At 36.8% G+C, this 72,089-nt stretch overlaps 1 long non-coding RNA gene across 3 annotated transcripts; it reads left to right on the top strand.

The window, feature by feature from the left end:
• Positions 1 to 13,238: 13,238 nt before the first annotated feature.
• On the top strand, positions 13,239 to 66,196 carry LOC306806792. Of its 3 annotated transcripts, none has more exons than XR_013775576.1 (3): positions 13,239 to 13,376; positions 17,872 to 17,962; positions 25,049 to 26,747. It is a non-coding gene; the product is annotated as an uncharacterized lncRNA (long non-coding RNA). The 3 variants fall into 3 exon arrangements; XR_013775575.1 differs by lacking the exon at positions 25,049 to 26,747 and adding an exon at positions 66,096 to 66,196 and having other exon boundaries at positions 13,256 to 13,376; XR_013775577.1 differs by lacking the exon at positions 25,049 to 26,747 and adding an exon at positions 20,422 to 20,501 and having other exon boundaries at positions 13,256 to 13,376.
• The last annotated feature ends 5,893 nt before the right edge of the window (positions 66,197 to 72,089 follow it).

Below are 72,089 nucleotides of genomic sequence, written 5' to 3'. Positions count from 1 at the left end.
AAAAACATCTGCAAGCTATTATAGTGGCTGTGTGTTACTACTGTGAAAGAAAGAAAGGGAGCTGAACACCTTCAAATTTGCTGAAGTAGTTCTGTGGTGCTGCTCACAGGTGGCTGGAATTAAATTGACTAAGTGACTTCTCCAAGCACAGTAACTGTCATATCTTGTCTCTTTTTCATAACTTCAAAGATATGAAAGTCATAAAACCAAGCCCAGAAAGGGTCAGAAGCCACATACTCCTTTGATCGATGTTTTGTCATATTTTGGCTCATTACTTCACCAGAAGCCTTCTCTGCCAAATTTCAGAATTTATGAACTCCCAGAAAATAAATATTATTAAAAAACTGGGTAAAAGGGTCATAGTGATTCAAACCAACGTGCATGAAACAAACAATTAGGCCTCCAAGATGACCTGAGAATAAGGAGATACAATAGAGATTACATTCAATATATTTGTTATCTACATCTTTGACCTTACAGCCACCTTAAAAACACTGAAGCACTGTTGCTGAAGGAAATATTTTTTTGCTGCTGTGTACACAAGTTTCTTTCTAATGAACACCACAGGGTTTACTGATCGCTCTTAATGAGTTAGGAACAAGTGTCCTGCAGGTAAATTGTCACATATTTTTAGAAATAAACCAATCAATGAAGGTGATGTATAGAATGATAGAGTTATCTGTACTTCTCCAAAAGAGAAAACAAATATATCAATGTCCTTAATGCTTTATATAAAAGACACTTAAGGAGCTGGCAAAAACTCTGTTTAGATCTGTGTTTCAGCCCTTAAGAATCAATAACAGCAGTTAAACTGAGATTTAGGGGCTCTTACAAACATAACCAGGAACAATATTCACAGGAACGTAGGAACTGAAGGATGTCACAGGAGAAAAAAGTCTGATTTTGTCCCAATGCCTCTGTACTTTCAGGAGGTGTATTTTGGAAGAAATAGCTGCCTCTGAATGGTACTGTAACATAGTCTTTTTTTATAATTACTTTTCTGCTGTGTTTTGACAATTACTTTGACTACCTTGGTAACATGTGGAGGATTTCAGCAATTCTTTAAGAATTCAACCGAGGAAATCATTTGGGTACACTTTTTAGCATATTTTAGCATATATACTTTTAGGAGCATATGTACCAGGATCTACTTTTTATGAAATGCACCAAATTCTATTGTGTTTGGTGTGGGACAGATGCACACTTTAAAAAGAAATGTTTAATGCATTTATATAATTAATTTTTATCCTTAAAGGTACATGTATGTCTTTGTACATTATTTGAATACATGTGCTGCATACATAAAGGTTGTCATATCAAATACTGAAATTCAGGAGTCTTTGGCCATCAGCTTGCACAGGGAATGGGAGTTACAGATGGATGGATTAGTGCAGTCCCTCATGGAAGGGCCTTGTGCACATGGATGTCTGTTCTGCCAGTCACACCATGATTCCTTCAGGTTTTCAGTGTGGAATTCTCATGAGTTGAGGGTTCTACTTTCAGAATTTGAGGATGTGATGCTTACATAACAAGTGGTCTGATAGCACTTACATTTTTACAAGTTTTAATCTGGGTCCTTACTTCATGCAAGTCAAACACCTCTGAAAGAAGGATACATAACTGAGCTGACTCTAATAAACTTTCAACATAATTCTATCTATCTTGTACACAATAGTCAGTGCACTGACTCCCTCACTACTTAGGCTTTTTACATGCAAAATGGAGAAATATGTTACTGTAAAGCATTTTCAATATTTTCCTTTTTTCACATGTAAATGTCATTTTAATTAAATAATATAGCTGTTTAAAGACAGAAAATCAGGATTATTTTTTTGTATGAAAATGCAAAGTGTTTCAGATCCCCTTGCAGCAAGACTTTTTAATAAGCTTGACCATGATTTCTTCTGTCTTTACATAGACCTTTTGGAATTAGTTCTATCAAACAGATTAAGGCAATTCTGAGTATGTAGGATAAACCCCAAATTATGTAATAAATACATAACTCAATGCACTCAAGTGATTTTCCTTTTATATGTGAATTTGTCTCTGTTTTCTTAATGTTGGGGGATTCTTTTAACTTGTGGAAGAACAGGCTTCTGCACATGGCCAAGAGCTACATTTATTTATACAAAAGTAAGGATTTGCATTAAATATTTATATATCTCATTTATTTGAAGCTGCTGCCCCATAAAGAACAGACTGCTTTGGGGTTGCTATTAACTGGCCAGGTTTTTCTGACCTCAGTTTAATTCTCAGACTGCTGTGCTTGAAATTGTCGCCTTGTATGAAACATTCCAAGAAAATGACAACACTGTTTTGAAGTGTAAGTGAGGAGCACATGCTTGTCCTGCTCAATGACCTCAGAACATCCTTTCCATACTTGTACTTTTGTCCTCACTAGTTCACTTCAGGAATTTAATACTCACGTGGGGGTTGATCATTTTACCACCATTTAGGTGTCTTTAGGAATTTGCTTATTGCTCAGATACTCGTTTAGTACATTGCTGTGAGTGACAGACATCTGCTTCTGAGTCCTTGCTTCTTTGCTGTAAATATGATCTGCCTGCATTCGCTGCTTCGCTGCCTGGGGAGGGGCAATGTGGAAAATGCTATTTAAGGAAAAAGTATGTACAGCATGCTGAATGAAAAAGGCCTTAGTTTCAAAGCAGTTGAGGCTAGAGACATGGACTGCTCCTAATGACAGGCTTGTTATGAGTTTTTTAGATAATTTTGAATGATACTTGCAATTCAGTTTTCCGAATTCTGCTTTTTTGTGGAAAGGCTTTGCACTTCTGTAAAGTTTCACTGCTTTGGTTTTACTTTTGTTGGGTTGTAGAACATGTCATTGTTTTATTTACACCTCATAATTTTTAATCTATCGATATTTTTCTGTTCTTTCCTTTTTAAAATGTTCTTCTGCACTGTGGAAGTGCTCAGACATTTGAAATACAAGCAGTAAAATGTAGAGTTCATGATGCATCTGTGGAATTTGGTCTGTAAAAGTCAGGTATTGATACGTGCTTACATGTTTTCCTTCACAACAGATTAATGGGCTATTTTACAGTAGCATGGCATTATAATCTTATTTGCATGTATCATTTTTTTTGTTGAGTCTCCTTTGTAGCATATTTCAGTTTCTATGTTATTTACCCACCTGTTTTTTTCTACAGCCTGTAGAATACTATGGGTTCAGTTCAGTACAGAAGTTTCCCTTACATCTGTAATTCAAATTAAACTCTCTCATTTTTACTAAAGTCTACATTGTATTTACAGCTCCATCTTGAAGATACCTGTTTAAAATATTAGTATAACTGTAAATAATTAGTATCAGTTGACTCAATATTATCATTTGGTAAAGCTGATTTCGCTTCTGGGAATAGAAAATTACCAAATCAAACTGGATTTTAAAACAAATAAGATGTTCAAAGACAACAATAGCTCATTGGCTGACCTGGAATCACAACAAGATGTGAGATATGAATCTTTTGTCATGTTTAACTTGTATTTAAGTTGTAAGGTCATAATTAGTGATGCACAGTCCTTGAATATTTTTGTAATTTATAATAGGCAGGAGTACAGAATCCTACCTGGAATTTTGTCTAGGCTGCTTATTTACGATATAAATATAATCTGATTATTAAGAAAGCTTGGAATGCTTGGAATTTTGAGGCAAATTAAAAAAACCCTCTACTTTGACCAGCTGTTGATATGAAGAATATAGCAAAATTATGTATTTAATATTAAAACCATCACTTAGACTCATAAGGACTGAGAATGTACTTCTCTAACTTTCCAGTTTGTTTGAAAGATGAGCTAAGTAAGATTATTTTTTTATCTAATTTGCTTTTCTTGTCTCTAATGAGTCTGAGTTGTAACTGTTTGAATTGTAGTTGGTGGCTCTATTTGATCTGTTAGTTCAAATATGCCATGTCACATCAAAGAACCCTTGATTTATTTCCACATCCCTTGCAGATGGATTTGCCAAGCAAACAGTTTTTTTAGAATTATTTAGATTATTTTTGGCCTTTTGTATTTAGTGAGAAAAGTGCAATAGATCACATTTTTATTAACATTTCTAAATGTGTGCATATTATACTGCATTCATCTACCCCCAAAATCAATATTGGTTGAAGCTTGTTAAGATGACTGACAGGCTGGTTATTACTTCTGCCCTCCAGTGACTGTCCACATGGATATTCCCAGCCATTCACTAACACTGCCTGATTCTGGCTTAAAAATGAGCTGGCTGGAGACTGATCCATAGATTTATAGACTGTGCTTCTCTTCCTCAAATTAGTGGAGTATAGATTATTTTACCTTCAAAACAATATTTGCCTTATAATTGAGACACATACAACACATATGAGAGTTTAGAGGTTTGTTTACTTAAAATAGATTCAGAAAAATTATGCCTTTATTAACAGTTTCAGTGATGATATAGAAGTACTGGAAATGCTTGAAATCTCTCAGGAGAATTTATTTTCCTAAATCACCGTATTAATGATATAAAAAATTTATTAAGAAACTTTAAAAACTCTTTGAAATAATCCATAAAAATGGATTAGGAAGTAAATATAATTTCAGTTAAACGTGGTACTATTTACTGAGTCTTCAGTGGAGAAGTTGTGAAATATGAAAATCAGATTTAGAAAAAAAGTCAACTGGCAAATTGAACAAAACTTTTTTTCTCCTGGAAAGGGCAGATCTGACAATAAGGTTATTTACATACACCAGGACAAAATCAATGAAGTAATTTTACTTTCTGTTTTCTCCTCTGCTGTATGCAGGAGTAATAAGTCATCTTGACTGGCTGAGCAAGGAGGGATCCTCGAGACCTGGGTCCTTCTCTTTATTTTTGAAGCTACACATACAGCAGCTCATGAACAGACTCCTTTTCTAGATTCATTTTCTGCAATCCTTTTTATGCTGAGTAGTTAATTAAAAAAATATATTAATCATACCTTTTCTGAGATGCCCTTTTGCACAGCAGTTTCTGAATTTCTCTCTAATAGGCTCAGTAGACTGCAGTGACATTGGCCCCTCACCTTCTGATCACTGCTAAACTTTGCCAGTGGGGCTGACAGGCACCGTGTCCTAACCTGCCACAGGCTGTGGCTCTGTCCTTTCATCTGCACTGCAACTGCTCTGAGAAACAAAGAGAAGGAGGCTCTGCCTTTCACTCAGGTGTCCATCAAATGAGGGGAGGGCAAATCTTCAGCGGTTCTTACTTTTGTTAATCAGGGAGGTTTGTAAAACATTACTGGTGAAAGGATATTCTTAAGTCGTAGAAATGAATTTGTGAAGAAGTAAGTGTTCTGAAAACAGAGCCTGTTCATGAGCTGCTTTCTGTGGGTGTTGCCAAAATATTGTATTCCATAATCCCAAGTGAGTTTGTGAAATCCAGATTTTGGTATATTTTCCACTTAGGCAATTGCACAAAATTGAGTATTTGCAGAATTGTTATGTTCTGCAGAGGCTACTTACAGATATATCACTCATCTCTTCAACCAGTCTGGAGACATGTAAGGAACAGGAGTATTGCTTTTAGTACCAACATCCAATGCAACAAAATATACTTCTGGTTTTCAAGCACATTCATATTAAATGGAAAGAAGGCCAAAGGGATGGATACTGAACCTACTTTTTCTTAATGTTTATAGGAAGAAATTGGAAGGATATTATATTCTGTGGAGGAGTTAAGTGATGTGCACTGGATCTGTGTTCTGGTCCTGCAGGAGGTAGGTCTTGTTTAGCTGCCTGTAGGATGCTGGAGGAGATCATGAGGTTTCCCACCTCTATTGATCATGTGCCAATTCTCTACAGGAAGCAGCTATTTCAAAGAGATTTAGATAATGTAACAGGAAATAAAAGATGTCTCCTTTCCAACTGAAATGCTTTATATACTGCAGTATGCTTTAATATCTTAACACCACACAGTATATATTTCATGATGTGCTCCATTTCTATGTGTAACTGTTAAAGAGCAGAGTTTAGTTCTTTTTTAGTTCTTTTTTTTTTTCTTTCTCTAAAATTAATCTAATTTGCATGAAGTTTTTTTTTGGGGGGGTGAGGGTAGATTAATCAGTCTTACTAAGTGATACAAACTTTGACTACAAAATAAATTCAGCAATGTACCTTACAACACATTAAAGCTTGATCACAAACATAATGCAAAGGTACCCTTATCATTCTTCCTTAGCTCTTTGAAGTTTTGATCTAAAATACTGCAAACTGCTAAAATCGATATACTGTGCAATGCTTATATCCTTTATTTCTGAAAAAAAAAATCCCGTGTTTCTGAATTGCCTGCTGCTGCTGGAAGTTACAGAGTTTCCCTCTACATGCAGATGCCAGAAAATAATCTATTTCATGTGGGTAGCTGGAAGAACAATGGAAAGTCATGCCTTTGCAAATATATGGCACAGAAAGATTTTTCTTTATTTGTTTATTTTTAAATTTGGTGATATTCAAATGGCAAAATAACATTGGACATTTTCACTAAAAAGGACAATGTGTTAGAAAGCGAGCACTTTTCTCCCTTTTCCACTTTATACTTACAGAATCAACACTAAATTGCAATTATGGAAGTTCACATTTTTGCTTCTCCAAAGAATATCTGTATTTATTAGCATTTCTCCATAGAGATCTCTAGATGTTTCAGTGCTGCTCAAGTACCATTTTGAGAATTAAAACAGTGCTTTGATCCCATGCTTTGAACCTTTCAGATGGACAAATCCTCACCCACTGTGAATCTGTGCCTCTCCCCTATGCATTGTTTACTATTGTCACCATTAGTGGCTCCAGAGCTACTTTCTGAGTATGAGACTGTTTCCTCAATGTGATTGAAAATCTTAGTTTTTAATTTAATGTGTCTTGGGAACCAGTTTCCTTTATCAGAATCAGTTCAAAGAATGTCCAGTGAAAGAGGAGGGAAGAAGAGGGGATAAACAGTAAGACTAGTCATGTTTTAACTAAAAATATTGGGCTGCCTTGCCTGGGGAAGCTGTCAGGAGCAAGGCTGATTCTTTCATAATGACTTTTTTAAGGTAGCAAGAGTCATAGCTTCAGCTTTTTCCTTGTGTCTTGTGAACCAGATGAAGTTGCCAATACCCGTTCCTCTATGTCAGACATTTTACTTATTCTGTAGTCTAAAAGCTGTTTGCTTTAATTATTTAGAAATTGGTATTATTATCATCTTATATGTATTAGAATTCTTGAGAGGATGCACAAGCACACAGTGCCTCATCTGCTTGATCTGCCACACCTGTTTTTCTGAAAACTGTTGAAAATCTGAAACGAAAACATTTCCTGTTCTTGAACCTACTGCTTATTATTGTTATATATAGTCTCTTTACTTTTGAATGGTTTCTCAACACTGTTGGATAGATATGATGATCTACAAAGGAAAATAAATTCTCAGTTTAGGATGTTATATATAGCATACTAAGCAGGGAAAAAAGAAAGAAATGTATGCCTCTTCTAAAACTTCAGAAGGGAATCATTCACTGAAGATGATGTGCTGTTTGTTGGAAATGAGGAAACTCAAGGTACAGAAAGACACTTCTAGTTTTAGTTCCTTTGGTTCTGGGCTATCAATTATGTGGCACAGGAAGTTTGGTGTTTTGGAGGCTTTCTTAGATGCTGGCAGTGTCTTCAAGTAAACTTTTTATACACTCAGAACTTCTGGAATTGAATGCTTAGAGTCTCAAATGGAGTAGCAGCACACTTTATAAATCAGCCTTCTGTGGGCACTGTCTAAAGGCTTTAAGGAAGATTTACCATGCAGTGGTAAATGGTTTGTGGGATGCTTGGATATTGACTCTCTCATTGCACTTAATAAGAGGAGGAGATACCAATATAAGAATAAGGTTTCTAGCTTAACTGATTATTTTCTCAGTAATCAGCTGGTTTTTTTCAGTTGTGACTGAAGCTGTCCTATTGAATCAGAGTGGATTTCAGGAGGATCTATTGCAGGGAAATTTTCTATTTACTCCTTTTTATGGCAAGCATTATGATTCTTTAATTTGTCACACTGAAGAGCAAATTAAAAAAAAAAAAAAAAAGGCACTGGAGTTTCTTACCTAGACAGCAAACATTTTCAGTCCTGTTTAGCAAAGATGGAAACTGCAGCAGAAGTCTGAGAAACAAGGAAGTACCAGACAGAGGGGAGTTGTGTCTTCAATCTGCTGGAACAATTTTTCTCTGGCATCAGATTCCAAGGCTGGGCTGACTGGGACCTGAACAGATTCTGAACTGCAGAATCATGTGCTCCCTGCTGGACACAGTAACTTAAACCCAAACACAGTCTCATAAAATCAATGTGGCATCTCTTCTTTTTGGGCTGGATTTTGACTTTGGAATGTATAGGACAATATCATTGTTTTTAAAGTGACCAGAGGATCTGATTCATCCAGCAAATGAGCCAAGGTGAAATACTCCAGGAGGCAGATACACTAAGAATATGACCAAAGAATAAATGATGCTTTAAAACAGAGCTTTCCATCATTTGTCTCACCTGTAAGTTAAACAGAACATGTAACCCAAACCACAGAGGTGGAAGCCAGAGAAATGGATGCCTTCTGTGTTTACTGGCTGCTTTGGAAGTTTTTCACCTGCCATTTCTACTGAGCTCACTGTATTACCACAGAGTGCACTGGGAGCAGAATTTAAAACTGTGCTTTCTGTGATGTATGCATGGTTAATGCGTAATCATTCTTGCTAGCATTAATTTAATTTTTTTAAAGGGATTAGGATCATCTGTGCTAAAAAATTTCTTACAAAACTACAGAAGAGGATGAATAAGCATTTCTGGAGCACTGATAATCTAGAAATTGTTAGTTCTGACTTTTTTGTTTGAGGCTGTCCTAAAAAGTGGGATCCTTGTGAACCTACCCTTGACATGTGCCTCCTTCATAACATTTGAACTTGTTGACCAATTTTAAACAAATTTGGCATGGGTGAAAGTCACTGAGGTTGGGTATGTTCACATTTCAGAAAATGAGGGTTAGATACTGGAGAGAGAGACAACTGTTGTCATATCATTACCCAAGGAAGACAACAAAATTAATCTTTGGTGAGACATGAGAGACTGCATAAACTCACCCTTGAGACAGAAATCTCAACTATGATATTGGACTGTGATAGTTTTGAGGCTCAGAAAATAACCAGGTGTGGCTTGGGGAAGGTTTTTTTCCCCTCTAGTTGAAAAGACCATCCATATACTTTGAACTGGAATAACTTCAGACATTAAAAAAAAAAAAAAAAAAATTAAAAATGCAATCAGAGCTTTGATGAGACCACTCAGGTCTAATTTAGAAAAACCTGGACTGAGTATGAAATGGCTCTAAAAATAGCAGGGCACTTAAAAACCTGGAAGAGATGCATGGAGAAAATACAGATTTACATAGCTGAAAGACTGAATGAGTAAAGATGGAGATTTGCTGACAATATTTTTGTTGCCACTTCATCACCTAGAGAAGAAAGAGATGGGGACTTTACATATAGTTTGGAGTCTAAGGAATGATTTTTCATTCCTGAGTTACCATAGTATCTGGTTTCCCTGGTTACCAGTGACCATGGAAGGGACACTAGGAAAGCTGAAGGCTGGTTATATATTTATTTTTTGAGAAGGGAAAAGAGAAAGAGGGGTCAGAGAAGATTTTTGTGTGTGTGAGAACAGAATGTGAGAATAGTGCTGGAGTATAACAGTTGGGAACAGATTTTGGCTGAAATAGAATTTATAGATTTCAGTGCAAGGAGTTAAGTAGTTGAAAGAAAAAGACTGGTGGTGAGAAACAGAAATTCTGATGAAAAAATGAGGGAAAGAAGAGCTCTAAGACTATCTTCCTGAGACACTGGAGGTTGTGTCAGTACAGGTGATACAGGGTGTGATTTGACCAGATTTTCTCTTTACCATGGTGGCTCTGGACTGGTCCTTTCTGTGCTTGGGGCTTTACAAACAGAGAACCAATCTACTTGTGTCATAGACAGCATGTTTCTTACTAATCCACGGGATTGTTTTGGTAATTATTATGGCTGAGACTGCTGAATGGTTCCCAGAATGGAAATTTAAGGAGATTCTTTAAGTGTTTCCTTATGGCCTGTTGCATTATTGGCAATAGATGAATAAATGTGGCAGATTATAGCAAGGAGGATTCTCAATGAATGTTTGCTGATTTCAACAATAAGAACATTGCTGATTTTGCCTTTTGCTTTCAAACTTACCTATTTCATGTTCAGAAAATGTAACAGACACTCAATGCAACAAACACTCCTGGGCAGCTTTGGGTTTGATATTTAGTGGAAAGCAAAGGAAGGCTGTAATTGCTTTCATCCTTTAGACTTGTTGACACTTAATCAGAGCTCAGATTTCCAGGGAGGAATTATACAGGCTTGGGGAATTTTTGACACCTCTACATTAGTAAAATATTTTTTTAGACATTTTAATATTCTTATTCCATAAGGACCTGCTCATGTCAGGAATCTCTTACAGAAAATTCCCACTAATGCAAGAGTGGCTCTGCTGCAGTAGTTCCAGTGTCTGAGGCATCTTAAATGGAAACATAAGTCTGTTTTCTCCCTGTGTTTTATTAATAATACACATTTCTTTGATTTCTTCATTTCTAAGGCAGTTTACAGGTGCTTGACTGGACCAGCTTCTCCCTATCCTTTAATCAAAACAGTACAAAGGCTTAATATAAGAATACTAAACTTTATCATGTATAAACTCTTGTTTATGGCTGAAATTGTAAATCTCTGTCTTTAATATGCTCTTTTATTTCTTTGCACACAGGCCAGATGGTAGGAAACAGATGATTTTACTAGTAGGATAATTTTAAGCATGTGATTAAAATATTGTGAGTAAATGCATAATTTTGCTATCTTTCATTACTGAGCTCATTGATGTTCCATTCAAAATTTATTTACTAAGTTTTGTTTTTCAGGGGTTTTCTTAGTAATTTTATTTTCAAAATGAATTAAAACACCAAAAAGCCACTTCATTGTATGACTTCTAAGGCAGAGATTTTTAGGAAAAAAAATAAAAGAAAGACAATGCAGTGTGTATGAACCTTTAAATTCATTGAAGAAAATTGGCTCTGGATTTGACCCTTAAATTCAAGGTTTCAGGTTGTTAGTAACTATGATGTGATGATGATTTAAACATCCTGAGCATTTCAGTAGCCTACAAAAAAGACCTTAATTCACCAGTGGAGAAGGCTTCTGTAGTATTGTAATGGTACTCTGAGCTTATCATAACTAATACATTACCAACTACCATTAATTTAGATTAGTAATTCTGGTGACTTTACTAGATTTAAAGTATATGAAGGTAGAAAGAGGATTTACATTTTGATTCTTCAGATTTATTGTGCTTATATTCCCTTTTATTTGCCAGTAGAACTCAAAATGTTTGTTTCCAAATCTGAGTTCAGATTCCAAAATTCTCTCAATTTCCCCATTTATTGTATTTTCCCTTTTGACTGCATTTTTGCCTCTGTAATTTTAAAAGGATATCTCTGTTTTGATCCTGATTTGCATGAGTGCAATGTCAAATGTACACATGCAAATGGGGTGGTTACATCTGCATACCATCACACTTGCAGCCCCTCTTTGCATTGGCAGGTAGGTAAGAGCTAAAATGCAAATGCAAGTTAGTCTCAGTATTGTCACGATTCTCATTCATGTGACAGCAAAGGAGAATTTTATAAATGGGTTGGAGGAAGGTGTCTAAGGGGAGCCTTCCCAGACTAATAGGCTTGAACCAGCATCATGGGCCAATTAAGTTGAAGAAGCTTTTGGTCCCATGCACTGTCTCATTATTCCCATATAAAGCATTTTTTTGTCTGCAGGAATAAATTGGATCCCTTATAGAAACTTCTTTCTCAGTAGTATCTCTGCTTTGATATGAGACAAGATTTCCAGGCAATGCATCTCTGCAAATTCTACACTTTGGTGCCCAGAGCCCCAGCTCAGCTCAGCATTTCCAGCCTGGGGCTGAGGAGGTCCCAGTGCCACCCTGGAGTGCAGGAGTGGCCCCAGTGCCACTCCTGGGGTGAGCCCAGGCTGGGTCTGCAGGAGAGGGCAAAGCCCCTTGTCCCACCTCACCCCTGTGGTGACAGGTGACACAGTGTCCTCTTTACCCAGCTGGGAGATGCCAGTGATCCTCCTGTGCTGGAGTCTCACCCTCTCAGCCAGGTGCTATCCTCTGATCAGAGGTAGGAAGGTTTTCAGCAAAGAGATTCCCTCCCCCACCCTGACATTTAAGGTAAAATCTCCCTTTCCTCAGGCAGAAACACTTGTGTCTGGCTTTGTTGATAGGAACTAGGTACCTTTCACTTAATACATGAACTACATGTTCTAACCACCTTTTTTAAAAAAATAATAAAAATACAGCAACATTTTATCATAGCTAGTCTTCCTGAAACATGACTGTCTTGTTAAATATTATTCCTCTTATGCTGCTGGAAAATATTTCATTCAAAATATGATTTATTTAACAGCTAATATGCCTAGATTATAATTTCCTTGGTAGAAAGCCTTTTTCTTTATTTTTCTTTCAATGTTCAGCTACAAGTGAAAAAGCCCAAAAAATCCTCCAAACCCCCAACTACAATTGCCTAACTCCAAGACCAGCAATTTTGAGGAAAATCTGCCATGAAAAAAAAAAAAAAAAAAAAAAAAAAAGAACATGCATTGGAAAGGACAGAATTCAGTTAAAAGGTTGCCAGTGCACACATTTTGCTACTTGTTCATAAATAGTAATTTAATTTTCTGTTCTGTTTTGCTGACATATTCCAAAAATCTCTATCAGAAGGTACTTTGTTGACCTTACCCTTCCTTGCTAAATTTTACACGCACAGTGGCAGTTGCATCCCTTGAAAAAGATATTGTTGTCAGGAATCATTGCTAAGTGTAACCCCATCTATCCCATAAGTGACAATAAAGCTGGCCTTAAAAAAAAAGAAAAGAAAAAAAAGAAAAAACAAGAGAGGGAAGGAAAAAAAGACACCAATATTCCAAATCTTATAGTTTAGCAAGAGAATATTTTTAACAACACTACCCACAAAGCTCCACCTGCAACTTGTTAAGTAAATGCCTGGTGAAGACACCACCCCCAAACCACCACAAGGATGCAGGTGTTGGCCATTTGTGTTAAGGATTTGTAAGAAAATCCCATCAAAAGGGTGGCTCAGCAGTTTAAGCAGAGGTATTTGAAGAAGCTTGGGAGGCAGGATGCTGGGAGTCTTCTCTCCTGCTGGAGCACATTTGCCCAGAAGGTTGCTAATTGCTGTGCAAAATTTCTCCAGAGATTTAGAAGGTGTTGGTAATTGGTAGAAAGATATTAATTTACTTTCTAGGGTGAGATGTCTTCTGAGGTGAGAAATACGTTTTATTTAACAGGAGCAAAGATTAAGTAAAAGCTAAAAGGATGGGGGGGGGAGGGGAGAGGCTCCTAGGCAAGTGTGATGTAATAACATTTTTATTGTTTTCCCTGCAAATAGATAGGAAGGTTGTATAAATGATTTGCTAGAAATGCTTTAATGTATCTTGCTGTGCACAGTTGTCTTGTGAAGTTTAGTTTTTGTGTCCCAGGAGTCTGCAGAAGGGCTATGTGCCTACACCATTTCACATCAATTACTAGTCCTGTATAAAAAGTTGGTCTTACAATTTTTTTTACAGATGTCATGAATGCTTATATTAAAAACTAAGTCTAATTGCTATTCAGTTAAAAATAGGTTTTGGGTACATATTTCTCTGTCCCTGAAAGATGAACTCTGTCTAAAGTAAAAATATAATTAAATGAAGGTGGCAAGTGAGCACACCCCTGTTGCAGTAGTATCTTCAGAGCTGCTTTGTTTTACCCTGTCTTTCCTGAGGAGATCAATAATGGATGGCTGACATAATTCTTTCACCACTCAGAAATGAGAAAGCCTAAATGCATTTCTTTAGGGCAGGCATGTTTTTCATCCTGAGCTGAAAAGCCTGTAATTGAGTGAGGTTTATAAGTATGATTGCTATTGGTGTGTGTTCCAATCTGATGTGCCTCTGAAAGGTTCCACTGGCATTTACCTGACTCTTAGGAATGTTGACCTCATCTCCCAGGCTGGACAGGATGTGAAATGTCTGTGCTGGGAGACACATATACAGAATAAATCTCAGAACCATTGAGGTTCAGCTTATGATTGTGTTGGTAACTTCCTCAAAGTTTACTAATTCAGCCTAATTTGCATATGCTGTAACTTAAAAAAAGAAAGCAGAGCTGAGAACAGGGGTATATCCCCTTGCAATGTTGACTTATATCTGTATCTCCCTGTTGAAGTGATTGGAAAGACTTATCAAGCTTCCTATTGGTAGGAACCTAGGAAAACTAGAGGATTTCCTTGACTGGACTGTTCTGCTGCTATTCACAGGTCTAAAAAATCAGGAGGAATGTGTACCTCTTAAATGATGGGTCAGTATGGACATACTTATAGCACAAGACTCCAAAATACAGTTCCTATTACTTGTCAATACCAGCAGCTTTTAGGTCTCCAATTATTTATATAAATGAAAATGTATCTAAAGGAAAGCAATAGGAACATAGGCTCAGTGTGAATCCAGAGTCATGACTGTACCCAAGAGCACTTTCTCATGGAAGCTGTCCTTTTAACCTCTCCAAATACCTTCCCTTTCTCCAGGCAACCCCTGTGGCACAGCTCCTACCAAATGGGCACTCTTTTCCAGGGCCAGAACATTTTCCAGGGTCAGGTAGACTTTGCTCTGCTGGTCTCGCCTAAGAGGATTTTATTTTATCTTTGGAAGGCTTTTTGTAGTATATTTACAATATATTGGTTCATTTACAATTACAATTCATTTGCAATAGAATGGTTAAGGTATATGGAGCCATCACTATGGCAGTAAGACAGACTGCCACCAACAAAGACTTTATCCTATCTGCTGATTTTACCCAATTTCTAAATCAGATTAGCAGTCTGCTTTGCAGACTGTTTTGTGTTCATCCCAAAGGTTTCTTGGAAAAGACCAACAGAATTCTGTAATTTAATGTATTACTATTTTCAGCTGTTATTTTGGAAGGCTGTGGATAAGACAGATTAGTTTACAGCACATGTGAAATGCTGTTGAAATATGGAATACAGATGCACTAGGGCAAAACAGATTTTTTTCATAATTAATTACTATTGCTGAGAGAAAGGTAAATTCAACTTTGATTAGCATTTTTGAGGGGCTGTTTGAGTTTTGTTGTTTGTGGAATGAAGGAGTGTTTCTGAGGGGTGTCATGGGGGTCCTGGCTGCTGCCACAGTGGTGTTTCTGTGGCTCAGGGTGGAGTGCCAGCTGCAAAATGATGCTGAGGGTCCTGTGTGTCCCAGCTGTCCCTGCCTGGTGTTGTGTGGGGTCCCTGTGGAGCAGCTGGGGCTGGGGCAGGACTGGTTCCAGATGGTTCTGGAGCCACCCCAGCACAGAGCACAGCTGAGCCCCTCGATGACACCAGGGGTGCCTCTGTGGGAATGTGTTCAGAAGAGCAGAAAATGTGGGACAGATGCAGGAGGGAGGAGGAAAGCAGGGAAAGAGCAGAAGGAGCACCACTAAGGTGCTTGCCATCATCATGTGCTTCTGTGATTGAAGGTGATGTGTTGCTGCCAGTTGCACATATAGAACTTTATCTCCAGAAATAAAATAACCCCCTAAATGCTGTAAATCAGTGCCACTTGTGAAATCCACAGTATGTCTTCCTTGCTGTGTGAACTCAGTTCTATTGGAAGCAGTATTCCCTGTTTGTTTTGATACACAGTGGAAATAAAGTACTAGTTCTCTTACCCACAAATATGCTATGTGTTTGTGAATTGAGTTTCAAACTCTTTTATCAACACTGATTGCTGCCTGGGGGAATGATTCCAATATATCAAAGCCTGAGAGAAAAGAAAGCCAAGGGTAGCTGGATATTTCAAAGCAGAATAAAAAATGAGCATTAGAATTCATGACAAGTAAAAGCAATTTGTAGTACAGAGGTAGGCATTGTATTAAATAAATGCATTTAAAATATTGCATGTAAATGAAGTAGATGTCTGAATTTAAGAAGGAAGAACAAGTGCCGTGCATCAGTGCTTAATCAGGTATTTGTAAGTAGTAAGAGACTTAATTTAAAAATAGGATTACCTGTAATTCACTCTGAATACTTAAACATTTTTTCTTTATCAGAATGAGTCACATTTACTCCTATTGAGCAATATTTTATTCTTAAAGTAGGTTTCTTCATTTGCTCTACCTATAACACAAAGTAGTATTCAGTGCTAGAAACAGTAGGAAAATATTCCTAGGAGCAAGATATTTAGAGACAGAAAAAGGGGTATCATTCACTTTCTTCATTATGGTATGACAAGGACAGCCTCCTAGAAGGGGTGAAAAGTACTTTGAGTGCCAAATTGAATGACACTCACCATTTAATTTTTTTCCTCAAGCATTTATTTTCAGCTCATGAGTACATCTATTGTGTTTTTTTTCCTGTTTTCCAATGGACATGTGGCAATGTCATGAAAAAGGCATTTCTGAACAACCTTAGTTCTCAGTGTCAATTAGATAATTCTGGAAGTGTGTCTTATATAATGGTAAAATAGCTACAAATGAGGCAAAATACAGAAAAGTGATCCTTTGTGAAAAACTGAAATTACTATATTTCTTGCACAGTTTTAGGATGTGAATAGACTACATTCCTGTTTTGTTTTATACATTTTGGATGTTTAGAAGGACAAGAGCTGAATCTGATTCTTTTAACATGTTGGATAATAGGTGTTCACTAGCAAGGAAAATGCTTTATCTTTGTTTTTGGATGCTTTTCATTTAAAAGACATTAATTACTTGCTGATCTTGAGAGAACAGCAGTTTCCATCCTAATGTTGCTGCTATTTGGAATATGTTCACTGTTTTTATTGGATTCTAGTGTTGAACTTTATTTAACTGAGAACCTTGGGGTTTACTTGGTGGCACATGTGTGTGTACATGCCTGTGTGGGAGATTTGAACAGGCAGTCACTTTCTCCTTTCAAACAAAGGACATCCATTACAGCAATGTGAAGCATTCCATTCAGTGCTTGTTTCCAGAGTTCAAACCTCTATTTGCAATTGACTTCATTTTGGTATTGCCCCCCAACTGGAATTTCCATTTTGGCAAATTCTATTCAGATTGCTGGAAAAGCACACCTGTCAAAACTGCACATTTTGGTGGCAAAAAGGATTTGAAGCAGAAAATCTTCAGTGGTTTGGATGATTCCCCAGCTTTAAAGCCCAGCAGCACAGCATGAAACACACCAGCATCAGAATAGTTTGCAAGTTGATTTCAACCAGATTGTTCAACACATGCTTTTTCTTTTAAAAGAAAATTAAGTTCCTTCTCAGCAATTCTGAAAGATTGTATTTTAATGGTGTGAAAGTACAGATGTCTTAACTGCCTTGAAAATAAGAGCAAGGTAAGGCAAACTTAGATCCTATTTCAGTCAATATGGCAGTGATCCTGTGGACCTCAGACTCATTGTTTAATGGATAAAAATATGAATAAAAACATTAATCATTGACAATTTTTTTAAAATTTTTAAAACCAATATGTTGTTAACTTAAACATAAAGCACTACTGTCAGACAGATGTAGCTCACAGTGATGCTATGACTTCAGTGTGTCCTGGGGAACAAATCCTGCTACTTTAGTGCTTGAGTTGTAAAGCTGACAACTTTCAGTATCTTATTCCAATCAGGTTTGATCCTCAGATGCTCTTATAAACACAGATCATCTGTTACCTGGACTCTACCATTTTGTCTACTCTCAATTTACTGCATGTTTGCATGACACATGGCACTCACTTGTGAATATTCTTCCTTTCAGATGCACAGCAAGTTGACAACAAGTTTGTGGTGAAAGTTACAACTCCTTAAAGGACATATAATCTGCTGTGCTTTTCAAAATCCCCAAATAGGTAAGATACAATCAAATTTGATTCTAGATGCAGTTTTGCCAGTCAGGCACCATTATAATTTGACAGGCACGATGTGACACAATGAAATTTGAATGACATAACCTACTGTGACATATCTGATAGGCCAACATAGAAATTTAATAAACATTTCCAATAAGTTCCTTGTACTTGGCCTGTGGTGTCCCCAGCCATGCCTCAGTGTTCTGCCAATCTTTAGGTCAGGTATTTGGTCTCAAACATCACAAAATGTAACAGTTTGCTTATTCATGAGATGCTACATAGGTGCTTCCATGCTCCTTTCCTGAATATTCTGGATCTGAGTAATGTTGCAGCTGTATAATTATGCCAACACAGGCACCTGTAAATCACTGTACATGGTCAGTAGAGAAGCTGCTAAATATATGGAATCACTTAACCTACTTACATATAATTTGCCTAACACTGATATACTGTGTTGTGGCTAGCTGTGACCTAGTTGGCTTCTTTCTGAAGTTCTTAGGTGTTGGAATAAAAAGAAGAAAAGAAACAGCTCCAGGGTTTCTTTCCCATAATTTATCATGACAGCAGCTTATTCAAAGAATTAAAAGCAAGGTATCTCCTCATCTACTTCTTTGGATTTACATTCCTGCTGCCATGAGAGGATTCTCTTCTAATTCAATGAAATCCAGTCGGTGCAGCTAAACTCTCAAACCTCCTAAAGTGGCATTTAATACATAAAATTAATAGAACATAAAATACCTTTTAAAAGAGTTCTTCACACTAACCCTTCAGCCAGTTATCAGTTATGCTGTGGCCCCTTTTCTAACTACTTAAAATTAATGGTTTGGAATCCAGAGTTTTCATGCTTCTGGAATCATCCAGTTCTTGTGATTTCAGTGGGAATTGGCAGTCTCACAAATTTAGCTCATAATTAGAATATATTTATCCTATCTGCAATACCGTCTTATTATATAGAAAACCATATCAATACTGCATATCATGAAGTATTTGCCAATATTAGCTCTAAGAACTTTATCTAAAAGCCTTGTAAACGAGTTCTCTTAAACAACAAACAATGTGATTTACAACACTTGTGAAATAATTGCCTTTACAGCCTACACTGTCTATTCCAAACTAGTTATTGTAAGTGTTTGCTAAAAATGAACTGGGCTATGGAAACCAGAAAGCAGTGTTCATGTATTAATTACTTTCCCATTTGAAATATAAACCAAAGAATCAGTATAAATTAATATGCTTATGTCATTTTTTTTGTCAAAAAATCTTGTATATATAAACCACTTCAAAAACATCACAGCATAGTATGACATGAATAAACCAGGTAGTTCTGTAAATATAAGAAGCTTATCTCCATGTGATTCCAACTTTGAAGGTGACTTATGCTTTCAAAATACATGTCCACAGAGTCACTCTGCATTCATATTTCATTTGAAATTCTTGCCCTTTATTATAGAATATCTTCATTGATGAAGGGCATTCAAATAACTAAAGTCCCAAAATGTGCTGGTTAAAGACAGGAATAAACTGTCTCCTGCTCCTGTATAGTAAGAACACTGCAACTGTTCAGCCTCACAAGCCTGACGTATCTGGAATATCAAACCTCCTGCTCATCTCTGCACAGAGCAGGGACAGCAGAGGTGAGCACTGTCACCTTTACTGCAAGCAGCCAGATGGTCCTGTTATTTCAGTCTCCTGAATAGATAATAGGTAGCTCAGGAAAGAAGTTCTTATTGTCAGCTGAGGTGTACTAAGTTCTGGACACAGAATATTACTGTTTATATCTGCTCTTATTGTTTTTGTTGCTGTCTAAAATAATTTTCTTAGGCACACTAGATTATAGAAGTTAAGTGTAAATAAAAAGATTGCATGGTACTGAGTCATGGGAATACTAATAGTCTGTTGTTCAGGAAATAAGTCTCAGGTACAAATATTGTGATCTGGTATTATATTTAATGTAGCTATTTGTCATTATAAAGCATTTCTGAGGTTTTTATAAACCTCATATAAACCATTATAAAATTTCTGAGGTATTTTACTTGGCAAGCAAGCTATGCATTCAATTTTAGTAAATTTGACATATAAATTTATAGGGAAGAAGAAATAAAGACCGAATGCAGGTAACAATAGGCTCTGAGAGAGTTTTGGGGATGTATGTTACTAAAGAATACAAGTCTTTGTAAGTTATACTGAATGATTGCATTCAGCAAGCCCACAAATGTTTTATTTTGAAATCTGTAGCTGGATTCATCTCTTTCAAATCTCTAGCTGTGTTTTTGTCCATTTTCTACCTATCTGTTCTCTGTTGTACTTGTGTTTTTATGGCTTAGCCCCATGAGGATATCTGGGGTAGTGCTGTGGCAGACCCTGCTGAAACTTCTACCAGCTCACTGATACTCACTTGTTTTAATTTCTTCTCTCTTTTTCCTCTCACCTTTCAAACCTTTGTTCAATATATAATCCAGGGATGCCTTGCTAGTTACTTTATATTAGATGTGCTGACTACCATCAAAATGAAAAAATGGCTTTCACCAAAAAGAAGTTATGTAAGTTAAATTAGGATTTAATTGGTCAAGAATGGGACAAATTCCTAGAATGGATTGGTTTGGAAGTGACTTTAAAGATAATTTAGTCTCGCTCCCTGCCATGGGCATTTATTCTGAAGTAGCTTCTCTAGAGCTGCCCAGCTCTTGAGCTGCTTAGTTTCCAACTCCTCCTTTACTCTAGAAACAGGCAGTTTCATAGTGCTGTTTTGATGAATAGAAACCTCCTGAAAACACAGTTAAGGTGCTGTAATCCTACAGCAAGATGTTTAATTTTATGCATATAGTAACACAATACTTCAGAGGCTAATTGTGTTTAGGAACTACTGTCTGAAAGGAGACACATAAGAGGCACTCACTGACTGGAATGATGGGATAATTGCACAGTGCAGGAGGATTTGCTACAGTTCAGAAGCAAATCCAGTATTATTGCCACTGGCAAGAGACTTGAGACACTTTAGAGAGGAAATGTATAGCTTCACACCATTCCAAGAGTAGATTTATGGTCTGAATTGCACTTTGGGTATGTTCCCTCTCCTTTTTTCAACCCAGAAGGAAAATACATGTAATATAATGCAATACATTGCATGTATTTCCTTTTCTGAGGAAAGTATTTCCTATTTTCCCTTAGTTCTGTGGAAAATTCAGTGAATTGGCAATAGAATGAATCCTTGGTAATGATTAATTGCTTACATGTTTTTCCCAGATTTGTTAAGGGTTTGCCAGTGCTCTGTTCTGATTGTACTTAATATGTAAACTCCTGGAGGAAAAAGGTATTATGTTAAAGGTGCTTTACACATCTAGAAAATTCATCTTTCCTTGGAAATACAAACTTTGATTACTCAGGAGTTTATGCAATTGTTGCAAGCCTCCTCTTCAAGGGTCTGCATTCACACTGTGCTTGCTACACTGCCTTTCCCATACCTGTAAAAGGAACTACCTCTTTTCTTTCACCCAGCCTCAATACAGACAAGATCTAAGTTATGAATGTGATAATTAACTATACATTATAATTCATTAAATATTCCTAATTCTGGTGGGGGAACAAATGAAATTCATCATTAGCAAATGAGTTTTAGAGTGAGTGTGTGTGTGGGTGCATGGGAATATGTATGCTAGAAGAAATTTATGCAGATTAAATCCATTAGCAATTTTTTGCACACTTCATTAGGCAAAATATCAAGTCCTACTTAGCTCTTCTACTGCTCTCATTAGACAATTTAAACTATACTGTTCCATACCATGGAAAGAATAAACTAATCCCTGGTGTAGTGTCTCACAAGTGAATTCTCAATTCACAGCTGTCATACCAGCTCCTTCAGCTCATCATGTTCCCTCAGTGTACTGTGGCATTGCTCAGTGTGCTGAGAGAGCCTGGCACCCCTAGAGGGGCTCTCTGGAAAACAAGTGATTTTTACTTCTCACAGCACTGTCCAGGCTCTCTGGCACTGTAAGTGACTTAAAGCATGTGTGCAGCTCTGTGCTGTGTGTTGAAAATACTTCTCAGTGATGATTGCTCAAAAAAACTTGCTCTGTCACTCCCCTTGTCAGAAAATACAGAATTATCAAAAGACTGAACTTTTCTTTCTGAGGATGTCACTCTTGTTAGACTTTTTAATGGACTAAGTTATTGGGTTGATGTTGGGATATCTGGCATGGCTACAACTGTGTCAGAGGCTGTGGGTTAACCATAACTTTAAGTCAATTCCACTGTTTTGGGAAGTGTTCCCAACCTGCCCTGACCCACAGCTCATTCCTTTCCACTTTCTTGTGCTTCTGCTGGCACAGAAATGGACAAGAAAGGGGGACAAATTGACTTTAAAATTATCCTGGCAAAATAGGGCTGAATTAATTTTGATACAGCTAGGTTTGCTGAGCTGCCTTACCATCAAACCTTGCAAATATTCCATCACAAAAGAAGGAAAGAAAGTACAGGCTGAGACTGGAGAGAGGAAAGATACAAATGTGCTTCATTTAACTGTACCTGTCTTATAGCAGTTAAGGTTTCCATGATACTGTGGCAATAGTATAGTCAGTAGTTCAAAGATATCTCTGCAGTGCTAAGTTGAACAAAAGTAGGTGGAAAATTTGAAGGGGCTTTGATTATAATAAATTTGTCATTATTTTTTCAGGGAATGGGGAAGAAATAGTTTCCTCTTGTTAATTCATTTACACACAGCAAGAGGTATGAAAGAAAGTACAAACTAATATTATGACTATTTTGAGTGAAAGTCTAAAATATATGGAGAGATTTTCTTTAATCCCTTCTCTTCCTGCTATTTGACTACTTTTTCTGATTTTGAGACTGAAATGTGCTAAATATTTTTCATTCCATGCCCAAACCATTTTGTGCAATGCAAGCTTGCACAGTTTAAAAGCATAGGGCTCTCTTAGCTAGAAGACAGCAGAGAGGAAAAATTCTCAGCTGAGTACTCAAGGTTGAGGTCCAATTAACTTTTTTTTCTTATTTATGAGTGAAAATGTAGAAGTCAGAAAACAGTAACAAAGGCACTTACTTTCTTTCCATGCACAGTATTAGAGCAGTATTTAACTTTCAAACTAGGTTAACAGTATTTTTAGCTTCTGTCCTCTCCTTACTTCTTGCAAATGCTGGAGCAGGTAGAATTTCCATTTTTACCTCACACTGGAAGCAGCAGTGTATAAGAGAACAGCTGAATTCTTGCAGCACCACATGTAGTGTTCTTTGCTGCCTTTGATCATTTGTCATTTTGATCATTACAGTTTGAACAAAGCAGTTAATTGATCCTTTCTCATTGCCTCCTTCATGTCCTGCCTGCTATCAGCTTTGGTCATTTCCTTTATATTCAAAAATGTACAGGAAATAGTCCTGCAGGTTTTAGCCCAAGTGGGTGTGTCTGTCATTGTGCTGTGAAAGGAGTGTTCCTGGCACCTGGCTCACTTGGTCAGGAATGCTTTGGAGCCTCACCAGGGTGTAGCTTGTACCTCATTATGCTTTCTATAGCCAGTAGGTGCAGTGCATCTCACACACTGAGAAGGGCCAGAAGAAGGAATTGGCAGATAGGAAGATTTTGAACAAAAGCTCCTGAAGCCTATATCCTCTGTTCAGTCCCACAAAAGCAGATCCCATGTGGGATGTATGAAAGTGGCCGAGTAGAGGTTCGTGCTCTTATTTGCTTTGTGTAGATTTATGAGGGTTATGGTTCCCAGGTATCCTAGTGAAACTGGGACAGTCTGGACAAAGTGGAAGCAATTCCAGTAATTTCTGTATGAGTACAGCTTGTACTGTCCCTGCCCCACATGAGGGAAAGGGGCTGCTGGCTGCTTCTGACAGTGTGGGTCACTGACACATAGGCTGGAAGAGATATAAAGAGTGGAGTTTAACCTCCTAAACAGACTAATTTTCTTGTTTTTTCTTCAGTGTCATCTAGCAATCCAAACAGGGTTAGTCTCCCTCAGTTGTTGCATACTCTCTAGCTTCCTTGGCCTTACCAAAGGAAGGAAATTCTGTCTGATGGTGGCACATGAGCAAGTGCTCATAGTGTGGGGGAGCTCATGGCACAGAGCAGCCCTCAGTCACATTTGAGTCTGGGGCTGGAAAAGGACAGAGGAGGAAGAAGTAATCTCTCTTTGTGTCAGGATTGCCTTTCCTTCCACACCATTACCCATTCCAAATCCCTTTGTTAAACCATGAATACGTTGGAGGCTAAGCAAATAATTTCTCCTATTATACTTTACATGCAATTCTTTCAAATTCAAAGGTCACCAGCCAGACATGTAAAATGACTTCAGCTCGCTAATCATGCCTCAGTGTTGCAGTGCCTCTCCTCTGTTCATTAGAATAACGTTTCTTTGCACTTTATGGCAAACCATCATTATAATACAGAACAAGGACAACAGAGTGTGAAAGACTTTTTTAATGAGACTTCATAGCTGCTCATGGTGGGACTCCTCATCCTGTTTGCTCTTGAAAGAGCTGTCTGACAAAGGTTCAGGATTTTACCTGATGAAGAGAACCAGAAAGAGTTTCACAAGGAAAACTGTCAATGAGCTTACAGAAAACTGCATAAACTTGGCTGCCCTGTCAGCTGAGCTGTCAGCCTTCAAACAAATGCAGAGAGAAAATCTTTAATTGTACTCAGCACACACAAGACATTTTATGCTGAATCATTGTCATTTGCAGCTGTTCTTAACTCACAGGAAAAAGCAGCAGCTCAGGATCCCCAGGATCTTGATTGGACTCTGGACTTAATAAGGACAAACTCTATAATAATTACCAGTCACTGAGGAAAATAAACTGTTAATCATTACTTCTAACACTCAGTTGCATCATCAATGTTCTTGCTGTTTTTAAAATATTATTTTAGTCCTTACCAAAGGAATAGAATCACTACAATAGTGCTGGACTCAGATAGCTAATTTAAATCTCTCTTAATAAATATTTTAAGGGATGTTAATAATATTTTAGAATCTTTCTTCTTTAGCTGGAATAATGAAATTGCAAAAATGGCTTATAAAGTTTTGTGGCTGTTCATTTTTAATTAAAATGTTCTTCCCTGTTTTCCCTCAGGAGTGAAGCGACCTCAGGCACTAGAAAAGGATACTAAGGTTCCTCAGAAAAAGTGCCAGCCTGCCTATTTCCCACATTCATTTCCTGTCTGAGGCCAGTCCAGGTGCTACCAACAAAAAATAAATATTTACAAATCCAGGCTCTAATCTTGTCCTCATGACAAATTTTCAACTTCCTTTGAAGGCAAATGCAGTTTTAATTCATATGGGAGACAGCATCAGAACAGTTCTGCAATATGCAGATAGAGGAGCAATAATGATGAGATACTTATTTTATTGCCAGCCTCAAGAGATAAAATTGAACTTTACAATCAATGGATTTGTGAGGTATTTGAAAATAATCGTTCTTTCCCCTGCCATCTGTTTGTTCTTTATTTGCCCATCTCCATTGTTTTTGATATACTATAGATGTTATTTTTGCAATATATCTTTCATCTCCTATATATTGATTAATTTCTATGTGTAATTTCCTAAAACTTTTTTCTTAATACCTGTTAGCTCAGTGTGTGCCCCTGGTTACTAGATCCTGAAGCAGGTTTCACCTCAGACTTCAACAGCTTTCTGCCAATTTTGCTGCTATTTATCCCTGGAACCCTTGAAGTTCTGTATGTCCATCTTTCTCTTCCTCACTTGCCAAGGTCTCTTTCCCTGGGCCAAAGGTAAAATACCTGTTTTCATAAGCCTGGAGTGAGGAAGAAGTTCTTTGCTCTCCCAAATATTTCTGTCATTGCTAGGTGAAACAACAGAGGTATTGAAATAAAACAAGCTGTTTAAGTATAAAGTATGGTTACTAAAGTGTTCATGAGCTCTTTTCTTCAGCTGCTCTTTTCTCCAAATCATCAGGCTCCTTTTTGCTGCATGTCTTAGGCTATTTTTCCATCTTTCTCTCTGATAGGCCAAGAAAAGGCTCTTTTTCTACCTTGTAATCTCTAGTCCTCTTTCCCTTGTGTTGCTCTGATCTGCTTTGTCAAGTGATCAAAGTCCCTGTACAGGTGAGCTGTTGCTTAGTTACCACCTGCTTGGAATTCACTCTTGAAAAATTGCTTTGTCTTGAGAAGTAGCCATATCTTTGTTCCTTGGTGCTCCATTTAAATGGATGATCAAAGTTTATCAGCCTGCTCTATTAGCTCTGTGTTCTGTGCAAAACTTTTTCTTGTCACTTCTATGGATTTTAGGTCAATCTGGAGAAAAGAGATGGAAGAGAAGGCAAGAATGCTCTGCAGTTTATAGGGAGTGTTTGCCAGAAGGCAATATTGCAGGGAAACAAAGTACATAGTTTCCAGCACCAAACAATCTGAACACAGCCAAATAAATCCAAAAGACAGTGAAGGTATTTTAGTGCTGGGTGGCTGCTGACTGTCTAAGGGGAGAGCTGAAGAATGATCACTGCCATTGCATGGGAATTTCTTTTGGGAAGTGTAGGAGCCTGGGGGAGGAGACTGAACTGCTCCTGGAGAAGGATTTAGCAAGTGCTGCATATTTCTCTCTCAATTAAACCAGCAAGAAGCAAATTCTCACTGTACTGTTGCTCAGATCCAGATCTTTATTTTCACTGTTTAGGAAATTTAAATACTAATTTGTGTGACTGATAATCTGATATCTGAATATAGAATGTGCTTTTCTTGTATTTCTTTTGTAGAATAGAGCTATATTTTGTGAGCTAGAAAAAATTTCCCAAGTGGCACTTAAATATTAACTTCAGCTAACACACTTCATAATGCCAATAAGTTCTAATACTTTTTTGTGTTCACTAAGGCTGTTTTTATGTTCGTTACATCTATGTCAAGTTCCTAAAATCACAGCACTTGCTGTATTAACTGCTGTGTCTATTATTCCTAGAAATATAGAAACATACACCAGTAAAATTGTAGAGAAGTTAAGGTTGAAAGGGGCCTTGGGAGATTCAGCCTCCCCTGCTCAATACAGATATTTAGGGATGTGTCCAGTGGAGTTTTGAATAGATCAAATAAGGAAGAATCCACAAACAATCTGGACAATTAATTTCAATTTTTGTTTATATTCATGGTTTAAAAACATTTTTTTTTAAAGTGGAATTTTCAGTTTGTGTCTCTTGCCTCTGATCTTTCCTTGTGCACTGACTCAATCTCCTTTCCATCAGTAATTTACAGCTGCTGCTAAAATTTTAATAAATGCAAACAAATGCCAATCAAGGGGATGATTCTGATGGTCAGTAAAATGTGCTGTGGGTATAATATCATCCAGTTTCTACATGGAAGAGATTGCAGGGAAATGAAAGCAGAAGAAGCATAGGAAAAAACACATGTGAGGTTTGACCAATCTTAGTGCAGTTGATTCTGGTGCAGCTGAGTGAGATTCTTTGTTTGCTGTCTAGATAAATTTTTTGGAAAAAGAGATGTAGAGGTTTCACTGCAGTGTTAGCATCATAGCTGCTGTTGTTCAATATCCAGCACTGTTCACTTTTTTTAAATAATGTTAAATTTTGCTAACAATGAGGTAGTATTAAATGTTGTTGTTGTTAATTCCTTTGCACAGGTACAAAGTCAGCATAAAAGCAGCTACTGGGGAGATCAAAGCTGGGAAGGATCAAACTTTGGGAACATAGCTTTTATAATTCTTACAATTTGTCAAAAATTACTAGGGTCTCTGTCATATAAAGGCATTACAGAGTTTTGAAGAACAAACAGTTTTGAAGAAGTATTAAAAGAGATTTAAGTTAGAAGCAAGATTATTGATTTGATATGCAAGATGCCTTGGATACAGGGTGGAAAGCAGGTGGGAAAAAAGACTAAAAATTAGAGCAGTGTATGAAACCTAAGTATGCAGAAATTCAGACACAGGGCCTGATCCTGTGTCAAGGACCAAATGGGGGTGGTACTACTGTTTTAAAAAGGACACTGAAGAATCAGGTCCTCTTCTGTTTAAAATAGCAGGGAAAGCTCTGTTTTCCTCTGTAGTGCTGCTTTTCCTTCTATCTCATACAGGGCCTCTCAGAACAAGTGTAAAGGCAAGCTTTCACATTGAGTGTTTCTATATTAAATTTAGTTTTTATGAAGCAGCTAGATTCTATTTATGTTCCATACCCTATAATATGGGATAGTTTTTGTTAATTGCTAGGCTGTGAATCTTTCTACTAACCAAATACCTCCATTTTTAACTTATGACAATAATAGAAAGAAAGATACATACTTTTTGATTCCTGTTATTTTTGTTGCTAATAGCTGAGAGCCTTGCAGAGTTCAAAAATATCAAACCTTGAACAGCTTTTCTCTGAAGAAGCTCTAAGACATGCAATTTGTTTGTCAGCTGATGTTTGCTAGATTTAAGAACAACAACAAAACTTCGAACCCTGAAGTTAAATATATATTTGGTAAACATTTTTGTAGTCTGATGTAACCATCCTATTTTGTGTGATGCATCAATGTATATGATAAAACTTTTCATCAGAAGAATTAAGAGCACCTTTCAGCCAATGTGATACTGAAAGTAATTTTGTTGACAGTTTATTCTTATATCAGGTTATTTGCCTATTATATTTTGAAAGCATAATACCTAACAATAGCTTCAAAGCAAAAAAGTATATTTGTTTGGACTTTATTTTAGTCTAAACCCTAAGAATTATTTCACAAAACTTGACAGCAAGTTACAAAAAAAAAAAGATAATGCTGAAGATAATGCATATTTTATATATACATGGGACCTTTATTTCTGAGTATGGGATTCTGCATAGAAATCTTGTGTTTATATGAACCCCAGGGTGCATACACTCATCAGATGGGCTGTTTCCTTTTTCCCAGAAATAGTGCATAGACTCATGACTGGTGCCTTACAAACCCAGGACTGAATACTGTACATTAAACTATACTTATAACAGTGATTTGCAGAGGCAGAGTCATAAATGCAGATCCTGAGTTTCAGAGCTAAGTCACAAAATCTACACAAACCAGGGATGAGAACTTCTCTTGAAGGAATTATTGACTTTATGCTGGATCTATGGTTGTTCTGCTCTCAGCACAAGTTAGAGGAGTCTCAGTCAAGCTGAGAATTGATAAAGCAGAGCAAAACACTTTTCTGCTTTACCTGTGGTCTCCCCACCTTGGCTGTCTCTGCAGCTCGTGGGGGTGTGAGCTCTCCATTTGTACAGCAATGGAAAGATTCCACCCCCAGGGAGTAGAAGAAATCCATGAGTTGTCTGTTGGTTCTTCACACTACTCAAGGGAAGAATTTCAAATACAAAAGAATGCTGATTACTTTTATTAGGACTAGTAAATAAATGCCACTATTGTAATTTTGTTTTATCCACGGAAGTGTTAAATTTTGACATAAGTTTGAGAAAAGGATTCTAGTGCTTTTCCATTCTGACAACTCTCTGTAGGTTGTACTGAGGCAGTGAACATAAATATGTGTAGATTTGTAATCCAATTTCTAGAAAGCCTGTGAATTGGGAAAATTGAAGTGTTGATATCACCTGTTTCAATGTATTGAGACTGATGTATCTCTGGTTTTGTATTTTTTGCTAAAGAAGCCTCATAAGGATGATTCTTGGTGCCTGTGCTCTGCACACAGAGAGGCAGTAACCAAGCACAGAATGATTGTCTGGAGCCTGTTACAGTGCTGACTCCCAGTCTTGAAACTAAGTGTATTCATGAACAGTTGACTAAGGACTCCTTTGCTCTGTTGAACCAGGAGAAAGAATGGGAGAAGCCATAAAAATAATACCAAAAAAAGTAATCACTTTCTGTTCTATCATCAAGTTTTCCATCCTTAGTGTGGAGGAAATTGCAGGGACAGGAGAGCTGAGTTTCCAGCCCTGCTGTCCTCTTCATGTCTGATAGCATGGATCCCAATTAATGTCAGTTCTGAACCTGACTTTTAAGATGTGAATTTTTTTCCACCCAAAGCTGCATATAATATAATACTATATTCTTTCATATAGGTCATCTAAACAGCTGTTGAATTGTTGAAGCTTCCAGCCACTGCTGATCTGAGTCAAGTCTGAACTGATGACCTGCTTATGAAAAGCTAGAGTCAGATTTCAGTCCCCTGAGTCATTTAGACTGCCTGCAAATGCATAATTAACATTTAAGATGCAAGTCTTTTTTTAGTAGCAGGAGATGAGGGATGAAGGTAGCCAATGTTTAATAATCTAGACCATCCTGATATAACAGTATAGAGAAAATGTCTGTACATCTGGAAAGTGCAAACTTTGATAGAAAGGAAAACCACTGAGCTACAAGTCAGTCAGTGTTTCACTGAAATAAATTTCAACACTTCATTTTTACTGTTTGTTAAAGGATTAGAGGAGAGAGTCATGGGGTAGTACACTTATCTGAAGTATTGGAAATATATTCAATTCACTTACTTCAATAAAGTCCCCCGTAACTTAGGAAAGGCCTTGCAGACAGACTTGCATTCTGTGTAAGAGACTGGGGTCTCTTTTCAAAAGATTCTGAGTTCATCCTTATGTGGAATGGTGCTTTTGGTTGTAATTCAGAGTATTTTTGCAGGAGGGCAACTAAGCTTATGCTGTTTATGAGCAAAGATGGGAGACTTTCTGACAGACTAACAGATTTAAGTGTTGCTGAGTTTTTGCTGATAAAGACAGTATCTATATCTTCTCTTAATCAGGAGTCATAGGATAATATTATATACGCTCAACCTTTTGCCCTATTTTTTTAAAATGTGTTTACAGACTTCTATACCTGCAGATTTTCATCACAAATCACCAACAGTAATATGGCCATCAACAAAGGCCAAAGAAAATTATAATCCAATTTTGCACAGAAAGAAATGTATAGAAATGTGTTAGGATAAATGAGAGGCTGTGAAAGACTTGCTGTTTACACTGCTCAAACCCCTCCAAATCCAAAAAGAACTGCCTGCTTTGTCAGCTTCTTGTAGATAGAATTTTTCAAGTTGAAGTTGAAATTAAACTGGAAAGATCCTTCAGCAGGGATATGATGGCAAATGTTTCTGTGTGAAGTTGTGTCTGTCAGGCTGTAGTTCCCAGCTGGCAAGGTGCTGTGTTTGTGGTGAGCCTGTGCAAATGAACTCTGCTTGCTCTTGTTTGACTTTATGAAGAGGTAGATTTGCAGTCCTGCTGCAGCATTACTGAGTTGAGAGAGCTGGGCTAAGTGCTGAAAAGGCACCTGGTTGCTTCTGGAGGAGCTGGGTGAGTTCATTCTACCTGCTGCCCATGGCAGTAGGGCTGCTGTCAGTGGGTGGAAATATCTGCTCCCCAGGAAAGTGGCCAAGGAGGAGGAGGAGCTCTAAGGTGGGGTAAGAAGAAAAAGTTTGATCTAGTGAAATGCTAGCATTACCTGAATGTTTTGCAACTTGATTCACAAAGAGGAGCTGGCTTATAAGAGGCTTTCTTGAGGTGAGGCCTTTGATTTAGCTTACATTATTTGTGTAGGGCCTTACCCTGCTCACACTCATTCCTGCCTGCATGTGAGGAGTAGGGAACAAAATAAGGCATCATTGCAATTGGCTTCCTCACTGCTTCAATTATTGAAAAGCCCTTTTCTAATATTTGGCTTGAATTTATTCACAATGTCTTTCTTGCATTTGGTCCTTAGGCACCATTGTTCATTATCTTGGAGTGCTCTTCTCTCAGTGATGCTTTTCTCCCCTCATATGTAGAGAGAGGCTCATCAACTTCCCCCCAGCCTTCATTTTGCTGGAGAGAGTGAGACGAGTTCCTTTATTAACCTCTTTCAAGCTCTCCATTCACCTTCTCAGTCTAATGCCCTTTCTGACACTTTTCCATCTGAAGTTCAACTTTTTAAACAAAGGTCAGGATCAGTATTATAGATAATATTCCAGATAAGACTTTATTTTCCTTTCTCTCACAAAAGAGATTATTCACTTTATAGTCTGACAGTAGTCTCACTGAGAATGTCAGGATTTCACACAGGTCAGAGAGAAGTGTCCCTGCTTATTAGAACTCTAGATATTCCCTCCTTCAATTTGTCTCTTGATTTCAATTGCTAGTGAAAATATGCACAAATATTTTTTTCACTTACAGGATCAAAGGCAAAATAAAAATTATTAATTTGTAAAGGATCATTCTTTCCTATCTTTTATCCTAAATGCTATGCAAGATTAAAAACACATGTACTAATGTTCTTAATAGAAAGTATACATCCATGATTAATAATTAACAAAGCAAACAGAAACTTATTTAAAAAAACATTTAAAAATAATTCCAATATTTAAAACACATATTGCAAAGGGTTTGGTTCATTGTTTTCTGTGCGGACAAATGTTAAGTTTTCACAATAATCTAGTTTAGTAAAATTAGTTTTTTTAAGACATACATGACTCATGTACCTAGAATTAAGAAGAATACAGCTTTTAAGGGCATGGTATATTACTTTCAAAATGTCCTTTTTTGCTATGAAAGATGAAGAAGTACAACTCCCCACTTAGTTTCATTATATGTCATACTAGTGGAGGTAAATCACATGGAAGTGAGTACAAAGTAACTGTAGAAATTCATAGGATTGCTTGTGACATAAGATACAGACCCCTGACTGATGTTCTACCTCTATTGAAATCTATGAGATTTTCCCCTGACAAGACAGGAGAGATTTTTCAACTTAAGTGTATCATAATTGAGGTTTATGCCTGCTTGCTGTGACAGGCAAAGTCACTGCATTTAATTTACTTATCTTGTATTAAAATATAGATATCCTCTTCTCATTTGCATGCCTAACCAAGAACAGTTAAGATTTGCATAAAAGAGAGGCAAATGCAGGATGAACAATGTAGCAAAGATAATAGTCATACCAGGATGCATGTGGAAAAATGCTGAATTGGAAAGTAAAGGTACAATTGCATGAATAGCTAATGTAATTTTTACTTACACAGTAGGGAAGTCAATAAATAATAATAATAATAATAAGCTCCAGATGGATTGTTAATGAATTATTAACTGTTTGCAACAGCAGTGGAATATTTTTAATGTGTCTGCTCCTGAGAAGTCGTGCCCAGGGCAGACCAGCACTGAGTCCTTGCTTCTCTCTCAATTTAAGGAAAGGACTTTGGCAAACAGGGATAAGTTGGGAAAGGGTTTAGGGTTGTGCCAGTGGTCTGATTGTTGTAATTTCTGTGGGGGTACTGGTGCATGGTTGTCTTCATTATAGTCACAGCAGTAAGAATGAAACAGTTTGTAATTGTTTTTATTTTTTTCCTCGACTGCTGGAAGCTTTCTTCTTTGTCTTAATTATATTATGTTTCATTATATATTCCACTTGTGAGGTAGAGGTCTGGACAGCAAATTAATGTAGAGGAAAAAGATTTAGGCCAGGCAATATAATTTGTATAAATTGAAAGAAATCACTTAATACCAGGTTTTTTCAAGACAATATTTATATTGTATCAATCATTCCTATCAAAGATAGAGTGATTTCAGGTTCATTTGAAGGTGCATCCTTTTTTGCCAACCAGTCTTATGTCACTCAAGATCATCTCTGAAGTGAAGCCTACACTACAGAATATAAGAAAAGTATCCTTCTGTTCTTATCCTTTCTAGAAAAGGACCAGCATCTGAGAATCTTTAATGCTTATTAATAGGAAAAGATATTAAATATAGTCTTCACCTTCATGTCCTGACTGCAGTGGAAAAAGGTCAGTGCTGAGCTGCAGAGCTGACACTGCATATTACACCATTATGCTGTAAACAACTGTACACAGGTTTACTTGAAAATTGTAGTGTTTAGTTTGCTACTTGAAGGAGAAAATATAATGCCAGCAAGAAGAAGCAGATGCCTGGTAGCAATTTCTTCTATTTGTTCTTTTTTATTATTTGATGTTATTTCCCCCACCCTCATATTTCAAATAGCAGTAGAAGGAACCATAGGTAGAATAACATGGGCATCATGTCCCTTCCAAGTTACACCTAAATATTTGTGTACAAGATGAAAGAGCCAAAGAGGGAGCCATCACTGATTTTCTACAGTTAACTTCATTTAAAATGAAGCTAACCTGTATAGAGTAAAGCTCACCTGACACTGAAAAACCATTTCTCCTAGAAATAAAATATGTCTGGGTCTTTTTAATGTACTTTTGGCTAATGAAAACTACTATCAAAGAATTTCAGACAAAGAATTGGACTAGAAGTGAATTAGCCTGTGAAGGATGTAACAGTCTCTTATAATTGCAATAAATAAATAAGTGGGAAAAAAAATTACACCAAATAACCTTGTCAATTTCTAGAGGATGTTTAAAGCAAACTCTCTGCCAAGATTTCTTGCAAAATTTGTGCAGCCAATGCAATACCACTGGCTTCAGCAATGGTGAAACACTAGTGCTGTCTGAATCATCTAAATTGCTTTGCAGGAGTGTAGGAAAATACTGATTAAGCCCTTACAGGCTTTCAGCATTGGCACTGCTCTAGCTGGTGGAATTAACAGACCCAACAGGTTGTAGAAAATGTAGTCTGGTGCAGCTTTTTAGTGTTAAAGCAATTTTGGATAACACAAACTGGTTTCTAGGCAAGGAAGTTGAATGCATCAATTGTGCCAGCCATCCAAGAGAAAGAAAAGTAATGACTTTGTGGCAGCTAGTACATATTGCCAGGTCCTGCTGAGCTTTTTGTACTCCTACACCTCCACATCCTTCTCCTCAGGGCTGTTCCCAATCCTTTCTCTGCCCTGCCTGAGGCTTGGCATTGCCTATCCCAGTGCAGGACCCTGTCCTTGCTGAACATGGGGCTCTCCCAGGGTCCCCTGTCTGTGTCCTGTCCGTGCCCCCTTCCCCCAGTGTGCCACCTGCACTGCACAGCTTGGTGTGCCTGGCTCTGGATGCCAGTGAGGTCCCTGCCCTGCAGGTGTGTCTCTAGCTCCTCTTGTCTGTTCCCTGTGCCACATGCATTTGTATAATCATTTAGGCTGGACCCCTGATGAAGCTGGCCTAGTGGAATTCCCTCGTGCTGTCCTTCACAAGCTCTCCTGTTGATCTGCAATCCCTATCCAGGGTCTGGGCATCTATTGCTGCAATTGGCATCAGACTGGTGGGATTGGATGGATTGAGGTGTTCTCCTCGATTTCAAAATTCAGTTTCCCTCTAGAGAGGTTTAAATTTAGCTACCAATCCACTGTTGCTTGAGTTAATATAGACCACCAGAAACTACAAGAAATTTCTCTACCAAATAAAGGTATATGGAGGATATGACAGAGATTTGCCCAGTCTGAGCATGGAGATGCCTGGCCAGTGGAATTAGGATAGGATTTGTGGGTTGTCCTGTTACATGTATGCAGCATATAGGCTGGGATTTAGGTCATAGCACATTTTAGAAGTTCATTATTTATCCAGGCTATATGTTCTGCCTCTAGTCATGGAAAAGAAGCAAGTATTTGCAGAAGGTGGTTAACATCACCTTAGCACAAAGATCTCCAGAAGCATCCTTGACTCTGCAGATCTTTCTCTTGTTCTCCTTCATCCTGTTCCTGTCTCTGTTAACTTTTAGGGTAACTAAAAAAAAAAAAAAAAACTATCTAAGCTCAGGTTCCTAAATCTCAGTCAAATTAAATTACTGACAAGTAGCACTAGAGAACTTAGAATTTTGCATGTATATCATCAATCATTTCTCAAACATAATGTCTTGGGATCAGCTGAATAGAAATCTTTGCTTTTGCTGAAGTTGTCAGATTTTTGCCATAACTTTTAAGAATTCTTTCCTGCCTTGAGCATTTCCTTTTAATAAAGATTGCCCACAAAACTACTAGTTGGCTGTATTTCATTTGTTTAGCTTATTCTTGTATGGACATATTGACACCAACAAAATTTGCTCCACTATTTGAATTTGCATAATGATGTATGCATGAGATTTGTAAGGCTATTATGCAATAATAAGCTTTGTATTTCCATAATTATGTCATAAGCAATTCTGCCATGAATAGTGTCAGTGAAGTCAAATAGGAATGACATTACAGTTATAAAACATGAGAAAAACACTTGTCTGCAATAATATTAGTAATGACCTTACAGCTTCTGATGCCCCAGGTGAAAGAAGGTTATTGCAAACTGCATAGTTTTATGTGTGGTGTAAGTGGGTTTATTAAAGTGAAATTTTGATCACAAGTTTTCCATAAACACCACTGCAAAACAACAAGTTCATCCTTTTATTGAAACCTCTGGACAAAATTGGAGGAAGCTAGAAGTTTCTGTGATGAATCAGCCCAGATCATGATATCCTGAGCTGATGTGAAGAATATAGGATGAAATATAGAATTTTTTTTTTTCCTTTATGTTTCTTCACCATGCCCCACCCCCCCCAGCTGAATCTTCTCTAACTGATAAATAAAACATTACCTGTATACTTTTCTCCTCCCCTTTTTAACTTGTGCTATTTTACAGAATCCTAGTTGGAGAATGAGGTTTGTATTCTTTGGGATAGACCCATTAGTAATTTAAGAAGTTGCACAGGCAGTGCTGCTAGGCTTGTATGTTTTTCTTTTCTTGGAATATGAGAATGCTCTCTTCTTTAGCTCAAAGGTTGGCTTAAATGAAATAAATCAGGATTCCAATGTTACTGGGGTTTTTTTATTGTTTTCTTTTTAGCCTTTTTTCATAAACACCAGAAAAATAGAAATGTGGAGGCTCTGTAAGTAGTCAACAGGTTTTAGAGAGAGAAGGTGAAGGGAGCAGGAAATGTTTAATAAGAGTGAGCTGAATAAGCAGCTGACCTACAGATCTGAGTGCTTCTTTCACATAGGTAATGCAGGCAGTTTATTTTAAATATTGTTACCATATCAGATCATTGTTTACGCAAGTGTATTTTATTATTTAATTTTTCTGTAACAGTTTTGTTTATACTTCTGTATTTTTTTTTAGTAGTTACCCAGAATAATAATTTATCATCATGAATCAGTAGCATTTGAAGGTCATTTTAAGATACTAGAATGTTATGTAATGCAACAAAATAGAAACTAATTTTTAGTCAAGCTTATCTTAATTGTACATATTCATTTACTTGTCTTTAAATCATTACCCTTATTTTGAATCTTATGCTATATTTTTATCTTTAATATACCATCTTTCATTATCAAATGACTATTTGAATATTGTAAAAATGACAATCCCAGAAATTTTATAATGAAAACAAGTGTGATAGAGCACATTCTAGCCAGATGTTATGGAAAAAGTCAGCAATGTTGATGCTGTTTGGATAAAGAGACATTCCTGTTCAAAGAATTACAAAGTATCAGAGAAATCTTCTGAGTTTTATGATGAACCACTCTTAATTTTCTCTAAACAAAGATATAGAAAACAAATAATACAATAAATGGACCAGCCCCTTTGAGATTATAAACAAATATGGCTAAACATTGTATGTTGCACAAACATGAGAATTAACAAATATTTGTGTTCACACGCGCATTAATCTCAACAGAAACAAAATTGTTAATGCAACTGATCATGTAGATTTTTAATGTGTTATGATAATTTATTTCTACATATGAAACTGGTTATGCTGACTGAAAAAATGCTGCTCATCCACACACTGATGTCTATTGTCTGATTTTACCTATAAGGAACAACCTATGTTTTTAAAGAAAGGACAAATTGGAACTAAGTGCACATTTCTCTCAATGTTCCAATAAAAGCTTTTTGAACCAAGGGCACAGACTGCCTGACCAGTGAGCCGTGTGATAAAGCACAAACAGTGCAGGAAATGAAAACCCTGGGAGTAGCAGATGATGTGGGCAGGAGGCACAGGTATTTCACTCAACTCTATCTGGTTCACTCCCCAGGCTCTCAAAGAAAACTTAAACATTATTTACTCAACCATGTGCTAGTTAAAACCAATATCTCTAGACCATCTGTTCAGGAAGATGACCTCATGCAACTTTCTGCCCCAACATTACGTCAGTGTAATTCTGACTAATCAATCTCTGCTTGATCACATTGTCTTACCTATAGAGAAGAAAAAGGTCGACTTAGATTTAGCTGGGTCTTACAGCATCATTTTGTGAAAAACAGTAAGGTCCTTAGTTGTGATAAAGTATCTTGGATCTCCTGGATGATGGAAATTTCTCTGAAATATGCCAGATGAAGGGCTTGGCCATGTATATTCAATACATCAAACTATAATTTTGCAATTTTTCACTATGAAATATGTTGTTTTCCAAAACACTCTTTGGAGAGATCAGTATTGTTTGGATCTTCAGGATTTTCTCATTCTGAACTATCTATTTTATGGTAATTATATATTAATATTAAAGTGGGGTTGCTTTCACAGTAAAATATTGTGGTGCTGTAAAATGGCTAAAATGCTTCTGCATAGTACTAACTTTTCAGTGTGAGGTGCAGTTTTGGATCATGGACCTTGTATGTCAAAATGGTTGTTGGTTATAACCAAAGAATCTTGCAAATAAATAAATTGCAAAGTACCAAAACGGTTCAGTGTCTCAGCCTAGGAGTTACTAAATGGAAAGAAGTGCAAATAAAGATCAATGATTTTTCAAATTCATAGTGTGAGTGCTTGGGTTTCCAGGAGTTTAGCTCCACAATGGATGCCTGATGAGCACCTAAAATTATGCCAGGACTTTTAATCAATTCTGCTTCATGTAAGCAGGTTAGTGTTGGGTACTTAATCTGTGGGTGTACTCAGTATCTAAACTGATCAGAAAATATTCACTAATTTGCCTTTTCTCCATATTTTATATTCTGCTTGTTTTTTCAGATCTAGTTTAAATGTATGTGCATGAATCTTACTTTAATGGTGGGAAGGATTTGATTCAATGTTCCCCTTGAAATGTTGTGAAAGCCTGGTTAGACATTCTAGCACTGAACATGGTTTTACTGAGCATTTTCACATGTCCCTGTCACTTCTGTTTATTCATTCACACCTTTGCTCCTTTCTGATATAGTTCCTGTTTGTTGCCAGGCAACTCTGGCTGTATTATGCAGGATCTGCAGTACACCAAGAACTAAATTGCAGTGCACTATAAAGCAATAACTGATGGTAGGCTGTACTTTTTTCTTAATCACACCTTACCTTTGTTTTCTAACTGTTTGTTTTTAATTGTTGGTCATCTGAAGGTTGAAAAGTTTCCAGAAATGTATTCAACAGAAAAAGATTGATCAGGAACACAATGAAATGTGGAAAAAAAATTGAAAGGGATATTTATATTTAATATATTTCTTCTAAAATACCTTTGGGATCTACCATTGTCTTTTAAGGCATCGCTGTTTTGATCTGTGTTTTCACAGTTCTCAGCTTAACTGTTAAATCAGATTGTTAGTGAGCATCAGCACTACCTAGAGACAGGCAGAGATACCATGGAGTTGAATAACCTTTTTTTAATTTGCATTGTTGTAGAACTTCAGGCACAAAGAGGTTGTCTGTATGAATTTTTATAGCATATGGAGCTGGTGGCTGCGGTTGTTCTGTCCTTTAGAGGTTTAAACTTCTTTAATCAATCTGAACAGGGCATTGCAGGGAAAACATTTTGTATAAGATCCTGGAAAGTGTTTCTAAAAACACAAATAAGAAAGAAATTTACGAATACATGTCTAATGCTGAGGAGAATAAATCTCACACATGGGAATTCATTTAGATGCTATTAAGGTTGACATGTTAATATCAAAGCATTAAAATATGTAAATAGCATAAGCATGCACAAAATCCTAATTACTGCTTTACATAATCAACTCATTTACTCTCTGATATTTTATGACTATTCAGCTGCATCAGCAAGCAATTATAAAATCTACTACAACTTGATGGTAATGCATTTTTGTGTATTTCCTTTTCTTTCCAAAAGCATTCTCCCAGTCCTGAAAGAGAACAGCATGGAAAAGACTCATATTGCTGAGTGTCCTTTTTGCATGAACAACATATGCTTTGAGTTTCTAGCGGTTCAGTGGTCTTTCTTTTATACTGCTTACCAAAAAAGGCAGATTTATATGCAGGCTAATGAGAAGTGACATTTCTTACGCTCTCTGCTACAGTTACAGTGCAAATTTAATCCACTGCAGGTGTTATATCATTACAAAATAAGCTGGAGGCATATGAGCACTGAAGAAAAACTTAACAGTTATTATCATGGAAAAAGATGCTCCATTTTATAAAGCATTGTACCTTTTCAGTCATAAAGTCTTTACAGCAGGGAAGAAATTTGTCATAAAATCTGTACTGGCAACCTGTAATATGACAGTCTCTTTTTTCCCTCCCAATAACTTCAAACAGCTATTGAAAGCAGACAGCAGTAGTGTGATATTTCTTGATTTCACTAAGTGTCTGAATTTTGATCATGCTTTAAATTAAATGGAAACTACTTTGGCAATGTAATATTGCTATTGTGATGAGTCTCTTGATTTCTAAAAAGAAACATTTCATGTCACAGCAACTTTAGATATATCAGATTCTGTTCTGTCAGTTCTTTAGTGATGTTAAAGAGATGTTGCATAGAAAAAAACTAAATCACAGAATTATAGCATGGCTTTTGTTGGAAGGAACCCCAAAATCATTTGGTTCCAGACCCCCTGCCATGGGCATGGACACCTTCCACTTGACCAGGTTGCTCAGAGCCCTGTCCAGCCTGGCCTTGGACACTCCCAGGGATGGGGCAGCCACAGCTTCTCTGGGAACCTGTGCCAGGGCCTCACCACCCTCACAGGAAATGGTTTCTGCCTAACACCTAATCCAAACCTCTGACAGGGGGAGTCATTTCAGCTTGTCCTGTCACTCCATGCTCTTGTAAAAAGTCTCACTCCATCTCTCTGTCCTATTCCCTTCAGGTACTGGAAAGCTGCAGTTAGGTCACCCCAATCCTTCTCTTTTCCAGGCTGAATAATCCTAATTTGCTCAGTTTTTGCTTGTAGGAGGGATGCCCCATTCCTCTGAGCATCTTGGTATTTTCCTCTGAATTTGATACAACAGTTCATTCCTGCAGTTCCTAGACTTTGTATAGAAAACATTTCTGTTGCAATTAGCATTTTATATATATTAGAAAACTGAGTGGAATCCTTATTGGAAAATATACTTTAATTTAATTGGGGAAAGTACTTTTTTTTTTTTTTTTTTTTTTTTTTAAAAGGTATTCTGAAATTATTTTAATTATTACTTGGTCATGGAGGGTTTCTGTAAACTGTTCAGTTCTTTTTGCTTTCCTCTGGGTAAACATGAAGAGAGCCAAACTGTGGAGGATTAAAATTGTAATCTGAGCCGATGGTATTGCTGTGGTAAAGAAAATTAAGGGAGCTAAGAGACTGACAGAAACAACTTCTGTTAAAGAGGAAGTTAGAGACAAAAGGCTCACACAAAACTATTTTAAGCCAAGGGCAGATGACACAAGATTCAGAATTTAATGAGCCTTAAATGCCATAGAATGTGCCACATGTGCAGTTATAGCATGAAGACTGTACAGTTGCACATCTCCATTTTTTAAAAAAGCTCAGACAAGCATAAATTTAGTCATGAGGAGTTCAGAAATGAAACCCAAACCATTTCATGTTGTAGCCAGCATCTCTTCCAGGTTAGATTTCATTTTAGCTGTGGCAATTTCAAGCTCGGTTTTCCTAACAGCACAGATCACTTCCAAGGAATATAGTTTTGCCTCCCCTCCCTGGTGGGGTCCATGGAGTGACACCCAGGTGCCCCCAGCATGAGCCAAGTCTCTGTAGCTGTGCAAACATCACACTGTGCCTTGGAAATTTCCTCTGCAGCCTGTGGCTGCCTCTTGCCCAGTGCTCCCTTTCTTTGCTCTCCTCAGTTGCTGGTTTCCTCTGCAGATTTTGATCAGCCACCGTTTCCACTGATGTGTTATTTTGGTTTCTCTGTGTGTTTGTGTTGGGGCTGCATTCAGGTCTCCAAGTAACAGTTCTGTGCCATTTTTGTGCTTAAGTGCCAGAGAGCTGAGACTGATTTAGATGCTTGCTCTCAGTTTTGGTAGACCTTGTGGGTCAGTGCAGTGATGGAGGGAGAATGATGGTTTATATTCAGACCCCTGGAATGCAGTCATGCCCTATGATCTCAGGTAATTGTCTCTGTGGGTCTTTTAAATTTATGTTGTGTTGGAGACACTAACATCCATCCTGTTTCTGACAGCAGTATTCAAAAAAAGCTTATTCCTATTTTAGAGGATTTGAAAATACTGACTTTGAGATATATAATAATCTATTAGTGCAATAAATTAGTTTATCAATAGTAATTTTTCAGAGAATGCTATTTTAATGGGATTAAATTCTCTGCTTCTCTACAGAAATTCTCTACAGAATTCCTCTTCAAGGAATGGAAACCAATACAGCTGCAATGAGAAAGAAAACAAATACTGAAATTTTCTTGCACTACTTTTCAAGCCTTTTGATTTTAAAATTCAAAATTACCTTTTCAATTCCAAATTGATACAATTTACAGAATAAGTTGGGAAAATAATAATAATATTTAAACAGCCGTTTCACTTCATGGTAAAGAGATTTCTGATAATTGGAATTAATTTTCCATTTTGTGATTCAACAGCTATGCCAAAATGTACATCAGCTGCTCCACTTCTTTATTCCTCTAATTTTTACATTTTGCCTTGAAGTAATACCCTGATCTGATCTAGTCTGAATTGTATATTGTTCCCAAGGTAAAGGATTGCATACTCTCGTAACAGAATAGAAATAACAGAGATATTCAAGGTTCTGCTTTTACTGACTCTAAACTCAGGGGTTCCTGCTTACATCACAGTACTTGACAAAAATGCCTCCTGGTCGGAGTGTCAGTGCTCTGGGGCTCCTGTGCTGCCCTGCCTGGCTGCAGAGAGGATCTGTGGCTGCTCCATCTGGCAGCCAGAGCGTGCCCAGAGCCAGCACGGGGCCACTGCTGCTCCTGGCCCTGGTCCTCTGCTTTCCCCTGGCCTGGGCAGCAGCAGGAAACTCCTGCCATCCATCCATCCCTCCCTCCCCCTGCTCTGCCTCTGTGCATTCTGGTGGAGCCTCTGGCTATCAGCTACTTGTAATGGAAATGATTGTGGGTGGGTTTTGGTTTGGATGAAATAAGAATTTTTCCTTTTGTCCTTCAGGGGTGAAATAGAAGCTCATTAGTAAATTCAGAAGAATATATGTTTCAGCACCCAAAATGAGAGGGACTCATTGCAAACATGTAGAAATCTATTTTGGGGGAAGGTACAGATTATTTGCTCTACATTAAATGCTTTACACATGCAGTGGTCTTCCACACAGGTCTCAGTTCATATTTCAGACTAAAAAAAAATGAGTGCCAGTGTGGGGATGAAGTGGGACAAAAAGTGATGATGAAGTTCAAGGATGGGTTATTTTATATCCTAAATGCATGTTCCCAGCTCCATATACATCAAATAGGGTGAAACATCAAGACTATAACTTAAATACATGGGAGGCACAAACTTGAAACATGCTGGTCAGAGCTAAGGAAGGGAAGTAAGAAATCCTTTTTTTGCGTACTTTAAAATGGGGAACACAAAGGTTTCTCTACTATTTGTATTTTTTCCCCTCCCAGCTTCTTCAGTTCAATTTACATCCAGGAATAATAAATTGAAGTTTTGGTGTTTATTTGCTTTACGCACAGACCTTTCTTCTGTCATTTTAAAACCTCCCCCATATTCTTAAATAGAAAGCTACTTTTGCCTGTGTGCACTCTGCCATTATTTTAAGGGTCTTGTTTTTTCTGTAGCAATATCTAGATGGAAAGTGTGTGACTTCTGCAATAAATAATACAAATGAGATGCTACCAAATGAAAAAAACCCTTGGAAACTGGGAAAAAAAAGACACCTTGCAATCTCCCCTGAAGTCATTCAGTTATGAAAACAAATTTTCTCCACAAATATATGAATTATAGATAGAGAGTGAATCTTTACTGATGTGGTTTTGGCTTTTCTTACCTTAACACCTCATATTAACAGCTGCTGTATATTTAAGTGTGTAAATGAATACCTGAACTAGAAGAATTATCATGGGCAGATGGAGTTTCTCATATAATCTTGTGCACATCTCATGTTCTACTTTTGTCATCCATTCCAAACTAGATACCATTTTTCTAAGAGGGCAGTTTTGCCCTCTCGTTTTGTCTTATAATACAACCCTGAAATTTTGTATGTTTGTTCAGTGGGACATCAACTGAGTTTGTGGAAAGGGAAACAAGTACCCTAATTTTTGTGGTGTGTAATATTTGCAATGCACTTTGCTGAGAGCAAGTAATTAACTACCTTAATTGAGATTAAGTGGGGATTATTATTTATCTGCAGGGGATATGGGCCATGGAGAAATACAGAGCTGACTGAAGCTACACAATGATTCTGTGATAAAAAGATTAAATTTGCAGGGTCTTTGTCTCCAGTTCTGTGAGAAACTTGTGCACATTCTAAACTTTAGGTATCCATTTATGTCCTTGCCTGTTCAGTAGGCTATGAAATCCTGTACTGTGAGCAGGGTGTATCTCATCATACTCACTGTCTGCTATAAAAAAGAAATAAATTAAAATACCACTTCTGGAACAAAACCAAGGTAAAATCTTCAGAATTGTTGTACTGGGTGTATTAGGAACAAATCCCCTCTGACAGTGCTTCATTGTTTGACCTTGCTAAATTTTTTGCCTACAACTCAAAAATAGGTGCACTGTGAACTACATTTTGGCCTTTATCTCACAGAATTTCTCTATGGATTTACCTGAATTCAGCTCAAATGTTAGTTTTGAGTGGATTGTAACACAGATAAATGCAATTTAGTGAGCAAGAGGTTGATCTTTAGTAATAAATTAGCAATGTGTCTTGATATTAGTGGTCGAAGTGTTGCACGTAAGTTAGAACATGATGATTACTAGGAGAAAATTAAAATAACTTGTGTACTACACAGCTAAATGGTGTCCAGCTGAGTGTTTCTTCCCATGCTGGCTTAGTGTTGCATTTTGGTTTTTTAGCAGGTAAAATAAAAGACCAGGTTATGAAATTAATTTAACTGAAATTGAATAAAGAAACAACAAATATACTTTTAAGTTCTAAACCACCAAAACCATATGTTTGTTATTAATAAGTGTGTTTGTGTTATTCCAAGAAGGGAATTGAAATTATGATTCTTAGTTCTGCCACCATGTACCCTGAGATTTTGAAGGGAATTCTCTATTGGTTTCCTGCTATTTGTTCAGTGTTATTACCATGTGCTTGAGAAGAGTGAAAAACAAAGAGGGATTTAAATATTTGTATGACCTAGGCTTAGTATGTGGTGTTTATCTTTTTAACTTAACCTCAAGATACTGAAGAATACTTCTATTGCTGTTGTGGTTGGAAGTCCTGTCAGGGATCAGGGGTTGGTGGTAGGATATTATCTTGGCTATTTCCAAATGCTGGTGACATAATGTCCTAGTTTGAAGGACAGGTGTCTGCCAATAAAGGCAGAAGATTTTTTTTTAAATGGAGAATGTAAACCCCCCTTCCTCCAAATTATTACAGTTTTGAAATTAAGGGGCTCTCAGGCAAAGATATGGGAATCAGGAATAACAGTTCTTTACTAGGAAAATTAAAATAGAAATGCAGTATTACAAAGAACAATCCCAAACCCTGCCAGAGTCAGAATCCAAGCTGACACCCGTCAGTCAGTCAGGGTGGTGGCAGCAGTCCCATTCAATGGTGGCTGCATCCTCCTGCAGTGGCAGATGTGGTTCAGCTGGAGCAGTGCTCCTGGAGAAGGTGCAGTTTCCTCTGAAACTCCAGGGATGATGTGGAAAGGTCTGGCTTTGCTCTGGAATCCAGTGGACAGAAGGTTCCTTGGTGTCCAAAATCTCAGTTTTTATCTGGGTAGGAAAGGCTTGGCTCCTCCCCTGGCTGGAGCATCTCCCAGTGGGATGATGTAATTTTATCAGTCATGCAGTGGGACTGAATGGACCAGCAGCAGATGATATCTCCTGGAGGGAGGATGGGCTGTGGATAAGATAAAGATGATTGCCCCAGCTGGTTTAAAGATGGCCCATTAGCAGATAATATGTGCCACGGAGATAAGGAATCACTACCCCACCCTTCAACAGATGGGGATAGAATACACATTTCTGGCTACATCCTGTGTTGCAACCCAAGACACATAATCTATTGCCAAATGCATTAAAAAACCTCCTGATGTATAAAACCAGATTAACTGATGTGAGCAAGGATGCAGCTGAAAGATCAGCTGGTGAAAATATTAATAAAAATTTTGTGGGCTGATTTACTGTCCTCAGTTAAGTTACTTATTCTCTGTTTTTTCTGGATAATTTGATATTTTTTATATGGGAGCAGATATGGTAGGAGGTCTTTCTTGTTGCTCTTCAGTGTGTAAGAAATTGTATAAGAGAACTCAGTGTTTTGATGCAAAGGGTTTTTTTCACTGAAAAAATTCAAAATTTTTCCATAACTATGGCCTTGAAGCTTGTCTTTGTCTAACAGTCATCTCTGTGTAGTTACAATTTGATGTAGAAATAACATCGGAAAAAGCATGTAGATTCATTTGATGGGGTGGAAAACAGTTCCAATCTTTTTGTGAAATTTCCTTTTTATTTTAAAGTATTTTCTAACTTTATATTTGAGAGGTTTGTGCAGATCTGGAGGTTGGTCAGACTTCCAATGAACTTCTGAAATTTTGGTCATTCAGTTGTGTTTTGCTTTCACTTACAATTTGTGTGGTAAAGCTAGACTAATTCTGTCTAAAATATATGTAATAATCCTGGGGAAAAAAATCAGTCTAAAATAAAAAAAACAAACAAACTGTACCAGTTTTCAGTGGTAAGAATCTTTCCTTGATATATGGAAATTTTTAGGTAAAATCAGAAGACATTTAGGTCTGCCGGTGAAACAAATGTATATAATATGCAGTTGTATTCAGCTTCTAAAGCTCATTGAAATTTTTCGAAGTGGTGAAGTGAACATAGAATTTTAGATATTTTGTAAAAACTCACTGAAATATAATTTGGAATATATTTCCTCATTTTGCTGTAAGAGTGTAAAACTTTGCAGTGGTTTATAATCATAAAATCATGATCAGCCTTCATGAAAATTCTCAAGGACCTACTGTGTGATGATTCTTTCCTGTTCTAAATTGTTTTCTCTCATAACTCACCATTTGTTTCAGTTCAAAGGTAAATTGCAGTTAATATCTTCTGTCTGCCCTAAAGTGTAGCATTTTTATGCCCCCAAGCAGCATAATCCTGAATTTTGAATTCCAGTGGTGCTCAGGAGCAGGATTTCTGATTTACTGGTGGTGTATCAACAGTACCAAGTGTTTAATATGCAATTCAAAAACCTATTAAACTTGGCTTTTGTTTTTTTAAGAGTGTGCTAAACCTATAGCCACGTACAGACTATAAATAATACATCTTTTTTCTTAGATAATACAGTAAAAATGCCCAAATACAATTTTTTTTTTCCAAACCCCCTGGCACCTGGCTGCTCATAGCCTGTACCTTATTGGATTGTTTGATGCATAAGCATCACACTGGATGGCCTTGGGAGTAAAGGCAGCAGCTTCCCTCTTCCCCTGGGTGCTCCCACCCTGAGGCTACATAGTGCAGGCACGAGGTTTTAACCAGCATGGCAAAGGAACTGTTAAAAAAAAAATAATATGAAAAAGATCTGTTTCTGGGAACCTACAGGGATTTTCACCAGTTTAGAAATACTCAGAAACATCTATTTTTGCTTGCCCATGACTTTAACTAGGTGTGAGGATGGTTTGATTTCTTTATGAACAAATCTTGGGTTTTGTATATCAGCTTTAGTTTTGTTGGTTGCAGTACTGCTGAAAAGGCAATGTTTTCTTAAGCACTGATGCTAGTAGAAGCACCAACATTTAAATAACTCCAGTCAGACATGGTCATTGTTAAACTATGAAAACTCAGTCTTTGCTACTGATGCATGAGCCTTTTTAGGGTGAAAATGAAAAAATCTATAAAATACTTCACACTATTTGAACTGTGATGTATCTGATAAAATTTGCAATCTGGTCTTTGAATTCTGCCTTTGAATATTTGCATTCAGCATTAGTGCCAATCACTAGTAGGCCAAATTAGGTTCATGACTATAGACTGGGTCTGTTATCTTAAGTGTGCAAGGAATTCTTTTGTGATAGAAACTGTTAAGATCACACAAGGAAAGACAAAGATTATTTTTACTCTCACTTCATCTTTGCTGACTTTGTATATATCTGCTGGGTGTTTCTGCTTTCCCACAGTTTCAACAACTCTTTATTATTTGCAGATTTAGTTAGAACAGCCTTTCTGGCCATAAATCCACATACCACTAAACAAGTTGCAAATGTAAGTAACTATGAAGCAGGGAAGAAGCCTGGATCTCTAGAAGTAGTTGTGTTTTAATACTCTGTTGGCATTCTGCCTATTGACTTGTGCTGCAAGCAGCTTGCCAGGAGTAGAAGGTGCTGATCCTTTGCTAATTTGTAGAAAATTTTTCATACAACTCATCTCAAATTATTAGTAAAACAAGAAAAATTGTTAAGAATTAAATAAGTCATGAGAAATTGTGTGACAAAAACCAAGTTAGAAAACATTAAAATTGTTCAAAGAGAAGAAAAATGTTTTCTGTTGATTTACTACAGAAGCATGAACAGATGTGGTAGTCCTAATGGCCTTCTGTAGAATATAAAAACTAAACTGCCATTTGTTCTGACAATTTTTAAAGTATTGTGAACTATGTTTAGGGATACCAAGAAGCAGATGAAAGAACTTCAGCTGGAGGTGGTTTAGAGAACAATTCCCATACAACTCTGTGTCTCACCTTTAGGCAGAGGCACAGAAAGTATAACTGGTGCTCTCAGTATTCTGAAGAACTGGGGCTTCAAAATCTGATTACTGCTTTCTTTATCTAGAATTTCTGCTATGAAAGTGCTGATCATTAACCTTGTTTCAATGAAATAAAAATGATCACTTGAACTGAGTGCAACTCAAAATGCATCTGCCAGCCCTTTTAACTGGGCAAGTACTTAATCACTTTACAACAGCTTTGCTCTGAAAGATGCTGAGCTGCTCTGCTTAGCATGTCCATGCCTTGAATGGATCTAGGAAACTAGAAATGGTTTTGGCAATACTTCCTCTGAAACATGTCCTTAATGCTCTACCTGGTTCCACTTTGTAGAAATTAAAAACAGTTTTGGAAATCAAATCTATTCTTTCAGTTTATTTTGTAGCTTAAATACAGCTTCTCTCAGACACCTGATTGTGTACACTGGGTTCAATTTGTCTTTTTGAGAGCATCTGATGGTGGCAATATACTACATTTTGTATTTCTCTTGGGTTTCACTTTCTCTTAGGTTCTCCAGATAAAGCATCATTTGTGAGCAGACACAGCAGCAGAAGCTAAGCACTGTTTGGGGAGTTTAGAATACATGCAGACAAGGATGATAGCTGGGAAGACTTCAATAAGCATCTGGGGAAATGTTACTGCTCTGGAGTGTTCCCTGGACTTTGGTGGCAAAATCCTCCGAGAGATGTGCTTCTGGAAGACAGTGTGTGTCCAAAAATTATATTTACACAGCTCCAACTGGTCTCTAAGCCTGCTTTGACCTTGAATTACACTTTCCTATCCCTTCTCCCTGCCTATCATATCATTCCCCACTGACGTTTGCCTTTGGCAACATGCCCTGCCCAGTGAGCCACTGACCTGTACAATCTCTTTTGCTTTAAAGGCCACCATCAAGACAGTTTGACCTAAAAAAAATTAAACTTCCTGAACCCTGAAGTACCAAAGAACAGAAACTCAATCAGCTCTTTAACTTTTGTTCCTTTGTAAATGAATGTGGGTGGGTGGTATTACCTTTCCTGTAGACATTATGAATTTTGTGAGACTTACTGCCAAATGGAACTGGTGACTTCTTTCTTCTTTTTGGGTGTTGTTTTGGAATGAAGAGTTGATTTCATAGGGTTGACTTTCAGTCCATGGATTTTTCTGGCCAGAAAGTAGCCGCACTTTCAGACACGGATTTCTGCTTTTGCGGGCATTGTTCACTTTGGCTTGAAAGTTATACCAGAATGATCCTTAGTTCAGACACAGTTTAGTAAAAGTTTCATTAAGAGAAAAAGAAAAAAAATGAAAGAAATAGAAAGAAGAAAGGCCTGGTTGGTGTCCTTATAATCATGCAGTGTCCATGGCTGGAAGCAGTGGTTCAGCCACAGTTTGGCAGCTGAGCTGCAGAGCCTTGTTGGACCGAGGCTGCCTTTGCTGCACTATAAAAGACTAGTCTTAATTTATTTCTTCATATTCCAAAGCAAATTCTTTGTCTTCAGAGGTGTCCGGGGAATGTGTCTATTTGTTCCCAAACTATAGCCCTGACACACTTACCTAGTTAGGTGATGGCTTTGAATGGAGTCATACAAAACTGAAACAGAATAATTTTCAATTTTATTTATTTGACACTGTATGATATCACTGTAGTTGTTCTTTCTATTCCTTTACTGCAATAAAACTGTAGACAATACCCTACAGGAAACTTTTATATGTAGTGAAAGGGCTTTTATTTTTAGAAGAGTGTAGTTCTCCACTTGGTGGTCTGCCTGTTAAAAGCAAACAGTTTAGAACACAGTTCAAACTAAACATTGAATACTGGCTTTGCCACTATTGATCCAGGGGCAATTGGTTTCTGCAGTCTAATCTGCTACATTGCACAGGGAAAAATTGTTAATTGTTAGTTCTATTTATATCTATAATATATTTTTGAATAGTAATTTTGCTGAACATAATGGTAAATAAAATATTTCCTTACAGGGTTGAACAATCACTGGGTCTTAGCAGTAAATCACTCTGCATGTCTTTTGCAGACAGTTAACAACTTGGTCTGCCAGTGTTCTCACCTGACTGGGTGCAATGGAGGGAGATGGGATAGCAGCAAATCCAGAATAAACACTTCTCCAGGGGTGGAGGGCACAGGTTCATTGTGGTGTTCACAGGGGTTTATCAGCTTGGCTCAGATGAAATGGGAGAGAACATTGTGTGTGTGTGAAATACTGCACTGGGATATTTGGAGATGGTGGTGAAGGAAAGAGTAAAAGCCTTGAAACTTAATACAGGGAAAGAGACATTGGGTGAGAGAATCCAGAATGGTGGCACATCCCCTGCAAGCAAAGCACTGTTGCTGTTCTAACCACATGTTGAGAACAAGGGTCTGATGTCTGGCTCTCAGAAATATTTAATTTTAAGTGATTTTTTGCTCATCAGTCATGTGCTTTGGGGAAGTGTGTAGTGCTCCCTGCTGCAAAGCCAGCTAGTAGTTGTAATAGTAGTTTTACACTTTGGGGACTTTGGTATCTGTCTGTCCTCTTAAAATAAATGAATTTGGAAAAAACATGGGCTGCTCTGACCACTAAAATTCAATTTTTTCTATATCTTATTGCAGACTATATAATTTCATGTGGTCTCTTAATCCAATAAAATACAATCTATGCCATCATAAGACAATCTCTGTTCTGACAAGATAAGAAATGTAAATGTTTAAGTTGGATGCAAAAACTCGAACAGCCACATTTCCTTAATTATAAACTTAATTTCAGTATTTTTACCAAGGAAACACAATTTACAAATTTCTAAGTTTACAATTAATAAGCTGTATCTGAAAGTTTTTTTACTACAAATGTATACACACATTTTATATAGAAAAGCTTTCTTATACATACATGATGAAATGCTGCTTAATAAAATAATTATATTTATGTTCTTTTATTATATTTAATTACTGAACTTTAAATACTTCATTCTGTTTTGAATATAAAATGTAGATTTAGCCAAGAAAATGTAGTATATTATTTTTAAACTCTCTGTAAATTGTACATTTTTTCATGCATCAGAGTATTGTATAATATATAATTATTAGTTACTTGTAATAATAATTTTTTTCTATGTCTACAAATTTCTAAATTCCCGTGCCATGGTGCTTTAGATTATCTTGGCATCTGTAAATTTAATAACTTGTAGACATAATGATGCTATATTAGGACAGCAATATTTGTGTTTGCTTCTTCCATCTCAAAACAGAAATCCAAAGCTCAAATTCTTAATCCCATTTCCATGTTTAGGTGCCTAGTGGGGAACAGTATATCATGGATTCAGGGTGAGCTTTTCCATGGTATGAAATGATGGTTTTATTCAATGCCTTCCTCTAGAAAAGGAACCCCTTGATATGGGGGTTTAATCCAGTGCTTTAAATAAGCACTTAATAAAATAAAAATAATATAATATATAAATATATATAAAAATAATAAAATAAAACCTGCTTTTGCTGTTCAAAAGAGCACAGTGCAGGCTATTTTTAGAGTATTTTTATTGCTTCTGACAATAATTTAAATGAAGTCAAGGCAAAATACATGGGTCTATTTTATAGTGCCTTTTTATCTATTTCACCTGTTTTTTTCTATTGTATGTCACATGGTAATATAGGATTCCACCATTTCTTCTGTGACACCTACGGCATCCAATCCCCTATGTGATGTGCAAAGCAGCACAGTTCACTGGAAACTGTATTTTAAATGTTTGCTTCTACCAGTGACAGAGGGTAAGATGTAGATCTAGGTCTGAAAAAAAGTCAGACTGTTTTATGGAATTGATTGTGGTGAAAGGAGGTGAAGAGCACAGGAAATTGAACTTGAAAACACTTTGGATGTAGAACAGTTTATTTCAGGGCACAGGCCTCCTAGGGCAAGGCTGGGTTCCTGGACATTGCCATTTGGGGTGCAAAATAATTCATAAACACTAACTACAGGAGGAAAAGGGGAATTTTCTGATCGTTTGTTCTTCTTTGTGGCATTTTACTTTGTCATAATGTTGGCACTTCAAGTTGTAATGGTAAATGTTAAAAATATTTACATTGGAGCCATTCCGGTGGATGCCTTTACTGTCCTGAATTTTGCTAAATCAAATACATGAATATTTAGTATTCCTAAATGTTTCTACAAAGCCTATAGCCACTTTAGGGTAAAATTCAATTGCCTCTGGCTCACACTGAACAGAAGCTTCCTTTTGAAACAGCTATTCTTAGAAAACAGTGCTATAGAGCACAGGGCAGTGGAATTGCTATGCATAATGTTAGGGCAATTTCTTTTTGCCTTTAGGTGATATGACCAGCTGACATTTCAGCACAAGGATCCTTCAGAGCAATATAGAGAATTTGATGTGACAGTGTCTCTGAGTCAAGCACTGAACTTAAAAAAGTATTTGTCATATATACAACATATGCACTAGCCTCTCATGTAATCCAAGTTTTCCCTGGCTTGTTTCCACATGTAGTTGTCTCTTTTTATGTCCTCATTTTTATTTTGACTGATGCATACTTAAATGATCACACTTCCCATGCACACTCCACCCCCTGTGCTGCACTTTGCAGGTGCCTCGTGTGCCATTCTGCTTGCCCACCTCTAGTGTTTCAGTCACATTTATTCTCCTGCCAGCAGTGTCAGCTGGGGCAACACTGGCAGTGCAGGAGAGCTAGCAGCTCCTTGCTTCTGAGAGGGTGAGAGCAGGAAATGTCACAGCCTGTCCTCATCAGTTTGGGTTAAAGCTGGATGCAATATTTGGGCAATGAACTGAAGACAAAGCAGTTTGAAAACCTGCAGTTTGAACAGTTACATCAGCAAAGGAACTGGCAAATAAGTCTTTATGAAGAAAATAATTAGACACCCTGAGTTTGATTGTCCCTAAAAAAACCCCACTTTGCTTTGGTGGGGTTTTTAAAGTAATGTTTAGGATGTTGGATTTCAAAATTTCTTTCAATGAATGGGAATGAGACACATCATTTCTCCACAATGAAATCTTACCCTGTTGCTCTCTTGAGTTCATGGTTTGTTATTTCCATGTCTCTCTTTGGTTTATCTGAGAAACTTGATGGGTTTTTCTGCTTTCCCAGAGCAACAATCAGTTTTTCTGACTGGTGCAGGGCAGAAAAGATGCAAACCCAGAGCAGTTACTGAAAAGCATGGATTTCCTCCTTTGTAGTTTGGCAATCTTCATTCAGGTCAACCTTGCAGTATGTGGGTGAGGAGGAGCCCTTCAGTGACTGGTTTCCCTTTGCTTCTCTGAACCTCAGAATTGCACAGAAGTGACAATCCCTGCAGGAGAACATACGACTGCTGTGACCTAGTCAGCTCCAACTGATCACTGGCCACTGATCCACTTTGATAACAATGTTGCCCATTTTCCTCATCAAATAATTTATGTGTTATTTTTGTGTTGCATTGTAACAAAGCCACTGCTTTTTGATCTCTTAGGTGGATGATACTGCTGTTCATAGAAGCAGAAAGTCTGAAAGTCATAAATGATCACAAGGTGTAACAATGCTCTACTGTACAGATGCTTTGCAATAAACCAATGGGATAGAGCATTCTGTAAATTTAATGACACATCACTTAAAACATCATATAATTATGGGATGTAAATTGGAGTAAAAATTACACCTTTGCAGGTTAAGTAAAGAATGGCTAATAAAATTGTAACAGACATACATTATACAGCATGGGGTTCATAATGAATAATTGGTAGGTTATTAGTGCTTAACAGATTAAGGGTACTTCCATTTATTACTGTGCTCCACTAAGGATGAACATTAATTTTTTTTCAAAGCAAATTCACTGGAAACAGACAGTTTAAAATTTATGCTTGTAATGATTGCTACATGGTCCATTAAGACCACCTCTAAGTGAGCTTAATTTGTAGCAGATAAATGTACATGTCTACATATTTTTCAACGTAGTTTATGGTGCATCCTGCACAGCTGTGCCCAACTGATTAAATCCTCACAAAATTTAAATAGGAAACCCATTACATAGACAGTATTATATCCATTTATCATACACACATTTTCAATTTAACTCTCTAGGTCTTTGGGCAGGATATTTTCACTGTTTCATTAAATATGTATAGCAAGGCCATTTTATCTTCTAGTTTGTTTTGTGCTTTTGTTTGCTGGGTTTGTTTGAATCCTCCTTTTCAGTTCTATCATCAAATAATTAAGAACTTCAGCAAATTGAACATCATCTACAACAATTATATCAGTAATGATCCTAGATGTGACAGTCACTTAAAATACTAAATCAAGAGAGCTCTTACTTAGGAAAAAAAAGCAGGGCTATAACCATTGTGTAGGGAAAGGTGATTGGTACTAATACCCTCATTTCTCTGTCTGAATGGATACTGGACTCTGGATATGTCTGGAGAGATAAACATGCTAGACGCTGATAAATGTTGGGATTACAGATTTTTCACTCCTTTCTTCAACATTTCCCATTAGTGAACTCTAGTCATCTTCTGATTTTGTTAAAATCCTTTCTAGAATCTCATTCTGAACTGTCCAGCTTTATCTTGGCTTTAGGTGTTTTCAGTGTCATATAAAATATAATTTTGGCTTATAGAAATAGGATTAGAAGCATTTGCCCAATTTTGGAGACAATTTTACAGACCAAATTTAGCTGCTGTGAATTATTTGGAATCCCTCTTATGGTCATAGACTATAGAGTAATTTAAAGCTGTTAACATCACTGGCCCTGAACCCTGTGTGAAACAGATGGTATGAATTCCCTATAAGTCAAATACTGCTCTGCTTGGTTCAGACCCACAGAATTTTCTCAGAATCTGGTGAAAGTCTTGTTCAACACATTCTGTGGTCTGCTAAACTGAGACTGCAACAGGGCACACATTTATTAAAGTCACTAGAGCCTGCACTGACAGAACACTGCAAAATTAGGAACAGCTTTTGTTTAAGGTGTAGGGCTAACTTTGTTTATCTGAGAATAACAATAGGGAAACAAGATTTTAAAAGAACAAGAATAAATAATACTTGTTAATTCATGTCTGCATTCCCCTAATTAAATGCTGGAGACAGATTCTGTGCTCTTCTACAAACTGAATGAACAAACAGAGCCACAAGGAAGTGTTGACCTCCAAAGTCTTCAAGAACTGTCAATTTATTATGAAAAGAAATTGCTGTTTAAATACTGCATTTTTGGTAGGTGGCTCTGTTTTCTTGATGTGTATAAAATTAAATCATATGGCCATTTTTTAGCAATCGTGGGAATTTTAGAGAGAAATTTAAAAGATTTGCTAATTTTGCTTTTCTCAGTGGTGCAAATAGTGACAATGACTTATTCCCACCTTCTTTTTAATCCATCTTTGAAGCCATTAAAAGATTTTTTTTCTCCCCATAGTTGAGAGTCAGTCCCTGTCCACAGAAACACCAAATCTGGTAGTTACATGAATTAGTTTAAAAACCTTTGAGATGACAGAAACTATTTTATATCCCTGTATTTTGAAATTTGTTTCAGTGTACTAGAACTTTGATTATACATTTAACAAAGGAAATGAGTGGGTTTTTTTTTTTCCTAATAAGATGAATATGCTGATGTAACACTTTGCCAACTTGCATTATTTTTCCATAGGGTTTTGATGTGGGTTAGAGCTAGTCCTGATGTTTTTCAGAGCTTTTCACACATTTGCTCTGCTCAAGCCCCTTGCTTGGACTTCTCATTTCAATTATTTTGCTTTTAAAAGGCCTAGTAATCTCTGGGAAGGAAAAATCTTGGGAGGATTCCCAAGTAAAAACACTTAGACAGTGCCCATCTGTTCTTCCAAACATCAGCTCTGGCATAAATACAAGGGCAGACAGAGCTACATCATCCTTGGAATGTAGTGGGAAATGAACTTCCCAAATCTTGGAGAGAGAGTGGAAAAGTTTTAGGACATTTTAAGAGAAAGGAAGACATCTTTCAAGTGAGAATGTGGGGTAAGAAGAAAACATTGTTTAAATGTTGAGGAATTATTTCATTATTACAAGTGCTCAGGTGCTCTGGGGGCAGACTCCACACCTCCAGTCAGTGCTGCTGCCTGTGGGTGGGGACTAAAAATACTTGGGGAACCAAATGCCTCTTGTAAAATGGGAAAATGGATCTCTGAATAAGTGCTATGAATGTGATACTATGGACTTACTGTCTTAGAAGATTAGAGAAATGCTTAGGAACAGAAAAGTCAACCCATGTAAAAAAATGTCCTAGTTATTCATTTCTATTCAAACATCACACAGATAAAGAAACTGGCTGAGCTGGACAGCTCTTGTACAAGCCATAGGCGAGGTCAGTTTGTAAAGACCTCTCTGAGGATCTGAACATCAAGATGTGTGCCCCAGTTCATTCAGAGACAGCTGTTACAGGGTTCATTTTTGTCAGCAGGGATCAGCTGTGACCACTAAAGTGCTGTCTCCATGCTCTGGGTTATAGTGGGTTCCTCAAAATGTTAAAACGAGTTTGTCATCACAGGTGTGGGAATAAGTTTGCAAATGTATATGATATTTCAGGGAGATAATGTTTAAAAGGGTAAAGAATTACAGGCAATAAGTTGCTTTTGGATAAAGTCTAATGAGTAAATGAGGAAACCTATTAACCAGGAATATTAGTGGCTATCCAGGATCTGGTGATACTTTTTTTCATGGAAGCACAAAATTATTTCTTTCAGCTCAGCATGAGTTTTTAGAGCCTTGCTTGTGCTATCAAGTAATTGTTTTCTGTGAGATTCTACTGTATATATACTCACTCACTTCATTTACATAAAAAAGATACTTGTGCTTGTGATGTTCTTTGCATGCTTAATGGATAAACATTTCAGCAGAAGTGTTGATTCAAAAAGGCAAAACAGTGCAACTGTATGAACCTGAGGAGGTTTGTGTCACAATCTGTTATCTTGAAACCCTACCAAGACAAACTTACTTCAGGGGAGTCTGTTTTATTTAGCTGCTGGCTGCAAAATGATTAGTTGCAGAATAATCTTATAGAGAGCTGGTTGCTGATTAAAAAAAATTGGACTGCTCCCTACATTGTACTTTCTGAATAATCTTCCTCACATTTTCATTTTTGAGGAATAGCTAAAGCTTTAATACAATATTGTTAAATAATCACTGCACTTAAAATTATTAATGTAGCTAATTATAGGTATCTAAGAATCTGCCAGCCCTTCAGTCTAAGGTTAAGTTTTTGCAATAAATAGATGTATGAAAAAGACAAACTAGCTGCCTATCAGAACACAGAGGACTATATAATGATTTCTGGAATATTTCCAGAGCAATGGAATAATGATTGGTAACTGGTTTACAAGCAGTAAAATGACCCTTAATCTAGTAAGAATATTGAATGCAATAACATTTTGGATCCAAATTATTTTAAGTACTTAAATATTTCAAATCTTGGCTGCTTGGCTGAACCATAGCCCTGATTCCATCTTTGCTCAACCTTTATAGTTTAAATAAATTTATCAAAGTATGACCAATTCAGAATGCAGTATAAGGTAAGAGTCAGCAGAGTCAGAGATAGGACCTTGCCTGAAAGCTGAGCTAAACAGTTCATGCAAATTCAGCGAACAAGAAAAAAATTATGTGCCAATTAAAATAAATATGGAAAATATTTTCTCCATGAGAAAGGGACAAATGCAGTTAACAGTAGTTCTTAATAGTTTTTTTCAGTGGGGATATTTTTTATCTTCCAGATGATAACCAATTAAAATATATTCGTGACAGAAGGTGACTTTCCTGAAAATACATTTTGTCCTTAGAAGCAGGAAGTTTGATAATCATAAACTTACCACAGCACACATAAAATACCTGGTTTGGAAAGCACAATAAATCATGTTTAATTAAACTTTGTTTCAATTGAGTTGACCTGTAGTCAAAATGGAAAGGATTTTCATGTTTTAACAACAACAGAAAAAAATTTCTTCAAATTATAAAAATATGCAAATAGTGCATCACTGCTCTAGAGAAGCTTCATGAAGCTGTGACTAGGACTATTCAAGATTTGGTGGCTTTGTAGTGCTGTGTGGTGTATGCTATTGTTTGTGGTTTATATCATATTGCATTAACTGGAGGTGTCATGAGCTGTATCCTTTGGGCCCCCTGTGTGCCACCTGACTTCTGATTATTCTACAGTTTTAATTTCCTTTCAAAGTATATTTTTCTTTTAAACCACAACTAGTACATTGTGTGCCCAAAAATTTCAAGCACTGTTCACATACGGGAAATACAAAATGTTTTTGCATAACTCTGCAGCGTGATATTAAACAGATTTAACATATATTTAATACAAACATAATAAAACCAAGTTCCTCTAAATTTAAGTCTCCTTAGAATATGAATTATTTTTATTTAGATTGAAAACTGAAAAAAGCCATAGTTTTTCCTGTATTGCTCAGCTGTACTCTGTTTGTTTCCAAATCCTTCTTTAGAAGCTTTTTTTTTTTTTCTCTGAAACTTGGTGGTTGTCTCTCCTTTGATTTATTTCTTTCTGAACAATTGTCCCACATTGTGTGTGTCTGCAAGGATTAGTGAGCTGCTTGGGATGGATCCTTGTCTGTCTCTTTTAGGGGCTCTTTACCATTGTATGCCTACTGTTTTGTCCTCTTTTTTGGCCCTGTGTAAAAAGCACAATGCAGAATATACTCTGGATATGCAGTGTGCATAATCACAGTGCATAAATGGGGCTGAAGAAGGTGATCCATGGTACCTCTCTGGCTGAGCAGGGAGCTGTCCAGCTGGGAGCAATTTTGTGATGTTGCCATTCTTGGGTCACAATAAAATGGACAGAGCTAAACTTGTAAATTATTTATGTTTGGACAAAAACCACCTCCCAGTGTTAAAGGTCTGGTTCCAATATTGCCCTTTGAATTTATCAGCTTCCATTTCCTAATTTCCAGTGACTGTGAGCTGTGGAAGTTTATGGACTTTATGGTGGCACTTCCATATCCCAGCAGCTTCTGGACACCTGCCAGCTGCTGGGCAGGTTCTGTTCTGAATGCCTGAATCCTGCACTGGAGCAGGGCAGAGGGGCTGGTTCTGCCTGTTCCACTGGTGCAGGCACATCCAGACACGTCCAATCCAAACATGTTCACTGCTGAAGTCCCTTGTGGCCAGTGTCATCTTCTAAAAGCTTCTCAGGAGAGGCATATTCTTTCCAAGTTCCTTTTGGCAAAATGAGCAATTTTTTTCTATTTTGTGTCTCATCCTTTGAATCATCCTTTAAGGATATGCTCTGGGCTGAATTCTTACTTGCACTATTAACTTTTCTTCTGTAATAACTTGTTTAAAAACATCAGATGGTCTCTAAATCGGTGTTTTATTAATGTTTTGTAAAAAAAATAATAAATTCTGTTCCTATTAAATCAGGATTCTGCAGCCTCTGCAATGTAACCTTGACATTTCAAAACCGTTTTAAAGACCATGCAGAGCCTTCCTGATAGATTGAAGAGTTTATTGTTTTATCAAAGGATACACTCAGAGGAACTGCTGATTTTTTTATTCAAGTGCTAATGTCTTAACCCTACATGAACCTCAGATGTGAGTTCTGTATAAAAGTATAATAAATATATATTGTATATAATTGTATATATTTTATATTTATATTCTTCAGAAACAAAATCGGCTTGAGAATCAAATTAGCTTTTTCTTTTCTTTCTGCCTGATTAGTTTCAGTTATTTGATTTTGAATCCATTGTTTTCTCTGATTAATTCTGTAGTGTAAGTGTTGAAGTCTAATGTAGTCTCTGAATGACCAATCTCTTTGGAAGTGGAGGTCACTGATACTCCTTAGTCAGGCTATTTTCTGTATGCAGTTTAGATGGCACCCAGGGTAGTGAAAAGCTAATGAAAGCACCCAAAATTTTATGAGAGTTCAAATTAATTTGTGCTGGCATATATGAACTTGTTAGCCCATGGACAGACTCAGTCCTTGAGCTCAGTATTTGTTTCATCCATACAGAAACCACACTGCCTGTGGAACTTAGTGAGGAGGAGGCATTTTTCTCAATTCCATTTTACCTAGGTATATGGCATTTCTATCTTTGCTTCCAAACACAAATTTAGCTTGTTATAACACCCTCCTTGAGCAGTGATGGAGTCCCACTAAAATACATCTTCTGACTCAAGTTTAACACTCTACTTCTGCTGCTGTAGCCAATATGTTGCTGTGAAATCTCTTGGTGTGTACTTATCTGGAATTATTGAAGGACTCGACCTTCTTCTGTAAAGTATTAGCAACACTGCTGAGTTATTTCTTAATAGTGTTTTTGTTATCTCTGTGCTTCTAAGTTGCTTCTTCCTATGTAATATCTTGCTAGCTTCTATGTTATTTCCATTGCAATTATAGCCAGAACAGGAAAGGTTTTGTACCTTTTTAGCACGCTGTCACCATGCATCATTTTTAGATCCCCATTTCTCCTTATTAGAGCTTCTTTAAGTCCTCAGCTCTCACTGGATATCAAAGCATGCTTATGATGTAAAGAAGCTGAAGTTTTTGGAAGGATGATGTTGTGTTGGTGATAGTCTGTGGTGTTTTATTGTGGTTTATGTGTGTGTGATCTCTTAGGTTAGGTAAGTGTAACATAAATGTACATAAATATCAGACATATTAAACAGCCTCTACTGGAATGACCTCTGCTGGCATGCTGTGCCAGAATATGTGAGATCTCTGTCTGGTACCCCTCACCTCCAGTAGGGTGTTTCTTCCCCTGAGGTGTGATTTTCCTCATTTGTTTCAATTTTCATTTTGCTTATGTTCTGCTTAGTGGCTGTGAGGCCTCTGTATTACCCAAGTACATCATAATTACAATAATTGAAATAAGGTCAGCTGGCCAGAGGATAAATCTGCCTTTCCAAAGCGTTGATGGGAACCTGGTCCCTACAAATGTTCATGTGGCTTCAGTGTTCTTGCAGCTGATGTGGCATCATTTCTTTTAGTCTAAGAGAAGGACACATGGATTAAAATTGTAAACTCAAACATTAGGAGAGACTGGTCAGAGTGTGTGGTTTCAGAGCCCACTAGAGCAATCTGTGATACAAAATTATCTTTCTATACTGTTCAATCACATTTAGTTTTTTTAAAATGCTATAGTTTATTTACATTTTAGGACATTTAAAATGTTTGAAAATATTAAAAAATTTAAATATAAAATAATTATAATAAAAGCTGATTACTGGCACTCTGAACTAATTCTGTTCAATTTCCCTGAAAAGAAGTGTCTATAGGCCATTGTTAGTGGATTTCCTGGTATATAATTAAAAGCAAAATGTGGCCATTGAATTCCCCAAGCAGCAATAAAAATAGTGAACTCTGAAGAGTATGTATTTGGGATATGAATAGTTGATTTTTCTTTTAAATTGGGTTTATAAGACTATTGTTAGTAGTGTCATTTCCTTTTTCACTGCATCCTTGAGAGTGGTACTTGCAGATGCAGTGTTACGAGAGCTACTTATTGTAATATCCTTTCTCAGTAAAGGCAGGCTAATTGCTTTACAGAGACACTCTGCAATGTAATATAAAATGTCACTCCAGCCCTCTTCATAAAGGCCTGAATTTCCAAATGTTCAGTGCATTACAATAAGTTTGGGGTTGGGCTAAATTGCACTATTGATTTTTTTGTAATTAGGTTTTAATGAATTGTATTCACTGAAGTTTGAATTTGTCGAGGGACTTGAAAGATTGGATTGTGATCATTTAATTCCCCTTATTTATTTTTTTGTGTGTATCTAACTGTAGAGACTTCCCAGAAATATTTTCTAGGCATCAGTATTTTTGTGTTAACTTCCTCAAAGTTCAGCATCTACTTTTCTCCAGTATAATATTCATAAAATATGTAAGATTAGAGGAATTTGGTTTTTCCAAGAGCTGTTGAAGTATTCCACATCTTAGAAATTTATGTTTTCTCACTGTTTGCTCCCCTGCATCTTTTGGATTAAACTGCTTGACCAAAACTGGTCAATAGGGGTTTTGTTGGACTTCTGTTCTTTTATGGTAGCTTCTATTTGGATTAATCTTTATCACTGAGCACTGAAAAGCTGTTTTTCTTTGTTAATCAAATAGCATGGCAGCAGATAATCCCCTGTTCTGATTTAGTAACACACACTGAGTTCCAGGAGATTTTCTTATGCTGTTTTATTAAATTATGTGCTTGTAAGAGAAACACATGTTCTACACCAGTCCCAAAATGATGATTTAATGATGGTTATACACCCTTGTTTGTTCTTGAATGGTCAGGGTCTCTGCTGTAACTTTGCATTTATGATCCATTTCACCCTCCTTGTGGAAAATCACTTTTTTTTTTTAAGTATTTAGGTTTAAAAATCCCTAAACAATTAGGAATTAGGAAATTAGAGATTCTGTACCTATATGTGAAAGTTTCCTTTCTCTTCCCCATGCTAAATTACTGGATTTCCCCCATGCTGGACAGTGGTCCTGAATGATTTTTGCTGAGTTAGTCACGGGTCAGGAGGGTTTTCCTGCAGGCTGAGGCTGGATGGGTCAGTGACCCCTTCAGGGCAGGGCAGCATCACCTCTGCTCTTTGTCAGAGCACTTCACTGCACCTGGCACTGCCCACTTCTCTCATAATGTGATTACAGCTGATCCCAAACACAGGCTAACTTGTCCTTCCAGCTGCAGCAGGGTGTCTGTGCCTATGAAATGGCATTTTGCAGCCATCCATGTGTCCATGGTGCTGCTCTCAGTCCCCAGCCCAGGAGCAGCCTGGCAGTGTTAGTGACAAACCAAAGCTAAAGCATCCCAGAGGGATGTGACTATTAGCTTGACTTAGCTCCATGGCTTTTGGATTGGCATTTTGGGATGTAAAACTGGTTTGCAATACAAAGAAATTGATGTGTAAGTGGCTGGATAGAGGGACCCTCATGACTTCTTTGATGCTGACCTGCTCTGTGACATTGGGTAAATAAGTCACTGAAACGTGCTGTGCTTTCATTCTTATTATATACCTTTATTCTACATTTTATATTCAATCTGTAATATTTCAATCTTTCACACCAAAAAGCAAATATTTCTTAAGAAAAATATTCCAGGTTGTGTTTTATTCTGTGTGAACTTGCTTAGGTATGAATAAGTCAAGTTAGACTCAAAAACATTCACAGTAATTCTAGACTGCTGAATTTTACAGTTTAATTTCAATAAACATGTTCATCTAGAGGTTTCTTATCCTTCAAACTAAATATTATACATACCTTCAGTTTCTTTTTAGACAGCCATCCTCCTGGTAAATTTATGCTGCTCTCTTTAGCTGGGAATCTATCATGTCTTTCAGAACTATTTGGACATAAAAGCCTGAATTGAGCAATTAAAACAGACATGGAGCTTTAACAACTGTGCCTAAGTATTATTTCTAAATTTGTGCATGGCCATTTCCACATAGAAACATGCACTTTGCACATGTGACTGTGCAGGTTAAAGCCAACAATTTGGGTTTATGGTGTGAGTGCACCTGCATGTGAGCTTTATTTTAAAATTTGGTCATGCACAACTTTGCTTTTTAATTAGGTTTTCTTTTTTTCTATTTAACAAAAAATTTCATATGCATATATTTGCATATTTTGCGTCTATTTTTAGAAAGTGTGACTGTAAATTGAATTTACAGAATGGTAGGGTACAGTTTGGATATATCCAAGCATGTAACTTATATAAATAAAAACAAGGATAGGTGTCCCAAAGTGAAACCCACATCTGACTAAAATGTGGAAAATTTCTTTGAGTTTGGCTAAGGATGAAAAGAAATTTCAGATCATGAGAATGTATTCTTTGTGCTTCCTCATGTTTTCCTCTGGAATACCTATTCTTTAAATTACAGCTAATCTTGTCAAAACTATCAGAATATTTAATGCTGATGTTAATTTCCTCTCTGGCTATGGAATAGTTTGCCAATAATATTGGTTGCAATCAGGGCATAAGAGGCACTTGTACAAAATAGTGATAGACTTTTTATTTGTTGAGATATTAGCAGATGTTTACAAGGAGTGCTGGTAGCAGTGATTTTTGTTGTTTAGAGCATTTTAGTACAATGTTAGTAAGGGTATTTATGAGTCTCTGGGGCTGGACATAGAGAGAAGAGGAAATATTTGAAGACAAAAGCAGATATTTTCAGATGAGCATCTTTCTTCTTCTTTCCTCTTTGAAATATATCTTACTTTTAAAAATAAATTTTCTTTACAGCCTCCTGTGACAGCCTCCTTCAGTTTAAATCCATGCAGTCTAGCAGAACTGTACCAATTAGCTAAAGTAAAGTGAATGGGCTATTTAGAGAAAAAAATTTACAGACAATTAACTCATTCTGCTCTGTTGCTCAATGAATTTCCAAACAGGTTAACACTGAGTTTATATGCATGTAACTTTTAACCTTGTGAAAACTATAAAACTCTGGTATCTTTCAATGAAGTGAAACATGTCAACATGAAATTGAAGGAAGGATGGAAGTGACAAGAAAACAATGCCACAACAAATAAAAGTATGAAGAAAACCATAATTTTCCAGCAAATAAAATCTAGAAATCATAGAATTTTAAAAGTTCTAAATAAGTGAAGTTTACTTGCATCATTACTTTGTATGCTCCTATGTCAATACAGAAAAGCTCTTTACAGCAAGTTTCCAAGTGTTTAATCCTTTTTAAAATACCCTAAATGACAGCACTCCACAAGGACACTCAGAAGACTCTTACATGGTCAGATACATCTAATTATCAGTATTTCCTTTCCTAATCCAACCTTTGCTCTGTTGCATCCTATTATTCCTACCCCTTGAGCCACATTAAATAGGTTTTTCTCCCTACCTTGGGATGTTTCAGCTTAAGACACTTAAGGATACCCATAATTGATCCCTTAGCCTAGTTAAAAAGAGAAAAAACTGCTCCAATGGTAGAAGATACAGAGATCCAGCATTTTTAAACTGCTGGATATAGTTTTCCTACATGGCACTGCCATGCTTTTGAATAGTGTGTGGTATTAAAGTATGCCCTGTTTTCCTCCTTAATTCATGAGTTAAAGTGGATTTTTTTTTTTACATTTAATCTTTTCAATTAACTTGTGTTACAATGGTTGGATCAGGCTGGGGATTTCAAAATGTAAAAGTTGGCCTGCTTTGTAGGTTAAATATCCTCTTAACTGCTTGGTTATTTCTGCTTGATCCAGTGTCTCCAGGGGACCAAGTCCACCTCATTTCCAAGTAGCAGATACTGAAATGATTTTCTGTGAGCAGTGCTGCAGTTATTTACAGCACACACACACTGCTTTGTTGAGGGTATAATTATTTCCTGCCATCAGTGGTTTTTCTCTTGTTCTACCTTCTAGTTATCAATGTTGCTGTTTGTCTTGGAACTGCAGTTTTCCATGAAAGAAAGCCTGATTTAGTCAAGATAAGTGATCAAACCATCACAGATTGCCAGAATTCTGAGGTAAGAAGGTTGCTTTTATCTTTGACACTTGCTGATGCTCTTGTCTACTTGTGTGTTTATACTCCATGATGAATTGTCCTTGAAGCCCTCTCCTGTATGAGGACAAGTTCTGCAACTGAGGGTAAACAGCTTTTGCATCACACACGTGTGCAGAGGTTCCACCTCCCTGCCACAGTAAATTGTCATGTGTGAATCAAGAGGTTTTCAAAATGACCTTTTCAGGCTGCCCAGAGATCTCGTGGAGTCTCCTTCCCTGGAGATATTCAAAAGCATACCAGACACATGGCCCTGCAGCACTCTGTCCAATTACTGTGCTCTACAGACTCTGCCCAAGCAGGGAGGACCAGAGGACTTACAGTGATATTTTCCAACCTCACCCACTTTTTTGATCCTGTTCTTCAGTAAGAAAGAACCAATTTCCTTTTTGATACTATTATTAATTATTATTATTATTGCTATTATTAGTAGTAATAATAATGCTGTCTACTTTTAGAGCATAATTATGTATAGTATTTAGAAAATACAGTCTGAGGGAGTTGTATAAATATTATTGGCATTATATCTGCGAATATAAAGCAATTTAGCAATTACTGCCCCAGCGTGGTTTTTATTTAATATAGTAATTATATTTGCATACATCAGGTGTATTCATGGAGACCTCAAAGTCATATCTGTCAGATTTCATGAATCTGTGAGTCAGGTAAACATCTGCAGCCAGTACAAAAAGTGTGCTTAGTCAGGCAATTTATCAGGACCAGGATAAAACTGCTTCTCACAACCCTTCCCTGCTAATTGAGCCAGGACATAAAATAGCATCTGCAAATGTTTGACTCTTGATCCCAAACCAAGGAATCATTGTCAGGCTGTTTGCAGAGTATACCTCAAATGCAATATGTTTAAAAAAAGCAGTAGAGCAGACAATCAAAATACAACTTTCTCAAATACTAGAGGTCAGGCCAACTGATTCAAGTCCATATTAAATGTTATCATAATTAAATCCAGCTTTATTCTCAGTAAAATATATATCTGGCTGTTGCAGAAAGCAATGTTATCCTGGCAGTAAAAATCAGTGTCTGTCCAAGGTTTTCTGCAAAAGACTGCTCTTTTCATATTGATTGGTTTTTGTCTTGATAAAATTAATGGTGATTGTTAATGATTTTCATAATCGCTGCCATAAACCAGAGCTTAAGTTCTATGAAGATAAGTAACTTTATAAAAGTAAATATAATTTCAGAGGATCTTCACCTGCGCCTAAGCACATTCCCCTTTTTTGAAAATTGTTCTCTAGCTGCTTGTGCCCCAGCCACTCTTTGCTGTTTGCAGTTACTTCCCTGGGCAGTGCCACAAAGCATTAAAAACCTGCTCTGGGCTTGCAAGAGGCCACAGAGGTCTGAGCAGGCAAAACACACTCTAAAGTGGCTTTTTCATTTTAATCAAAACCTGAAATACTCCAACACTAGAACTGAACATTTGTCAGGATGAAAATTTTGCCTAAGCAAATTACATTTCTACTAACAAACATGTTGTAGTAGCTGCATATTAACTGTAGCAATGATTGGTGTGGGCAAATAGTTTGAACATTATATTGGGTGCAAGTTTCTCGTGTTTAGTTGGATCCTTAGGCAAACTAATGTGAACTGCTTGTGTAGGCTTGCTGGGCTTCATCCAGCAGACACAAGGATAGTGATCTCTAGACAGTATATTCATAACATAATTAAAACATCCATTTCAGGAATCCCCCAGCAAGTCCCAACAGGCAATATCATTATCACTTGAACTAACTTTGCTACTTAATCAGTTTTATGTGATGAGCTCATGGTCATGTCTAATTGGCTGAACATCTGTAAGTATTTCACATGAAAATGGGCTTGAACTTACTCATAGAATGTAATTGTGACAAATATTAAACCTGTAAAGGTAATCAGGCAGTAAACTAAAGAGAAGGGTTTTAAAGACTCATTTTTAGATCAAGAATAAAGATGATGGAGAAAGCATCTGGTTTTGCAAGTCATATTGCTTATATGTGAATATGACTGGTGTAGCTATTTTCAATTCTAATGAGGTTTCTGAATTATAAAATATATCTGTTTTTCCTGTTTCATTGATTAGCAGAGATGGCCAGCATCCTTCCTCTCATTTCTCATCATCTATCTCTTCTTGTTTATCACATATTATAGACTACACTTCTAGCACTTCCTTCTATGAGGTGGAAAGAGAAATTCAAGCTATTCTGGAGATAAGTAGTCAAGATATCTAGTTTATCTTCTTTACACCAACTTTTGTCATCAACTGAGTTGCTTCTTCATAGACAAGACATTCTAATTAGGTACAGAAAATATCACCCAAGAGTGAGCTACTGACCTGCAATTTTAATGAAGTATTATGGGAGTCTTAGTCTTAAATACTTCATTTGCCATTGTTATGACAAACAAACAAATTAGGGCAATAAATGGTTCATCTGGATCAGCATTTTAGGAAGTTTCTTTTTGAGAAAGAAAATTCTTTTTGAATTTTCAAAAACAGCTTTACAGCAAAATAAAATTCATTTTTTATGGTACAAAAGTGTTTCTTGAAAAAAACACAGAAATTCCCAGAACATTTCAAAAGTAACTATGTCTAATCAATAGATCTTATTTCTTAGAATTGGAAGCTCAGCAAGAGTTTGGACATGGCTCTCAGGCACATGGGGGATGCTGGGGTGTCTGTGAGGGACCAGGGGTTGAACTTCAAAGATCTTTATGGGTCCCTTCCAACTTGTGATTTTTTCTTCTTCCTTCTTCTGACTTTGTGGTGTTGTTTATTTTAAATTTGGATAAGCTCTGTTTTAAATCTCTAAAATTCACCTGAAGGGAAAAAATGCAAGTTCAGATGTTCACTGAAATCAGCGTGTATGACCTTTGGCTTTACCTGAAGCTCATGAAGAACTTATTTGGGGATGTGTTGGTTTACTGTATCCCAAATAAAGTTGTTATTGAATGTCAGAGAAATTGCCCTCTAGAAATGCCCCTTTCTTTCCATTGCCTGTAAAGTGATTCCGGGTAACTACCTCGACACAGATGTCTGTGCAAATTCACTTAGCAGACAAGCTGAAATCCCCCTTTTATGCTCCCCTTCCTATGGTTATCTCTTCACTTCAAGGACTGAGCTCCAATCTTTTATCCTCAATTAATGCAAGAATGAAAACATGACTTTCATTTGCTCTCCACTTGTATTTTAAGAAAGGATACAATGGTTTTGAGGGAAATCTGGAGTTGGTTTATTTTAGTGCTCAATTACATATTATTTAGCTGAGAGTAAATATTAGGATTTCAGACTCCAGCACAAGAATAATAGATTTTTCTTTCTTTAAGGAAAATAGCCTATTTGCTTTACTGCCAAGCATTGACTGTTTCAGTATGTTCAAGCCTAGAAGGCTGAAAACAGCGAGACAGATGTGATTCACATAGGGCTCAGCAGCATGGTGCTTCAGTGTTCTGGCTTGTTGGAAAGCTTCCAGGGGATTTAGGAAAAGAACATGCTGAAGAAATGCAAACCATTATTTTGCCAATTAGTTGGAAAGATATGTTTTTTCAGCATGATACAAATTTGCTTTGTTAATTTTTATTTGCTTGCATCAAAATTTCCCCATGCAGAACAAAATATTTAGTCACAGATCTGTTATCTGTATACCTGTTATAGTTAAAATGGTTATGTATCAATCCAAAGAATTTTAGAATACTCTGTTTATTAAGGGGCTTATGTGTCTCCTGGGTGATTGTAGGAACAAAGTGACAGCATACTGCATCACAACAAGGTAAATCCATTATTATTTTAGGAATGTAGTTGTTGGAGTCTAGTTTGTGTTTTGTACAGAGGCTTTATTTGACTATTTTAGACCTGTGAATAATCACAAGACTATATGTAATAGGTTCTTCTTTTTCTGGAACATTATTACTTAACATAATGGCTTCTTGGTGTGGTGAAAAGGACAGTAGAAAAATACTCTGTGATGCTGTTCTCCTTTCCTGGTGTCCCTAAGATCTGGTGTCATTGAAACACAGACCAATGTGGAGGCATTTTTAAAAAGTGTAGTTAAGTCATCTTGGTTTATGTAAGATTAAGACATATTAAAGTTTTCTCAATCTTTAGATGAATCTATTACAGATGCAAAAATTTTCAGAACAAAATCAGGAGTGATTTTACAGGGAGGACCTTCAGGCTTTCCACATAGTAATAAAATATGATACAAAGCAGCATGGTGTCAATAAATCTACAGGATAAAGGTCAGGTTTACATCGATGGACAGAACCAGCAAATACATTTGTTCCTGCAATGTCTGTGTTTTAAATGCCACCCTCTGATGAACCTGGTGCAGAAATACACTTCTGGGTTTGATGAGATGTCAGTTTTGTTCAGTGCTGATCAAATAAGATGAATGAAAGTGAAACAAGAGCAAAAATATTACTTCTGTCATTTATTTTTTATGCATTACAGGAAGTGGGTCAGTCAGTGAGATTTCTCTTAAACAAATAGCAATCACTGCACAATATCACCCATTGATCTATTTCACAGCAGGCAATGGCCTTTTTGTCAGAAAGGACACACAATTCAAATACCACAGAAGATGTAGAAATGCCCATGACAGGTTTAAAAAGTGTCTTCCCCTCCTTTTACTTGCCATGCCATTCTCCACAAATCAATCTTGGCTGTAGAGGCAGGGCATTGCAAAAACACTTCCATATCTATAGGGAAGGCAGATATTCTAAAAGAAAAATTTTAAAAAAATATGATGTAAATATTGTCTAAGGTAAAGGAAATCACCATTTAGCAAAAAACAATTTGTTTTCTATGATACATGCATTAAAAAAAAAAAAAGAGCCTGGCAAACTGCAATTCCTTGAGTCATTTTGTGTAACTGTAGCAATTTGAAGACCCGGATGAGTGATGTATCCTATCATTAATTCATCTTCAGAAAATCAAATATGAGAGTCTATATATCCCATAGGACTCTAAATATTTGCTCAAAAAGAATAATTTGTGGATAGACTGTTCTGAAAATGTGATACTTCCCTTTACACTTAATTTGCTTGTGAAATGATTTTAAATCATTTAAGTGCTATATCCGGCTTTGAACATTTCCAAACAACTTTCATGTGTCTGAAATGAGGCAACTAAATTCCAATATCATCATCTAAATAAATAGATTACTTGAATTTCCTAAGAATTTATAACCTGCATGGAGGTAAATGTTATTTCTAGTTTATCACCTGTGTGTCACCACAGCTGAAAGGCAAGACAAGAAATTCTCTAATAGTATTATAAAGTCAAGTGTGGAAGGTCTCCTTTATAGGAGACCTATTTATTCAAATAACTGAATTATTTCACTTTGCTTGACAAGTTGCCTTGCTTGACTATTATATCTTCTTCTGAAGATGTGTATTTTAATGCCATTGCACCCATAAGCAGAATTGTTTTGATTTAATTATAAAGACTTTTGTCTGTTGCTTTGGTATAATATTTATGGGGAGCAAATAATAAAACCTGCAAAACATAAAGACTGTCTGAAATAACATTCCTCTACTAATGAACCAAAATGTGTGCAAAATTCTGAGAGCTTCTCACATCCAACCAAAGTCTGGGTTTACAGATAGCCTGCAATCTTCACTTTATCATTTTTCTTTTTAGAGGCAAAAATAACCATCACTTTCCTCTTCAAACGAGGGGAGGAGGATAGCAGCACTAAAGAAAGGGAAAGAGGGTTACAGAGGCAAGTTAAAATGAGGAGAAAGAAGCCTACATTTGTGGGGCTGATTTTTTTCCTGCTCTGTCCACTTGTTGGTGTATGTACAGATATTTAACTGTTTACCATTCAATATAAAAAGCCTGCAGACTTTAACCATGGTAACCATTC

This window comes from Erithacus rubecula (genome assembly GCF_903797595.1).
Source record: "Erithacus rubecula genome assembly, chromosome: 12".
Lineage (NCBI taxonomy): Eukaryota > Metazoa > Chordata > Aves > Passeriformes > Muscicapidae > Erithacus > Erithacus rubecula.
Note: the sequence above shows the minus strand (reverse complement) of the source record. Positions and strands in the feature narration are given on the sequence as shown.